The sequence below is a fragment of the Cupressus sempervirens genome, chromosome 7, assembly GCF_028749045.1.
Source record: "Cupressus sempervirens isolate cs-2001-9-10 chromosome 7, ASM2874904v1, whole genome shotgun sequence".
Classification (NCBI taxonomy): Eukaryota; Viridiplantae; Streptophyta; class Pinopsida; order Cupressales; family Cupressaceae; genus Cupressus; species Cupressus sempervirens.
Window position 1 is genome coordinate 196,750,267 of NC_143124.1, and position 72,089 is coordinate 196,822,355.

Sequence of the window (72,089 nt, forward strand, 5' to 3'; positions counted from 1 at the left end):
GATTTGAGAATTTGGATATGTTTCCTAGTGGTCTTGGCCGTAGGAGTTAGGTGATTCTTGGTAAGTTGGAACTATGGTAGGAACTCCTCCCTATTTTAGGATTTTTGATAAAGCTTAAGCCTATGTCTATTTACCAAGAACTTGAATCAAACAAGATTAATGGTTATTATTTATACTATTCCATTCTTATAAACTATAATGATTTCATATAACCTCACTCACCTGGTTTAAAATGTTCCTTATGTGTTATGGTAGCATGAGTCATAGAGTAGTGCCTAGTAACCCATGAAAAACTTCTTGTCTTTTATGAAATTCTCAAGCCACATTTTCTATTATTGTTGAATGATTTTAGTGTTATGTAATGTAGACTTCTTTTATTCATCCAAGGTATTTAGCTACAAGATTCATTCATGTTGAGAGCTTATGTTAATTTAATGTTCAACTCAAGAGTTGTGCGAAGCATTTTGTGCTCAAACACCATAGGCATGACTGTTATCTTTTTGGGATTGGTACAAATGTAATGGCATTTCTATTTTTGTGGTATGTATTTTTCAAATGCATATCCAAGTTATACAAATAGGAGTAGAAGAGACATGTCTCTAGATTAAAAAATAGTTGTTATTGTAATTTAATTGTCATTAGATATTATTAACAAGTGTGTGTGTGTGTGTGTGTGTGTGTGTGTGTGTGTGTGTGTGTTTGTAGACATAGGAGATCGAGTCTAGATCAAATCAATTTGGCTAAAGCTATAGCATCAACACTTCCTCTTAGCAAGGGAGGATAAGCACATGACTATATATTAACTCAATGTAATATAAGAATATCTTAGATCAAAAGATATTCAAAATTTTCATATCAAAAAATGTTCATAGTGTATGTGCATACGGATTCCCATAATGCTTACCATACAAACAACTATGGTCTATTTAAGGAACTTAATCCACCATGAAAGTGATCTTCTATTGTGATTTGCCTATGATGCCTATCACAATAGAACGTCATGGTCTATTTAGGGAACCTAATCCACAATGAAAGATATCATCTATCATCATCTACTTAGACATCAAAAGGTGTCCATCATAATAGATGCCCATGGTCTATTTAAGAAACTCAATACACCTCTATATATAACATTTATTAAGATTGGAAAAGGATATTTATAAAATGATTATAATTAAACATACTTTAATACTTACCTCTATTGGGTATGAAACTTGATGCCTAGTTGTGGCCCACCACCTTATATTGATTGTGATTCCCTTAGACCATTGGTTTCATGGACGCCATTAAAAAAATTTCATTTCATATATGTGCTGACTCATTGGTTCATAGTTGCATATGATTTTTATTTATTATTTATTTTTCATTGGCAATATACTTAGGAGGATTTAATTGCCTTCGTTCCATATATTCTGTAGTCTCACATATGTCCACTTTGTATATCTTCTTTTATGTACAAGTTTGATGCATATGTGTTCAATATTTAAGATTGTGGGACGATTTAATTTCCTTCGTTCCATATATTTTGCAGTCTCACATATGTCCACTTTGTATATTTTCTTTTATGTACGATTTTGATGCTTATGCGTTCATCATTTAGGATTGACTTCAAACTTTTCAAGGAGATGTTCTATTAACTAATATTTATAATGAATGGCTATCGTGATTCGTCTTAATATATTCCTCAATGACATAGATCTCTATTGTCGTGACCATCACATGCTCCACATTATGCCCGTCTATATTTCTTTCAAATCAGACATCCTTCTTAGATCTGATATAGTTATGCCTGGCTGGATTATGTCTCCAATGGAAATGGTGGCATGCAAACAATCCTTACCAAACTGACATGGCTGCTGAGATATAGATCATGGCCCTTCGAAATGAAAAATGGTATATATGACCCCATGTAAATCTAGAATAATTAAGTGTTGCCTAGCTATGGCACCTGTTCGATGCCATCGTCAATGCACAAATTGTTGGGTGTTGCTCCAATTCGGGAAACCCCAATCGCGCTACCAGCTGTAAGCACTCTTGCATATTAGTTTTAATGTTTTGAAAAACTCACAAGCCCTGAGAAAGTAAAAGTAACACTGCTTTGATACCGTGTTATCTTTTCTGAGATTACTACAAATGTAATTGCACTGCTCTGATACCATGTTATCTTTTCTGAAATTGCTGCAAGTATAATGGCACTACCATTTTTGTGGTATGTATTTTTCAAATACAGATTCAAGTTATATAAATAGGAGTAGAAGAGACATGTCTCATGAAGAGACGTGTTTCTACATTAACAAATAGTTGTTATTGTAAGTTGATTATCATTAGACATTATTAATGAGTATATATATATATATATATATATATATATATATATATATACACACATATACGAGACTGAGTCTAGATCAAATTAATCTGACTGAAGCTACAATATCAATAATGAAAAATCAAAAGGCTCGAACCTAATTATTATCTTCTAGATTATCCAGTAAGCACATATAGTTTTGGGAAGTCTGAATGCCCAATCTTTCTTATGAATGACCACAATCATTGTCAATATTGCCTCAATCTCCCCATTGGTGATTCATGCCTACCCATTTCCTTAAAGATGATATGGGGAGGATTTTCCATGTCTAATTGTGTATATTGATCAATATAGTGATCAAACTAGATATAAATTGAGCACCTTGATCAGTCAGTAATTAGTAGAAACAAGTACATAAGACTTTTCATTTAAAGGAGGTTCAATAGGTCCAACAAAATCAATTCCCTTTTTATCAAATGGAGTAACTATTAACTGAGGTTTCAGTGGCATCTCATCATATTTGGTTGACCTTCCCATCCTCTGATAGTGATCATACTTCTTTCTATATATTCTTGATGCATCCTTAAGTAAGGTAGGTCAATAGTACCCTATTATGAGGATTTTAAGTGTTGTTATCTTGGTAGAAAAATGTCCACTGCAAGGTTCATCATGATATGAATGGAGGATGTCATATGCTTCATATTCTCTCACACATCTACATATGACCTAATCATGTCTTGTGTAGAACAAATATCCTTCTATCCAAGAAAAGTTGAAACTTTTCTCAGCTAATAATCTTTTTTCTTTGGTTGAGAAATGTGTTGGTGTTTTTCGTGTAGAAAGGTAATTAGTAGTATCAACATACCAAGAATTATGAGTTGTAATATAAAAATGGTTCTCATTAGGGAAACTATCATTAATTCTTGTAGGATCATTTGGAACTTGCAAGAGAGATAGAAATCTACAACCATATTTTCTTTTCCTAGTCCATTCACCACTTTAATATCAAAATCTTGCATGAAAAGAAACCATCTAGCCAAATGTCCAAATATAGTTGGCTTGTTCATTATATATTTAACGGTTGCATAATCTATATGAGTAAATATTTCATAACTAGTGATGCAATGTCTATTTTTTTTTTTAGTATAGATGACAACTAGTAACCCCTTTTTAGTGACTATATAGTTGAATTGAATTCCTATAATTTTTTATTGATATAATAGATGGAATGAACCACTTCCCCTTATTTTTGTCCAAGAAATGCACCAATATCAAAGTCAGCGACATTTGTACGAATATGGAATGGGAGGGTCTAATTAGGTCCTCTTAATACATGTGCATTTGTCAATAACTCCTTCAATTATTGAAATGATTTATTATAGGTAGAGAACCATGTAATTTTTTCTTCTTTTTCTCAGAAGCTTATATAATAGTGTTGAAATTTGATTGAAGAATTTAATTAACCATTTGTAGTAACCTTCATGTCCTAGAAAACTTCTAACATCTTTTTTTTATCTGGTGTAGACAATGTGAAAATGACCTCTATCTTGCATTGATCAACTTGACTACCCATAGCTAAGATAAAGTGTCCTAACACAAATCCTTCCTCCATCATCATGACAGATTTTTCATTGTTCAAGGAGAGGTTATGTTCTTGGCACCTCTTGAGAAATCTCTCCAAATTACTCTAGCCTTCATCAAAAGTTGTGCCATGTGTAGTAAAATCATCCATGCAAATTTCTATGCAATCTATAGAGACATCTAAAAATATGCTTATAAAATCCCTTCGAAAAGTGGTTGGTGCATTGAACAAACCAAATGGAAAAATTGAGTGAGGAAATGTTCCCCGGGGGAAGATGAAACTTGTCTTGGTGCTCAGGTACTATCTTAATCTGATTATACCCACTGAACCCATCCAAGATAAAGAAATATTTTTTCCCAGCTAGATTATCAAGGACTTGGTCAATGAAAGGAAATGAGATGTGATCCCTTTAAGTAGTTTAGTTGAGTTCCCTATAGTCTACTCATACCCTCCATTTACCTCCCTTGTAAAGCACTATCACCAAAGGTGATACCTATTGACTATCAAAGACAGGGTAGATGAATCCAACATTGAGCATCTTTTGCAATTCAATTTAAAAAATATATCTTAATATTGGGTTTATCCTCCTTTGGCTACCTAACAAGTTTCCATTCTAGGCCTATGTATATTCTAGGGGTACAAAGTTTAGGATCCAACCTTTTTGTATCTATATAATCCCATGCAAATTCTTGTTGATTTCACTATAGTAACTTTAGAAAAATACTCACACTAGTAAAATTGTACTCTTTTTTCAGTGCCAATTCATCAAATTCTCTATGAAAATTGGTCAATTTTTTTATGATTTCCCTTGTTGCAAAATTTTGGTCGAATGCGTGATGACCATCTTGAACATCAAAATTTAAACCAATTGTGGCATAAAAAAATAGGTTAAAGGATGGAAAAATGTGGCATCAAAATTCCATTGGTTTTCGTTGATATCTTTGAATTTTGACACTCAAAAACATCATCTTTTGACGATGATACTATATCATTGACGAAGACCTCATCAAAAGTTTCATCTTTTCTTGGAGTTAACTAAAATATTTTGACGAAATCAATGTCAAAAAGGTTTAGTTTTCGGTTTAATTTTTTTTTTAAATAATATAAAATATGGTATACACAATTATAGATGTTAACACCAAGTTGTAGCACAAAAGAAACCCCCTAGATCAACTATGCAACACACCATTCCTATGCCATTCATATATTATTTTTGTATATCCATTGATCATGATTATGGTTTTATTTTATATTTTGTTTGTGGGGTTTGGATGGAGAGAGCTAGGTGGGATTTGATGAGATATAGCTAGGATTAGAATAGAATTAGAAATATGGATGTCCAAATAAGTGAACATAAAGAATGTTATTATTGATAGAATAATAATCTCAATATAGTTACATATACATATCATCACATTGATAGAAAATGTAATGTTACCTAGAACCAATAACATTGATTAATTATCCGTCTTAGTAAAGGCATGAAGGACATGTTTAGATGATAAATTATAGTTTGGATATTAGAAATTTACTCATGAGTGCTTGCAAGAATGGATAGTATATGGTTGATTCAAGAATTTGAATTCCAAAGCACAACACCTATAATATCTCAACAATTTTAGATGTCCTTATCATTAGTACAACCTCATCATATTGCACACACCTACACACCCACAAATGGAAGGATTTTTGGAGGAAGATCAAGAGAATAAGGTATGAGCATAAGGTAAAGAAGAAGAATAAGGAACAAAATAAAAACATCAAATATAAATAAGCATGCAATAATGGAAAGTATTGAGAAAAAAATTATGAAGATATTTGTTTAAGGAAACATAATAAAATAAATTTTTATTAACATGGCTAGTGAATAAATATATCTCAATAGTGATTCCCATTTAGATTATTACTTAATGTTATATGATATGAATTTTTCAGATCGAGCAATTATCTAATAGGAAAAAAGAGGTTATAGGAACATATTTTAACCATCAATGTAGAGACAATAAATAATGTAGTTGTAACACTTAAATTAATTTGGAGTAAAATATTCTCTTGCAACTAAGGTGATAAGGATATAAATTAAACCCTTATGTAGATTAGAGATCTACAGGCATAGTATCCACAACACAAATAATCTACAAATATAATATCCACAAGAAGTATTAGATACAATGTGGATCTATCATATAATACATTATGATCTAATCTAATACATATTATATGAGTGGGCCAAAGTTGTACAATAAAGTGGGACAATTAGTGTAGAGCATCAAGATACTTATTGAGAGGAATGTTATTCATAAGAAAAATACATTTACACATTGAAGTCTTGAGAAAATTGTTCCAATATTACAAAGGAATCTAACAAGGGACATTATAGTGGTACTTAAACATAAATAAATACTAATTAAACCTACATCATGGTGCTTAAACATAAATTAAAACATATAGTTAAACATAAATAAATAAATACTAAATAGGCCTACATCATGGTACTTATAAAGAGACATTGATAAAAGAGGCCAAATAAAAAGTAGTGAGACTGGCCTTAAAAGATGAAATGAAGCCATTTAGTCCTTATCAAACACTTTGAATGTTTCTCTTAGTTCCCCATCTGTATTGGTCTCCTGAAAAATCCATATCAAAAAATCATTAATCAACAATAAAATCACATTTCATTTTCCTAGCATAGAATACCAGAATCATAAAATCATATTTTTCCACTAACATACATTCATTTTTCTTTCCATGAGATTCAAAAAGTCACTAGAATCTATGGTTTCATTGCTATCATCATCGACTTCACTAATCATGTCTCTCAATTATGATTCAGTGGGATTCTACCCCAAAGACCTAGTAATTGTCGCAAGCTCCTTTGTGGTAATACAACCTACAAGAAAACCAATACACAATAAACCGAATGACATACAAAAATAAACAAACTCCTCCAAAAATAAATCCTTTTCATATATTATGCATAAAATGTATGATTACTATTTTTGTTTAAAAATTTGATTGTGTAAGTCTTTTGAACACTAACATTTCAGATCACATTCCTTTTTTTCATCATACGAATATTTTAAAATTAGAAGAAATTAAATAATCAATTGCATAACCTTGATACTGTCATGACCCTTCCTAAAGAGAATCTTATATTTATTGGGTAAAATATAATAATAATTCATATACTATTCCTTAAGAAATAATATTGGTAAACTATAAATATTTATGATCTATTTTACTTAATTATTTATATTATTTATATGAATATAATGAAATTATTATTCATAACAATAAAATCTATATATATAAGGAATAAATGCTATAATTAAAATGTAAATCAATAAGACGATAATATATCTGATTATTATCACATTTAAATTATAATACATAAGATAAATAATATTAAATATACGTGATATATATATAGTATATATCTAAATACGTATAATAATATATCATTATTTAATATAATGATCTTAGGGTATGTTTAATAATGATATAGTTATAATTCATCATAATATCTAAGATTACATAATATTGTAATAGTCTTTACATAATTTATATAGTATAGTTAATATAATAATATAGTATATAATCATTAAAAATAATATATAATTAATAAAATAATAAAATACCTTATTAATATAATTAATATTAATTTGAAAGCACGCGACTCTATGAATATACTCATATATATAATATATCAACGCATTGGAAAAATACATAAGATAGAAATTATCAAAATCATCCCAAGAAAATATGGAAAAAAAATTTATATTAAAGGAAAGTTGTAGATAAATGATGGACCCCCAATTTGAGTTCATTACAAATGGTATCAGAGCCTGCCATCCTGCCATCCTGTTGGGTATAGCCATAACCAGAGGTTTAATCACAACAAAGTTGCAAAAAGAGTTTATTTAGGAAGATGATGGTACTTCTAACCATTATATGAAATCTCTCATAATATGAAAGAGCAAATATTATATACCGTCCAAACGAGATAGATGGCTGAGTTTAGATATAGAGAAGACTTCTCAGATGAAGTTTGTTCGCTGGAGTTTATAGAAAGTGGATCACGATTACTATATTGGCCTGAGTCAGCGTGTAAAGGTATGACATTAGGATATAGTAAGGATGAGGTACGGTAGGCAGATAATTACTGCATGGACATTGGCCAAAGCACATTCAACAAAGGTTGCTGAGCACATATCATGCTACGCACAGAGTGATTAAGGTAGCAGCTCGGGAGGAACAACATAGTACATTCCAGTCGTGAGAAAAACTGGTATTGAGGTGGGACGAAGACATTCATTGAAATTCCACATGGGGTTGAATAGATTGTAGCAGTACTTGGTGACATGGATGCCAAGTATATAATACATCAAACATGGATGGCATGGAGTGAGTACTGTTGAGGATGGAAGAAATACATTGACCAATTCATCTGATTCAGGTAGATAGGATAGGACAGGGAGGAAGCCGTGGAGTATTGCACAGTGGCATCGAATCAATAAAAAATGTAGGAGGAAGCATTGCCACTAACAAAGGAAATCTTTGACACACGATGCGGAGCATGGACCTAGGGTTCTCTTTAGATCTCTGCCTAACAATCCGAAGGCTATGTGGAACCTTGCAATGCAAAAATTCATGGATGATTATATCAAATTGCGATCCAAGGTTGAAATGAATGAACTTCCCTGCCATGGTATTATTCTTGTTCTCTGTAAATGACTTTTGGATTGTGAAATCTTTGATTTAATAACCAGAAAATAACTACGATCTTAGTAAAATGTTAAACTGGATGTACATCTATGCTTTAGTGGCCATAATTGTCGATGCATCCATAGAACATCCCATGCTAACCATTTACTGGTTTTCTAAGGTCAGTCTATAACCATATTTGATTTGAGGGCCATTAGAATGTTGCATCTCACCTTTATTTGTTTTCTAAGCTGTGTAAAGTGAATATTATCGTGAATCCATCATCTTGATAGACCCTTGGTGTCGGTGCACGTACTATACACAATCCTCAGAATGCTGAAACCTTTATCCAATCATAGCTAAAATGATGAATTGACTTGATTGGAATAAACAATGTTGAAGCTAGAACCCATCACATGATGACAGAAAATGTCCTAACAACAATAATATATTGAGAATTTCTCCACTATTTGCTGCCCGTGATACCTTTAGCTTATCTTCTGCATCAATCTTCTGATGTAATTTGAATTCTAAATCATTTCACTTCCCAAAATGATCAAGAAGTCCTCCATAATGCGATATCACTATATGACTACCTTGCGAGGGATATGACAGCTGGAAAGTATGCGAAATGGCTTCTAAACAAATAAGCTTGGTCTTCAAAACCTGCGTTAGAGTTTTAGATCTAACTTTTCAATGCAGTGGCCTTCCAAAATGTTGTGTGACCTAAAGAATGTCGATCTAGTAATAAAACATTGTAGCAGCAATACCCAAAACCTATAACCTTTTAAAGGATAAAATCTTTAACAAATCAGTAGTGACATTTTTGCAAAATGGAAAGTGATTTCAACTCCTCAACAAGTAAGCACTATAGTTGCTTCATGTTGGATTGGACATTAAATTATCAAATAATCGCAAAAAATGGTCGAGCTTTAGATACTACAACATCCATGGCTAGCTTTGGACGGAAGGCAAATATGATCGTGAATAATAATTGAGACTCAAAAAGATATTATTAATTTCTGAAACTTAAATAATTATAATCTACGGGAGGTCCTGATTGATTCCAAATAGAGTTAAACCTGACAACATGTAATATTGAAGGACACAACCTAACTTTGAGCGAAGAAAAAAGATATAAATATCAAACATATATGATATTAGTGAACTTCATAGATAATAATCGCATATCGATGGTGGACAAGTTGATAAGTAAATTGTATAATTGGCAGAATATATACATCATGGAATATATCATTTTGTTAATATGCACTTCTGATGTACCATTTTGAATGGATGAGTAATAGTATTTAAACTTATGGAAACATAATTATTTCTCCCTTCATCACCATATTTGTCAAGATGGATCGATGTTGGTGATATAGAAACAACTGAAGGAAGGAAAATTATGAACCAATCCTATCTATAATTATGGAGTCTTTATGAGATTAGCAAATCCATATTAACAATAGGCAGCAAGGTTACAAGTAAGAAAAGAAACAATACGATGAAAGCATTCAATATTCAGGAAACAAATCTGTGATTAAAAGGGTGTGGTGAACATCCATTACAATAGATAGCAATTATTATCGTAAATTGAATGTGAAGCCAATTAACAATCTCTTGAATATTACCAACTTAGAAAGTAATGATTGGACAGCAATGTTAATAATATGGAGGAGCCGACAATGGTTTACAATGATGTTAACGTTTGAGAGACAACATATTAAATTTGAGAGAAGTATCATATTCAAAAAGATGGGAATCAATTAGACAATAATGTATTGAGCATCCCACCAAAATGAGTTAAGTCCAATATTATGACATAGTCAGCATCACTATCTAAATTAGAGATATCCAATACAATTCAAACTACAATTCGGTGTAATGCATGATTCGGAGTCATCAAAGGCAGCCAACATCTAATATTTTGAGAGAAGAAAGATAGCAATATTTTGATGTTAAATATGGTGAGACATCCAACCCATTTCAAGCAATAAAATCCTCAAAAGAAATAAGGTATGAAACTTAGGTGATGATTATTACATGCTTTTAAACTGCTACTCCATTTCGGAAAGGTAAGGAGGTAACTTATATATCTTCTTCATATTTTGTTATCATATGAAAAATTGTTAACATAAGATATAATTTTTAGTATCTTTTTTATTATTGACACATTTGTTATTGTGAAGAATATTGAATAATCTATCAATGATTCTAGTTACAAAATAAAAACAATATATGAAAATGAAATATAAATGGAAAATATATATATATGAAAAAGGAAAAAAATGAAATATAAATAAATGTTGATTTAAGGGAAACATAGTAATTAGAATACATTTCAATTATAGTACAAAGAGTCTATCTCTTGTCCAAAATTATGTAATCTTAGATAGGGAGTTGGTGGACGGAAAGGCCGAGTAATTTTGAGCACTTGTTAGAATCACTTGGAGCTTGTTTCACACACCCTCTGCACCATCATTCTACCATCAAGGTGATCATAACAAGGAGATAGAAAGTTGTTTGTGTACTATAAGAAGAAATCTTTCAAATGAACTAAGTAAATTAAATTTAATACTCATCTTCTCATCCACATTATGATATCCTAAGGTAGGGAGTTGGTGAAGGGAGAGGCAGAGTAATTTCAAGCACTTGTTGGATATGCTTGGAGCTTGTTTCATGCACCCTCTACACCATAAATCTACCATCTTATGATGATCGTAATAATGAAAGGGAGAAAGATTCCTTCCAAAGGATTATATAAATAAGAAAAGGGAACCCTACCACTTTCCTATGGAGTCTGCAATCAGGAGAAAATACCCTATTGTAGTGCTAGTTAAGGGAAAGATAGTAATGGCTCCTTTTCACAAGAACATTTCTAGCCAAACAAGCAATCCACTAAGTAGACCATCTCGTGTGGATGCCTAACACCTACCACCGGGGCCAAGGCGGCTAAAGTTCGCTCTTTGGCTTAGTATGGAATTGGCTTGGATTAACTTATTATTATTCCAATTTCTTTGAAGTTTATATATATTTATATGCATGTGCTGATGCTTATTTTGTGGTTGCAGGGTTCATAAGCCTAATGAAGAAGTATAGTTGTTGCACATTGTTAATTTTAGGATCTAATCAAGGTTATGTATGATGTGTTTGCATCGTGTTTTCTCTGTGTCTTCATCTGTCTACATCGTGTCTACTTTGTGCCTTGATGCATCATCTGTCTTCATCGTGTATGCTTTGTGTTTACATGTGTCTACTTCATGCATGCTTCGTGTGTCTTCATACTTTCATGTGTATACTTTGCATTCAAATGCATACTACATATGTGACTCTTTTATAGAATAAACGAAGTAATATTACAAGTAAAAATTTGAATAAGATCTAGTAGTCAAATTCATTATATAAGGTGAAACAAATATGAAAATTTTTATTGCTTGAGGGCAAGCAAATTCAAGAGGGGTGGACTGTCATGACCCCTCCTAAAGAGAATCCTATAATTATTGGATAAAATATAATTCATATACTATTCCCTAAGAAATAATATTGATAAACTATAAATATTTATGATATATTTTACTTAATTATTTATATTATTTATATGAATATAATGAAATTATTATTCATAACAATAATATCAATATATATATATATAAGGAATAAATGTTATAATTAAAATGTAAATCAATAAGATGATAATATATCTAATTATTATCACATTTAAATTATAATACATAAGATAAATAATATTAAATATATGTGATATATATAGTATATATCTAAATACGTATAATAATATATCATTATTTAATATAATGATCTTAGGGTATGTTTAATAATAATATAGTTATAATTCATCATAATATCTAAGATTACATAATATTGTAATAGTCTTTACATAATTTATATAATATAGTTAATATAATAATATAGTATATAATCATTAAAAATAATATATAATTAATAAAATAATAAAATACCTTATTAATATAATTAATATTAATTTGAAAGGACACGACTCTATGAATATACTCATATATATAATATATCAACGCATTGGAAAAATAAATCAGATAGAAATTATCAAAACCATCTGGAGAAAAATATGGCAAAAGAATTTATATTAAAGGAAAGTCATAGATAAATGATGCACCCCCAATTTGGGATACCCAAATAACATATACAAGAAAACTTATAAAAAAAAGTATATTAGTTTGCAATCTTGCACTCTCATTCTAAATATGTATCACACAATATGATTCAAAATATTGATGCTAAAAAATTATACACAATCTCATCCCATAAATTGAACTAAACATTTTATGATAGAAATATCCTTTCATCAAACATTAATCTCATGAAGTATGAAATGTTAATGACATCAATTCGGATGATATTTACCATCACCATCCCTATCAAAGAGAACATAAGATTCCTTGAACTCAACAATCTACTCCTTTGTCTTATTTTCTAGGGCTGTACCAGGAGAGGCAATGTGAAGATAAAGTACAAGATGATGATACTCATTTCACAAAAAAATATGAATCATTAACATCTACATATTGCATTCATTCATTCATTTTAATTCCTTTTTGTGCGGTTTTGATTTATAAAGGCTAGTAGGATTTGATGAGAAATAGTTGGGGATTTTCCAAGGTGGGTAAGAAAATATATAGTAATGAAAGACTCAGCACCGAGAAGTAAAGTTCATTGATGTGAATGAATTTTCTGAGGTGTTCTGACCTCACACTCTTGGATGTTGTTGCTAGCTTTTATTTTTTCCCCTTTGAGTTTGTAGTTGTTGGTATATGTTGAGTTTCTATTCAAGATTGCAAGTTAAGATAGTATGTAGGTGACTCACTTCTAATCAAATTCCCAAGGATCTCACTTTGCATCTTTTTTGGGTACCCTTTTCTTTGTCTTTCTCTATCCTTCCATGCAAGTTTCTTTCCATTTTAATGCATTCATAGTTTAGGTGATTTAAGTTTGGTTTGGATGTGTTTTGAGCATTTTCCCAATGGGAAGTGTGTTCTCCTTGTTTCCATAGCTTCAATCCTACACCAGCATTCTCATTACCTTTGTATTTTGAGTAATTTGGCTAGCTTTCCCCTTGGTGAAGCTCATCAAGCATACACCTAAGAAACAAAGTCACAATTGTCTTAACAAGTTGTACTCTTGATTGTCTTATGATGGATAGATATAGGAAATTGCAAATTAGAACTACAAAGGTTTCAAGTCAAAATTCTAAGGTAAAATTCACTTTTATGAAGAATGATGGGTATGCGGCTTTCTAGCTGCTCATTGATGGAAATGAAGGAATTTTGTTCTAATTCCGAAACCAACATGGCTTGTGCCCAATTCTAAGTCCTTATGTATAAAAAAGACCCAGGCATGATGCTAAAGGAATTAATGTTAACTCATAATGAAGATCCATGCTCAAAATACCATCTCAAGCCATCAAATCAAAGCAAAGGAAAAATTCTATAGAGTGTTTCTTCCTTCAAAACATGTATCTTTAAGAGGGGTTTTTTATCCTTAGGAAGCATAAAAGGCTACTTCTATGAAGACTTTAAAAAAGAAAAGGGTAAGTGACTGTAATATGTGAATATTCTATAGAGATGCCTAAAAGATGCTTCCAAAAAAATTAGTTGTAGAGGAGTAACCCCAATATAAAGTAAATAAAGTGTTGGATGCTCAATGCAGATAATAAGAAATTGAACTACCTAGGGTATTGAAGGATCATCCCATTTACTGTGATTCCAAATCAAAGAAAAATTGAGCTTATGGAAGGATAGATCTATGCTCTCCCTTCCGCATACAATGAGTTATCATTCCGGATCTTGAAATAAACAAAGGGGCTTTCCATTAAATTTAAAGGCCTTGGTTCGGTAAGTGGCATTTCACGATGCTAAAATCATTTTAAGTAAAATAGATTTTAGATTTATAAATCTTTATGTGCATGGAAACATAAAGTTTTAAATAGCTATTAATTATCAAATTTATTGTAAATCTTGATGTTATAATCATTGGTTGAACTCAATTTTGTTTGTGTGGTGCCAACATTCAAATTTATGTATCTATTTCATCGGAATTACCTCAAATTTATTTCCTCATCAATTTAAATGACTATTAATCGAGAATTGCACCCTTTTGAAATCATAGCAATTGATAATCATAGTTGTAGGTTATGATAAACTTATAGGCCTAGGAAGTGAGTTAAAGGATCTAACTGACACATCATTAAAGTTATACGATTTGGGTGATCTTTACAAAAGGCTTAATTCTCACCCAATCCACCTGATTACTTAGAATTTGAAAGAGAGTGGATTGGTGGAAGCTACCAGATTTTCCATGGCTGTGAAGGCTCTAGAGCTAGTAAGAGAATGCATCGAGAGATATAATTTAGAAACAAAGAAAATTTTTCTTCCTGATCAATCCATCCTTCTATCAATTAACAAGATTTTCATGAAATCCACATTTGACATACCTATGAAGGAGGAATATTGTGATATTGACTTTTGATCCTTTGCATCTATGTTTAATATGAAGAAAACCTTAAGGAGGGAGGATATGCAGAGGACTTAGTTCAAAACTCCCCCTTCTAAGAAGAGAAAAATGAAAAAAACACTCTTTTGGACCAATTTGATGAGAGAAATAGTTGATATCTTGGAACTACTATTAAGACTAAAAGGATAAGAAGAAATATTAGAATTCTTTAAGCATGACTTCTTCCTAGTGCAAGCCATATGTGCTGAAGGTCTATAGATTGATTGGGGCCAAATCATATGCAATGAACTTCCCTCATTTTTAAATTCAGCCAAGGCATTTAAGCAATTCAACATGTCATCATATTTAATATATGCCCTAGCTACACACCATCTATGGTTAGATCTTCCCAATATTGAAGACTTTGATGAAAATACGAGGCTATATGATTTTTACCCACACCTTCAACTATAGAGGAGACTTGAGGATTATGTGAAAGTGAACTATGCTTGCACTATGAGATTGTGTCAGGAATTGTAAAGCTACCATGAGAGAAGATTTTTACCAAAAGCAATTTCAGCTATTAGCAAGTTTGGATGATCTTTCTGTTGGAAATATAAGGTAGGCTAGGTTACTGAGAGGGGAGGGATGAATCAGGGACCAATAAAACTTTTAACTTAATTCACCAATTAATCCTTCGTCTATTATACTGATCTAATTGCATGCATGAAAAATTGAAAGCAGTAAAACATTCATTACACTTGACACAATATTTGGTGACCCAAAAACCTTTCAAAGAGAAAGTAAAACTAGGGTGGGGATGATACCCACAAGCTTTATGATTGCAGTATAAAGTTGTCCCATTATGGCTTACAATTGACCACTTCTAGTGATCCATCTTGTCAGGAGCAATAAGGACTGTTAAGTCCACCTTGTTAAAGAATTTATACAATACAATGAAGTATTCACTCTGTTGATCCAAAATTGGTTATTTTTCATCAACCTCTATACATAGTGCATCAAAAAATATGCTTTTGATATCATCAAACACTTGGTTTCTTTTCTTCTTTTTAGCTCTTAGCTTCTGTTGTCTTTCCCTTTTCTTCCATAGTTCTCCCAATGTGTCCATTTCATCATGAGTGAGGTTAGAGGTATCCCAATTTGGAATAACGATATCCTCATACAGGTCAATTTCATTAGTTGAGGCTTCTAGTTCTTTACCCTTTTATTTATGAACAATACAAGGACTAATCTCTTTTCCTTTGCTTAGATCCTCTATGCTTGGTTGAGGCTTAACCTCGACTATCATTGTACTTATTATAGAAACACTTGGTAAAGAAACAAGATTTCTTAATGAAGATGCAATATCCCCATTTTGACGTATATAATTTAATACTAATAAGTATAATATATAAAGTTTATAATATTAAAATGATTAATAAAGTATATACTTTAAGAATATAAATTATCATATATATTATCATACATATATAATATATATACACATATATATTAGATATTTAAATAATATACTATTGAATATTATATATATATATATATATATATATATATATATATATATATATATATATATATATATATATATATATATATATATATATATATATATATATATATATATATCCTATGATTAATGAATAAATAATATTTATAACACTAATATTATTAATAACGATATCCGTATAGATATTATATATGTTGTTAAACTTTTATATATATATATATATATATATATATGTATGTATTAATATAGTTATTACAATTATATTATTAATTTAAATTAATATAGTTATATAATTAATATAATTATTATAGTGTGAGAAGACGTGACTCTTACAATAAAAATATATATATTGAATAAATTTTGGTAAGGTAGGGATCAGATTGAATGATTATAAAATTCATATGAATGGAAAAGGGAAAATAAATAAATGTCCTGAAAGGAGACATTACAAGTGGTATCAGAGCATCCTTCCTATCACCCTGTGAAATGATAACAATGAAGAAAATCATCATTAAAGAAAGGATGATTTAAAATATATCAGACAAAGAAATGACAACACAAGAAGAAAGTAAAATAACATCCCATTTTAGATCTAATAAACAAATAAGCGATGCCAAATTCGTCAGAGGTTACTCGCATCGAAATTGAAACCAATAAAATGTTTCAAAATAGCAGCGATAAACATTTCTTTGCTACACAGGAAATAATAATAATACAGACAAAAAGTTATGCGAAACACTTTCCTAGTAATGGCACGTTAATAAGGTGCGTGGTTTGACCACTGATGACAAATTCATTGATATGAATTGAATTGGCGGGTACAAATAAAAAGTTTTCTTGAGCTTACCCACAATCCGTGTGAACAACACACTTCAAATTCGAAATATGATGTTGTGCCAATGTGAATAAGTTATATAATGCTGTAATTAGGAGAAATAATATGACATAAGAAGAAAAAGGAAGCAGTGAATGAAGAAGACGCACAAAAGATCAACGGGATAAATTTTGTACAGGGAAAGGGTCATAATCCTTGCATCGAAATGTTAGACAATAGTTATAACATGCAGGAATTAGAAAATATTCCAGATAGTTTTATTGATATAGAGAACAAACACTTTCCTCTGATCATTACATTTCAAAAGTTTTTGATAATGTTGAAAGGGAGTGTACAATACCAGTTTTTCCGAAATAGATGTTCTAAAGAACAAGGATACCAGTTCAAGTGAAGAGATTGGTGAGGAAGTGGATTCAACAAAATCAGATAGAAACAGTCAAGATATTCATGATGGTGGTCAAAATGCTGCAATACTCAATGATAGGGAAATCTTTGTTCCTTTGAAAGGGTTCACATATAAAAGATCTCTTGCATTCATGGAATTCATAAGAAAAATGAAGTCATCTACAAATGTTTTGACTCAGTTTAGTGGCCACATTTCAATGCAGAGCTAAGAAGAGGACTTGACTCTTCAGTAGTATTTACTAAAATTATTTCCCACATAAAAGGAAGTTCAAACTCAGTTAACTCTACTGACTTCAAGATGGGTCGGGATGACTACATTGCAATGGCAGAGAGTCGTGTGTCTACATTATGCGTAAAACAAAGAGAATAAATCTATGAGATTTTCTTGCACTATGAAAAAAAAGGAAAAAAGGAATAGCATTACCATGCAACAAGATCACCGGAGAAGAAATATAATTATCCATCAATGTCGTGTAGCAAACAATAAGGAGAGTTTGGTGGTTTTATGTCAACGGGTATAAGATAATCAGCATCAACATTGAGAGCCCCAATTAATAACTTTGGAACATGACTACAAAGAGAACTTGAATCCTTGAAAAAGTAAAATGACCACGATGGAACAAGTGGAGGAGAGTCAAATCGTATGGAAGAAGAGTATTGGAAAAGCAGATTCAGCATAACACAAATGTAACAATTTTAGGTGGAAAGAAACATAAACAACTAATGAAATTATTCATCTATATGTGAACACTAAATATTAATGTCAAACTTCTCATCTCTTACTATACAAAGGTGATGGCTATTACGATCCGGGTATTATTTTAACAGCCTCTCAGGTATAGGCATTGCAATCTCTTTAATTTCTCGGATCCTCTTTGATGGATTTGAGACGTTTGGTAGCGTTAATATATTTAATTACGGTTGTTGCAATTTTCTCTAGCAGATCTCCTTTATCCCTGATTAACACAACATAATCACTATTAAAATGCCCTCCCCATCATTAGAAGCAAGGCAGGCTACGTATCATTAAAGGACTCTTTAAAAAATTAAAAGAAGAGGATAGAAAATCTAAGGTTCATGTTTCACCCAAGGAAGAAAATATTTGTGCATCAATAATAGAATACTAATCAATAGTACTGAAGAGTGAGGTTTTAACAATTACCCCTTGAAAATATAGCCCTAAATATGTGAAACCTTACAGAGAGCCTTCTTCCATTTCTCAAGCTTTTGAGGCCTGATTTTCCCAGTGTCCTTGTGCACATGTATACGTTTAACATTTTATGTGTGCAAGACATATACTAAGGGAGACGATAACACACCTGAGAAAAAATAGAGATTAAATACAACCAAGTCCAACGTATTTCAATACACTTCATACGATGATGTCAAGAAAAGGGACTTTAATATGGAAAATGGATATGAAGGTTGCTTCATGCTTTTAAATCACCACTCAACACATAAAGGTATGAGGAAAGTTATATATTTTGTTTATATATTGTTATTGACATATTTTGTTATTGTAACAAATATTGAATCATCATTATAATGTTTCTAATTGAATATTTATAATGAAATGAGATTTATTTCAAAGTTTATAAAATAATTATCAAATAATGATTGAATAGAATTAAGTTTTCAAAATTCTAATATTGAATTCTAAGTGAGACTAGTTTTCAATCATTATCACAAATAATATTATTAAGTAAAATCAATAAGGTTATCATGTTCCAAGATAAGATTAGGCCTATGGTGGAATGGGCTGGGTGACACCACTTAGAGGTACTAGGAAAGGCCTGCAGTGAGATGGGCATTGGGATGCATCATCCAAGGATACTAGGTAAGGCCTATAGTGGAGCGAATATGTTGGGGTACATCATACAAAGGCACTATCTTGGAGATGATGATCAAAAAGAGATAACAATAATGAGGGAGATTGGTGAGGCCCATGATTGGGTAACAAGGTACCCTATTATAGCTTCTCCTCTTGTACTCAAAAAATGATGAGTTAATAAATGAACTATACTTTTGATTGACAAGTCAGGGGATTGATATAAGGAAATCCTAAAAAGAAAAGAATTATATATAAATATGTACTAATGATTTTTTGTGGTTGCAGGTTCACAATCAAGGAATTGCATAATGTGTGTCTTTATCTATCTACATCATGTTCGCTTCGTATTTTCATCTGTCTAGATTTTGTTTGCTTTGTGTTTTCATTTGTCTACATTGTGTATGCTTTGTGCTTTCATGCATTCATGTGACTACTTTTGTTCGCTTCATGTTTTGATTCATTAAGATGTATATCTCATAAATATTTTAGGCCTTTTGTATGCAAATATATTTTGTATCTATAGACGGACTTGTGTATGAATGATTTTTCTTGAGGAAAAGCAAATTCGAGAGGTGCAGACTGTGATATCCCAATTTTGACATATATAATTTAATACTGATAAGTATATTATATAAAGTTTATAATATTAAAATGATTAATAAAGTATATAAATTAAAAATATAAATGATTATATATCATATATATTATCATACATAATATATATATATATTAGATATTTAAATAATATACTATTGAATATAAATTATATATATATACTATGATTAATGAATAAATAATATTTATGACATTAATATTATTAATAATGATATCAGTATAGATATTATATATGTTATTAAACTTATATAAATAATATATATATATATATACTAATATAATTATTATAATTATATTATTAATATAAATTAATATAATTATTATATTGTGAGAAGACATGACTCTTACAATAAATATATTTATATATATTGAATAAACTTTGGTAAGTTAGGGATCATATGGAATGATTATAAAATTCATATGAATGGAAAAGGGGAAATAAATAAATGTCCCAAAAGGGGACATTATAGAAGAAATAGTAGAAATAGTAGGAAAGCTTATTGATGCCACCTAAGAATTAGTCTAGCCTGCTATTATGATAGGTGGAGCCTCTTGCTGAAGAGATGGCATAGCTAGCATAGGATTGAGCAGGATTGCTCCAACAATCAATTGGGTGCTTGGTGGAACAATATTTACCACAATTGACTTGATAGTAGCCTTCTCTTAGATAGATGACACTAAGGCTTGTCTTAGGGAGAATGGGAGGGAGGCCATTATCACTACTACTATCTTTTTAGGGTCCGAGTCTTGAATTATTTGAATGTCAAGGAGATCTCCACTTACAGTCTGATCCTCCTCATCATCTTCATCATTGACCTCTTCTTCATCATCCTCTTTTTCTTCATCTTCCTCTTTCTCCTCATTTTATTTTTCAACATCCTCATCATCATCCTTTTCCTCGTCATCCTTGTCATCTATTTGTATAACCTCCTCACTAGCTTTGTGCAATCCATAGATGTTTTTTCGTGCAGTTGTGTTTGATTACACAAAAAATTCAATATCTTTGGATAGCATCAGGAATGAATTGAACTTAGCGGTCAACTTTTGTTCACTCTTCTTCAATGATTCCTTCACTTCCTTGTTTGATAGATTTGGCATAAGCCATCTCAGGGTTTGTTCTTTGATGTCCTTGGCCACATTTATTGAATTCTCCCACTGAGGTGCAACTGCCTTCATAATGATATCAAGAACTTATTTGGTTAGTTCCTAAGGAGAGTACTTCCAATTTTCCATCTTAGCCACTAGGGATTCTTCAATTTGATTCTGCTCCTCCATCTTTTAGTCTTTTAAATCTTTGTTCAAAGATGGGGTGATCTGGGGGATAAAAATTAATTAAAATTGAAATGTCCCCAATGCTCAGGCTAGAATCAATATCATTACAAAGTGTTCACAATTCTAACTTGAATGGGCAAAATCAGAGTTTGGATGCCAAAGTTATGGCTAGTCAAAGTTTGGTCAAACCAACAACAAAGGCTATAAAAAGGTAAAAATTTAATAATCTCAAAAGTGGTTAACAGTGGATTAAAAATTGAAGAACTCTTCATGAGCTTTCCAATGATGTTAGTTTCATCAAAAACGAAGATCTTATGTGAAAGTTACAGTCGTTTAAAATTTGAGGGAAAAGGTAAATAATGGTGACATTAGCATGATGTCATCATCATAGTGAGCTTGGTGATGTGTCAAGTTTCCTTTAAATTATGTTGTCCCATGTGGCACATCCAAACGATGACACATGGTTCCTCAGATAGGCATATAAGAGTTTGATTTAACAAAAAAAAACTATGGGAATCAAACCCATGACTCCTCATTTTGCCATAATCAACCTTACCATTGTGTTGCACCATTCAAACTTAACTAAAAAGAGTCCAACTGTATTTTGGTAAATCAAAAAGTGCTAATTAAGATAAATGGTGAGTGATGGGGGTTGAACTCACAAACGCTTGGTGCACAAAAGTAGGTGCCACCACTATGACACAAAGGTTATCTAAACAGTAAGCATCGTGCCATTCTTATTTAGATAAGGATTATCATTAAAACAAACCTCTTAAAATTAAATATTGGAAACTAAATTAGAGTTGTAAAAGGGATATTGACAGAATTATTTGTTTTAAGTGGTGAATTTATAGTTTGGGGGATTTTATCCTAATTATGGCTAATTTTATGTATAAAAAGAGGGATTAGTTCTTTGAAAAACCATCTAGGTAATGAGAAATAAATTATGATCTTGAAGGCTTGATGATTATTCCTGCACATTGGAGAAGAAGGTTGCCATGGTGCTTGAAGGGAAGATCTTGAACACTTGTAATTGATTTTTTTGGAGTTAATTGGATCGGTCCCTCTATTGGACCAAGACTCGGAGATGTAGTTTGATCTGCAGATGAACTCTGTTATCAATTGTGCTTTGTCTTGTTTCTCTTTATTCTATTTCTTTCATATCATTACCTTATTGGGATTTGTTAATTTAAGCATTTTAATTATGTTAATTGTCTAATTATGTAATTATGTTAAGCATTCCTTTGTCATAGTTCTAGATCCTAATCATATCATGGGGGAACACCTTTTGAATGTTAATTCCTCTTCTTCATCTTCATCCTCAAATCTGACTTTCTAGAGTTTGTAGGTCTTCTTATGAATATTGTAGGAGAGGACTTTGTAGGCCTTGTTATTGTAACATTCCCTTTCTTCTTGGGAGACTCCTCCTCTTTAGATTTTTCCTTTGTAGGTTTCTTAGCTCCTTCCTCTTCCTCAATATCATCTACTTTTCCCTCTGTCAACAAAAGAGGAGAGCTGGACTTCTTGGTTTAGATCAAAATTTTCTCAACTTTGTTTCTTCCTCTCTTCATGGCTTGAGGAAGCTTGATTTTAAAAGAAAATCCTGGCCATGTCTTCTGTTGGTGTTTGAAAATGTTACCAGTTTCCAATTACCCCAATGAGAATATGACACATCTAGGGGCAGCTAACTCCCATCTTCAACACATCATTTCGGACACCAGGCCAAATATAATGCATGACCCTTCTTCTACTTCAAGCTTCGTAAAACCTAGGTGGGTGGACCTTAGATTCAATCAATATCATACTAGTGCAAAAAACATATCCCTAAATCTCACAAAGCATATAAAAACCCTTATATCTCCTAATAACTCATGCAATAACAAAGAACTGCAGTAGCAAATTACAACTCAATGAAATGCACAAGCTGAGTGAGGCATCACATTTAGGTTCTTCAACATGAAAGGGAAAGAACATTTGATTAATAATGTTGAATTCAACAAACCCTCAGATATGCAACAGTAAGACTTAATGATCCTATAGCTGATAAGTGCCTTATCTATTGGGCAATTTCATGAATCAAACTCATACATATGGATACCTGATACTTATTCATATATTTAGATATATGATCTATCCATTCACCTTGTAAATAGACATCCATGTTCAATCTAAAACTCATTCTTACATGATATCCCCATTAGTAAACTTGCAACCCTGTTAATTCCCTGAAGCATTTACATAACTTCTTGAGTAATAAGCAACAATAAAATAACATACAACCTTAGGGGACTACAACTACAACCTAAGCTCTTTGTTCAAAGATCATAAAACATTGAAGATCACTAATAAAGGGAGACAAGAATTAGAATGAAACTAACGAATTTTTTGCTCCTTTGTATCAATTTCTTTGAAATAATACATTCACATGCATGGAATGAAAACACAAAAACACGTAATAGATCTAAACTATCTGTATTATCCTTCCTAATGTTGTTCATACAAGAGAATTATGCCGAAAGAATGGTGTCATAGTTATGGGCACACATCAAAAATTGGAACAAAAACTCGGTATCATAGTAGTGAGTGGTTTTTTCTCCAAAGACTGGAACCAACCTTACAATCAAAAAAAGAGAAAATGGTATAGGAGAAGAGTTGATTCCTGGATCTGATATGTAACTAACAAGTGTCCACTTGAAAAACCTTCTCAATAGGTTAAAAACATCTCTCTAATCTCTCCCCTCAACTACAAAATCAAATCATCATCATTTGGACTACCAAATGCAAAACTATCTCAGATATTTGATGAGAATTATAACTAATTTTGATGCTTGATCTGGAACGACAAAATTTGGTTAAAAAAGAACTCAAGAAGGGTAAAACATTTCCAGAATTCTTTTTAAGCTTCAACAAACATCAATATATATTCCCCAACTAATTTTGATTCTCAATAATGAATTCTGCCCCTTTCACTGAGAATGCCCCAGAAAACACAAAACTGATTATAACTCAAACTGATGAACTGTTCTGCAAAATTTGACATCAAAATTGGAAAGTTTACTTGTTCCCAGTTCCAACAGTATACTGCACTGCCTATTTTGGACAAAAAATGCCCTTGTTATGGCCTTTTGAAATTTAGGGTCCTAAGCCATGAACAGTCATCAAAAATGAAATTTTTTTTAATATTCTTATATTTTGAACTATAAAAACTTGAAATTTTTTCAAATCTTTTCTACATGCATTTTAATTTTTCTTTGAATTCTAACTTTAAATTCATTTTAAAGTCTACCCCCTTTCAACTGCTACCACATGTCGAAACTTGATTGGCTCACAACAATTTAGAGTATTTATTAATTAATTAATATTAATTAATTCCCTTTAATTTGATTATTTTCATTTCTCGTAGAATCACGAGCATATAAAATTTTCTTTATGCTATCATGTTTGGACTTTCCTTTACGTCTTTACGACCTCAGCGTCAGACCTGGCCCTTTCAAATTTCCATTCACGCCCATACAACGCTTTCATATTTTGTAGCACCATAATACCCAAGGCTTTACCTTTACATTCTTATGTTAAAGACTTCACTTTATGTTCTTACGCTCACACGTATCACCAGAGATGTTCAAAACTTGCTTCCTAGGCCTATGGGGTCTTCAATTTGCATATCAGTAGAGAGCTTCAAAAATTGTTTTACGCCAACACAAGGGCCTCATTTTGCACGAGCGCAATACCATCCACATCCACCTCCCAATCATTCGGTGGTTGTAACCCTATAGAAACATTGCACTGATCTATCCGCTCTCCCGAGTCAAAATAGGTTTGACTCTAGCCCCCGTAGGCTCGTCCTAGCATGGGGCGGCTTTAAAAGCCATGTGTCTTTAAGACACAATGACCTCTACATGTTTGAGTACTTAAAGAATGCAAAAGTTTGCGGTGGCATCAATGTGGTATATTTGTCTTTATTTTTCTCCCCATACCCTGCATTGTGTGACTTCCTTCTGCTATTAACATTTCATTAGAAAATCAAGGCATCTTCTTCATGCCATGGCTTTTTTCTTTATGCATGGTCACATCATACATGCTACAACCTCTAGTAAAGATGGATCTTCCCTCTTTATACACTACACATTGACTCTATTTAAACATGCGGCTACATGTTTTAGCGTGGATCCTTATTTTTCGTAGGCATTTCCTTTTTTAACCAAATTTGTTGCCTCCTCATTTCAATGCACATGTCTTAGTTGTGAGCTTGCAGCTCCCATGGAACCTTTGGTGTTGGCTATTTTAATGTTTGTCTTTTCTATTTATGTGGGTTCTATAGTTTTAGCCGCCAGTACTTTTTGTCTACTAGTTTCCCTTCAACGTGGCCTTCCTGCAGGTTTTCTTCCAAGCATGAGACTTTCCCTCCTCAATCTTTCCTACTGCTTCAAGCATAAGCGCTCCCCTATTCCTCTCTTCCTATATTCCTCTCTTCCTCTGTGGGTTTCCTTGCTTTGATGTCTTCAAATCTTCCTTCTCCATTCCATGCCCTAGCTCCTCTAATGCCTCTTCTTATTTGTTGTTTGTAGTTTTTCTTTTCAAACGCTAATCTCCCTACTCTTTAGCCATGGCCTACCCTTTTAATATACCTTGATTGCTAGAATTTTCCACCAATGAATTCCTGTAACCACAGCTACCAGCTTGGTAGGGAAATCTTCAACATTTTTGGAGATAGCTTAGAGGAATTCATCTCCATGTCTCAAATGCAGATTTGTGTCTTAGGTAAGAAAAAATTTCCACTATCCCTTGTGTATGATCCATGATCACGAATGAAATCTATAAAATTTTGTTAGTCATTGTAATTTCATGCATTGTTAGGAGTTGAAAATGCCCCATCTAGTTGGCCTATTCTTAGTGCAGTAGCTTTCAAGTTTGATAGAAGATACTCATTATAGCACTAGAATTCTCCAATTCCAGGGAACTTCCAACCTTGACTTTTAGAATAAGATGGATATCGCAGTTCACCAAGTGAACCAAATCCCAACTCTATGTTAATTAAGAAAAGAAAATCGAGAAAATCAAACATATTTTCCTTGAAGTTCTTCATGTAATTAGAAAATATCTCCATAGTTAGCTTGTCATCCACACCATAGGTAAAGCATTCCTTGTTGCATTAGCCATCTTTTCTTGCGTTGACTTTATTTACACTTACAAAGGCTTCTTTGGGTAGAATAAATAAAAGGATCAAACATATGTTATTTAGTCAACCATACTTGTAAACCCTTTTGCATTCAAACTCCAGTTGTGAAAACTATAATAGGTACATTGTGTAGAAAGTCACATCCTAGATTTGAAATATTTGGAAGCATGAAATTCTTTAGAGTTACCTTATGCATAGTATCCATACATTGAAAGTTTATAAAAATTAGAGTCATTATGATCACTGCTTTCAAAATCTCTGGGATCCTTACCAGCTATCACAATTCTAATGAATTTAGCTGGGCCCCAAAGTGGGCCAGGCTAAAAAAAAAAATCATTTTCAAACACCTGATCATTTGAACTTATCCATTAATCACTTGGTAGTGGGTGAAATCAATTCACATCATTGATTCAACTTTTAAAACTTGCTTTCACCTCTTTATGAAAACTGTCGATTTCATGCCAAGAGGTCCTTTGACTGCCTTTTAAAACTGATCTAAAGACCTGGCCAGGCTCTGAAAAGTGGCACATAGATTCTCTATTTGACACACTTGTACCATGTCGAATCTCATCTCATGAAAAATTTGGGGTCGAAAGATATTGACCGTCAAAGTTGACCTCTAAGAACTGCCTGCAAGAAATATGTTAGAAAACCTATAAATTAGGTTCGGATTTGGCTTTGAAAACTAGGAAAACTGACACTTGGGAGAACGAAAATTGGGATGTTGGTTCACTATCACAAAGAAAGTATAAATCTATGATTTGGGCTCATAACGGATAGCATGGCACAAATTTTAAGTGGTCAAAATCAGCTACTCAAAATTTGCATATTGGAAACACTGTCAAAACGATGATTTTTGCAAATGAAATTGACTTGGGAATGTGTGTAGACAGATTCGTCATGACTTGAAAATTGACACACTTAAAGTATTTTTAGAGGAGAACATAGTGGTAGAATCCATTTGATCTCACCTATCACAGATCTCAAGTTATGACATCATGAACAGGGGTACCAAATGATCTACATTTACTGACACTAGTAAAACGATAGAAATTGCATTTGGAATTGCATTTGAAAACTGATCAAATGAATTCTTCATAAGCTCAAAATTGAAACATAATATGTCTTTGACTTCTAAAATGGAACACAAAAGGAATTTCAACATTTGGGTCAACTAAGTCAAAATTATAACTTGTCAAACAGGGCTTCATAGAATTATGCACAATTTGCAAATGCATGAAAACAGTAAACTACCAACTTTGAGGGATTCAACACCTAGTCAAACAGACTCGAAACGACTCAAAAATTTCAATATACACTCTCAATTATGGAAAATAGACACTCCCAAAGAAAAAAGTCATAAAACATTTCTTGGGTGCGAGATATTCAATTATAAACATGCCCTGCTGTCACTGTTTGACACTTTGGTGAAAATGCAAAATTGACATTTGCTCAAAACGGGACTTCACAAAATGGCTCTGAATGATAATTTATCATCAAGGAACATGTAGACACACTAAATGGAAGGTTCTAGAAACATTAAACACCTTATGGGGCTCAAAGGTACAGCCGGGTACATATGCAATTAAAAGCATTTATAGGGCTCAATTTTCTCAAAGGTACTCAAAATTGACCATGCAATTTTTAGTCCCAATAGTGGCCTTTTCTAGGGATGCATGTCCCTTGTGGGCATGGAAAGGATTTAGATCTCTAGGAGAAACAGACAAGACACCTGACTTCAAAAACTTCTTGAAGAACTTTATTGAAAGCGGGGAGACTACTACTACTATATACACATGATGGCCCTGGGCCACCGAAATTTTTCACAATCTTTTACCTCTGTCAAATACCTAATTTTCATCTGAACATGCATGAGGTAAGCTATTATTATCATTCATATTAGTTTCACCAATTAGATACACATCTTCAATTTCTTCAATTTGCAAAACAAAATCATCACCATTACTTTCATAGTGCATGTAGAAACTTATCATAACTTCAACCATTTTCTTACTATGAAAGATAAAAAAACATGCTCATGAATTCTGACATCAAACTAAAACTCATCCCTACTGACTGATTCATGCATGTTGTCTACTAGAAACAAAAAGTGCTCATATTCAACTTTATAGAAAGAGTTATATATATCATGAATTTTCAACTCACCTTGACTTTGCATCTCCTCAAGTGTTTTCGGTTGAATTTCAAATGAGAAATCAAATTTATATTCATGCATATCTTCAATGTTAGAATCTAAAAACAATCTGGAGTCCTTCAATGATTCTTCACAGTCAACAAATGGATTAGTTGTTACATTAAAATTTTCATCATAAAACTTGGTACAAGGCGCATGTCGATCTTCAATAATAAATTTGTCAAATACCTTGTCATTTATCTCATGAGATACAACATAATCATCATTTTCATTATCACATCTGAAAGAAGAATAAACTAATTTCTCACAACAGTATGACAATTCATCATCATTTATACCTAGGTCAACTAAATCTGAAAGGTCAAAGTTCTCTTCAAACAGTGGGTTAATAACTCCATGTAGTGATCCTTGTTGAACATTTTGACAAAACATAAGCTGATCATCATCATGATCTTCATCATAAAAAACATTATTATATATTTTAAAAACATTACCCATCTTGTCTTCATGAAGACTTTCAACATGTGAAGAAAAATTAGAACTACATGTAGACTCACTTTCTACTCGATCAACAAAGCATGTAGAATATAAATCAAAGTTTCTTTCATTGTCTTCATGTAGGTGATTGAAATTTCTTGCAAACCTATCATTATTTATCTTACCAATAGGGCCTGATGCATTAATCTCAGAATCACTTGCATATTGCTGATTACTACTACTTGCATCTTCAAGATATTCATCTACACAATTAAGTAATCCATTCTTATAAACAACCTCATTATCCTCGTATTGTGTAGACCATTCTTCACAACTTTCAACATCTAGCTAACTTGTATAACTCTAAACTGGAAATTTACTTTCATATTTAGAAATAGTACTGATACCTTTACTTGCATAAGAGCACTAACTTCCGTCATTGCTTTCTTCTTCCCAATTAGCATCAGACTCATATGAAGATGAACATATACCACCCCTATCCTCTTCTTGAATTGAGAAAAAAATCTCATTATTATCTTCACATGAGGCCTCTTCCTAATACATTGAATCAGAAACTTCACCTTTATCATTACTTGAAACATGACTTTCAACTTCTTCATCCTCATATTGAGATGATTGTCTTTCAACTTCAGATTTAATAATATTCTCAACATGATGTAATCTCTGAATAAGATAATGCATTTCTTGCATATCTAACTAATCAAGTGAATCCATATTATAATCCATTGCTAAAACATTGCAAACATGTGAACTCTATTCTTCTAATTGTTACTGAGATAAATGTGATTCACGCTCTTCATTTTGTGTTACCTCTCCATGGCAGGTTGGATTAACAACATCAAACTCACAATCAAAGAGATAACTCTCAGCCTCCTCACTTGCACAAGACTATGACCTAGGTGCAACAACCTCAAACTTTAAAGCATTAGTTACATCATCATACATATAATCATCTTGAGAAGAACTTACTATTATAACTAAACCTTGATTCGTAAAATCAACATAATGTTGAACCCTATCAAAGTTTGAGATACATCCTACTACTGTAGCATCAAAAACATGTGCATCTTCATTTGCAACAAACTCACTCTTCTCTAAACACATTTTGATCTGAATTTCCAATCTATTTATACATTAGAGCAGGGGTGTTGATATTCTGATTTGGAATGAAAGTATCAACACTATGTTCATCCTTTCTTTCATAACCATTATACTAGAAATCATTCATAGAAAAATGACCTCTAATCAATCCATACTTCAAATTATTCTCAATATATCTAGCGGTCACAAAATCCTATTATAATGTCTGTGGTTCTTTATCCCTTAGTAGATAATTCATTTTCTTGTCAAATGCATCGAAATAAACATATAAACACATTTGATCATCGGGTCTATAACTCTCAAGGGTTCCTTTCAAAAATTTTGCAAATCTGATGTTAAATTGAGGGACAAGCTCATCACTCTCTATGTGAATCTTCAAGAACTTTTCATAAGAATCATATATGCCTACTCATTCTCCAAATTGCTCCATGAAGGCAAAAATGCAACTCAGTCCAAGATAAAATAGAATGTGCTAGTAAAAAAGAAATTTTAGTCTCTAGCATCACCTTCTAAGGTTTGAACAAATAATTTCATGTGAACATCCTCATCAGTAATCTCACAATCACCCATCAAATCAATAAACAACTCAACATGATGACTAGCTGAAACAAGATGGTTCCCATTAAACTTAGGCAAACTTTTTCTAACATCACTAGGAACAACATTCGGGAAACCTTGAATACCATTAACACATAATGGCATATACCACTTGATAGAAATGGATATAGGAATTTCATTAACTGGCTGCATATTAGGTGAAATAAAACTTGATATTCTTTCAAAAGTTCAAAACTCATTCACCATTAATATTTAGATTCACAACTTGCAGCGAATCTATATAACCTTCTACCAATAACTCTCTTCTAATACACTTCAAAAACTTCATATAACAAGCTGAAACTTATTCTCATGAAGTGTATGAAACTTATCAACTATTCTCCTCCTCTTAGTGCTAAGAATCACATGATGGAGAACATGCTTCTTAACAATCAATTTTCATGAAAAGAAAAATACATGAAAATGGGAATACCTCAAGATCCAGATGGCTGAGAGTTCTCTGTCTACCTTTTACAATAGTAGACCCAAAGTTTTATCAAATCCTTACTAAACCTTTGAATCAACGCACCAAAAATCTTGCAACCATTTAAGATGTTTCAACCTCTTCGAATTGACTCTTCTCCTACAACAACTAATCACAATTCATGCATAGAACTGCACTGGTACAGAGATTAATTTCAGGTTGCCACTCACATTAAGTGAGACATGAATTGCATTAGATTTGAATAGAACTACAAACTAATTTGAAACAACAATAGGTAGAAGAAACCCTCTTCAGATTTATCTTGAAATTGAAACCTCTATATAGAGCTGAAACACAACTCTCTCAACATCATTAGATCAGGACTACACTTCTCTTTTGAAACAAGAATTTGAAAAGAAAATTTAGATTTGCCCCATAATGTATTGAAATCCCTCAAAAAAATACATGTACAATTAAATACCACTGGTTGCAAAGATAGAGTCACCACTCACCATTGTGAGAAAAGATTTTAAAACAAAAATTATTACTGATCTAATTCTGAACTAGACTTTCAGTATGAAATAAACTTGCAGATCCTCAAATATTTTGAAAAGAGAACAAGATATTGATCAATCCTTTGACTCTGAAACTTTATAACGACACTTGTAGAGACTAAACTGATTGAATACAAACTTACAACATTCATAAAACACAATTTAAATCCAAGTCTCACAACATACTATTGTAAAGGGATAAAACTTATTGGGGTGCATGAATTTCAGCAAGGAATTGGAAAACACCTCACAACCTTGCTGTTGTAGCAACACTTTTATGATGTATTAAATCTTCTTCAAATTTTCAAGGTTTGTCTATCACATAGATTCAATGCATTCTCCAGCAAAGTCACCATTTTGTTGGTGTTTGAAAACATTACCGATTTCCAATTACCCCGATGAGAATATGGCACATCTAGGGGTAGCTAACTCCCATCTTCAACACATCATTTTAGACACTGGGCCAACTATAAGACATGACCCTTCTTCTACTTCAGGCTCTGCAAAACCTAGGCGGGTGGACCTTAGATTCAATCAATATCGTGCTAGTGCAAAAACATATTCCTGAATCTCACAAAGTAGATAAAAACCCTTATATCTCCTAATAACTCATGCAATAACAAAGAAATACAATAGCAAATTACAACTCTATGAAATGCACAAGCTGAGTGAGGGGATCACATTTAGGTTCTTCAACATGAAAGGGAAAAAACGTTTGATTAATAATGTTGAATTCAACAAACCCTCAGTTATGCAGCATTAAGACTTAATGATCCTATAGCTGATCAGTGCCTTATCTATTAGGAAATTTCATGAATCAAACTCATACATATGGATACTTGATACTTATTCATATATTTAGTTATATGATCTATCCATTCACCTTGTAAATAGACATCCATATTCAATTTGAACCTCATTCTTACATGATATCCCATTTGGTAAACTTGCAACCCTGTTAATTCCTTGAAGCATTTACATAACTTCTTGAGTTATAAGAAACAATGAAATAACATATAGGCTTAAGGAACTGCAACTACAACCTAAGCTCTTTGTTCAAAGATCATAAAACATTGAAGATCACTGATAAAGGGAGACTAGAATCAGAATGAAACTAATGAATTTCTTACTCCTTTGTATTAATTTCTTTGAAATAATACATTCACATGCATGGAATAAAAACATGAAAACACCTAATAGATCTGAACTATATGTATTATCCTTCCTCATGCTGTTCATAAAAGAGAATATGCTAAAATAATGGTGTCACAGTTATGGGAACACATCAAAAACTTGAACCAAAACCTGGTATCACAATATTGAGTGGTTTTTTCTGCAAAGACTGGAACCAACCTTACAATTAGAAAAAGGGAAAATGATATAGGAGAAGAGTTAATTCCTAGATTTGATATGTAACTGACAAGTGTACACTTCAAAAACCTTCTCAACAGGTTAAAAACATATATCTCTAATCTCTCCCCTTAACTGAAAAATCAAATCATCATCATTTGGCCTCCCAAATGCAAAAATATCTCAGATATTTGATGAGAATTATAACTGATTTTGATGCTTGATCTGCAATGACAAAATTTTGTTAAAAAAGAACTCAAGAAGGGTAAAATATTTTCTAAATTCTTTTTAAGCTTCAACAAACATGAATATATATTCCCCAACTAATTTTGATTCTCCATAATGAATTCTGCCCCCTTTACTGAGAATGCCCTGGAAAACACAAAACTGATTATAACTCAAAGTGATGAACTGTTGTGCAAAATCTAACCTCAAAACTAGAAAATTTACTTCTTCCCGGTTGGTATGGTATACTGCACTACCTATTTTGGACAAAAAATGCTCCTATTATGGCCATTTGAAATTCAGGGTTCTGAGCCATGAACAATCATTAAAAATGAAAAAAAATTAAAAATTCCTATAGTTTGAACTATAAAAACTTAAAATTGATTCAAATCTTTTCTACATGCATTTGAAAACTTTTTTGAATTCTCACTTTAAATTCATTTTAAACTCTACCCCCTTTCCACTGCTGCCACATGTCAAAACTTGATTGGCTCACAACAATTTAGAATATTAATTTATTAATTAATTAATATTAATTAATTCCCTTTAATTCAATTATTTTCATTTCCTATAGAATCATGAGCATATAAATTTTTCTTGACACTCTCTCATTTGGACTTCGCTTTACATCTTTATGACATCGGAATAAGACCAGGCCCTTTCAAATTTCCATTCACGACCATACGGGGCCTTTATATTTCATAGCACCATAATACCCAAGGCTTTACCTTTACATTCTTACACTAAAGAATTTGCTTTATGTTCTTACGCTCATGCGTATCATTGGAGATGTTCAAAACTCTCTTCTCGAGCCTACGGGGTCTTCAATTTGTGTGTCAGGGAAGAGCTTCAAAAATTATTTTACGCCCACATGGGGGCCTCATTTCATATGAGCGTAATACTATCCACATCCATGTCCCAATCATTCATTGGTCGTAACCCCGTATAAACATTGCATTGATCTATCCACTCTCCTGAGCCAAAATAGGTTTGACTCTAGCCCCTGCGAGCCCCTCCTAGCATGGGGTGGCTTTAAAAGCCATGTGTCTTTAAGACACAATGACCTCTGCGTGTCTAAGTACTTAAAGAACTTAAAATTTTGTAGTGGCATCAATGTGGGATATTTGTCTTTTTTTCCTCCCCATAACCTGCACTGTGCAACTTCCTTCTGCTCTTAATATTTCATTACAAAATCGAGGAATCTTCTTCATGCCATGGCTTTTTTCTTTATGCATGGTCTCATCATACATGCTATAGCTTATAGTGAGGAAAAATCTTCCCTGTTTATACACTACACATTGACTCCATTTAAACATGCAACTACATGTTTTAGCGTGGATCCTTATTTTTCGTAGGCATTTCCTTTTTTAACCAAATCTGTCGCCTCCTCATTTCAATGGACCTATCTTAGTTGTGAGCTTTCAGCTCCCCTACAACCTTTGGCGTGAGCTATTTTAATGTTGCTCTTTTCTATTTACATGGGTTCTGTAGTTTTAGCTGCCCCTACTTGTTGTCTATTGGTTTCCCTTCAACGTGGGCTACTTGCAGGTTTGCTTCAAGGTGTGAGACTCTGCCTTCTCAATGTTTCCTACTGCTTTAGGCATAGGCGCTCCCTTGTTTCTGTCTTCCTCTCTTCTTCTCTTCCTCTGCCAATTTCCTTGCTTTGATGTCTTCAAATTTTCCTTCTCCATTCTGTGCCCTAGCTCCTCTGATGCCTCTTCTTATTTGCTATTTGTGGTTTTACTTTTCAAACACTAAACTCCCTGCTCTATAGCCATGGCCTACCCTTTTAATATTCCTCAATTGCTAGAATTTTCCACCAATGAATTCCTATAACTTCAGCTACCAGCTTGGTAAGGAAATCTTCAACATTTTTGGAGATAGCTTAGAAGAATTCATCTCCATGTCTCAAAAGCAGATTTGTGTCCCAGGTAAGAAAAACTTTCCACTATCCCTTGCGTATGATCTATGATCATGAAACAAATCTATAAAATTTGGTTAGTCATTGCAATTTCGTGCATTGTTAGGAGTTGAAAATGCCCCATCTAGTTGGCCTATGCTTAGTGCAGTAGCTTTCAAGTCTGATAGAAGATACTCATCATAGCACTAGAATTCTCCAATTCCAGGGAACTTCCAACCTTGACTTTTAGAATAAGATGGATATCACAGTTCACCAACTGGACCAAATCCCACCTCTATGTTAATTATGAAATGGAAATCTAGAAAATGAAACATATTCTCCATGAAGCTCTTCATGTAATCAGAAAATATCTCCATAGTTGTGCGGCCTGGGAGCACAGGCTATCATCCATACCATAGGTAAGGCATTCCTTGTTGCATTAGCCATCTATGCTTGTGTTGACTTTATTTACACTTACAAAGGCTCCTTTGAGTAGAATAAATAAAAGGCTCGAACATATGTTATATAGTCAACCATACTTGTAAACCCATTTGCATTCAAACTCCAGTTGTGAAAACTATAACAATCACATTGTGTACAAAGTCACATCCTAGATTTGAAATTTTTGGAAGCAAGATGTTCTTTAGAGTTACCTTATGCATAGTTTCCATACATTGAAAGTTTATAACAATCAGAGTCATTATGATCACTGCTTTCAAAACCTCTGGGATCCTTATCGACTATCACAATTCTGATGAATTTAGCCAAGCCCCAAAGTGGGTTCGGCTAAAAAATAAAATTTTTTCTTCAAACACCTGATCATTTAAACGTATACACTAATCACCCGGCAGTGTCTGAAATCAATTTACATCAATGATTCAACTTTTAAAACTTGTTGTCACCTCTCTATGCAAATTGTCAATTTCATGCCAGGAGGTCTTTTGATGGCCTTTGAAAGCTAACCTAAACACTTGGTTGGGCTCTGAAAATTGGCGCATAGATTCTCTGTTCTTCACACTTGTACCATGTTGAATCTCATTTCATGAAAAATTTGGGGTCAAAAGATATTGACCGTCAAATTTGACCTCTCATAACTGCCTGCAAGAAACATGTTAGAAAACCTATTAATTGGGTACGGATTTGGCTTTGAAAATTGGGAAAACTGACACTGGGGAGAACAAAAACTAGGATGTTGGTTCACTATCACAAGGAGAGTATAAATCTATGATTTGGTCTCATGACGAATAGTAGGGCGCAAATGGTAAGTGGTCAAAATCAGGTACTTAGAATTCGCATACTGGAAACACTGTCAAAAAGGTGATTTTTGCAAAAGAAATTGACCTGGGAAAGTATGCAGATGGATTTGTCATGACTTGAAAATTGACACACTTAAATTATTTTTAGAGGAGAACATAGTGCTACAATCCATTTGATCTCACCTATTAGAGATCTCAAGTTATGAAGTCATGAACAGGGGTACCAAACAATCTGCATTTGTTGACACCAGTAAAAAGATAGAAATTGCATCTGGAATCGCCTTTGAAAACTGATCAAACGGATTCATCATAAGATCAAAATTGAAACATAATATTTATTTGACATCTAAAATGCAATGCAAAAGGAATTTCAACATTTGGGTTAACTGGGTAAAAATTATAACTCGTGAAACAGGGCTTCCTAGAATTATGCACAATTTGCAAATGCATGAAAATAGTAAACTGCCAACTTTGAGGGATTCAACACCTAGTCAAACGGACTCGAAATGACTCAAAAAATGAAACATAGGCTCTCATGTATGGACACTAGACACTCCCAAAGTGGAAAGTCATAAACCATTTTTGGGTGCAAAATATTCGATTTCAAACATGCCCTCCTATCACTGTTTGACACTTAGGTGAAAATGTAGAATTGATATTTGCTCATAACAAAACTTCACGAAATGGCTCAAAATGAAAATTTATCATCATGGAACATGTAGACACACTAAATGGAAGGTGTTAGAAACATTAAACACCTCATGGAGCTCAAAGGTATAGCCGGGTACATATGCATTTAAAAGCATTTATAGGGCTCAATTTTCTCAAAGGTACTCAAAATTGACCATGCAATTTTTAGTCCCAATAGCTTCCTCAAAAGCACCAAAGTATGGTGCCTTAGGGTCTACTAGTTCATTCAAAAGATCCTCAATTATGTCTTTTGTATCATTAATGTTAACCTCATATCCTAGAGGTTTCACCCATGCTACCCTTGGCCTAACTACCTATATATGAACCATGTCACAATCTAAAAGGAAGCATATATTTTTCTCATAATCATCCTCTAGTTTCTTAGGAATCATAAATCTTCTCTACATTTTGTCCTTGAATGTCTTAAAGTAGGCATCCATAATTTTCTCAAAATTATCACCCATTTAAGCTATAAATTCATTATTCTGATACTGAACTAGCATATCCTTCTTCCATGCCACAATACCTTTGGAAAAAAAGAACTTTATTGCATAAAAGAATAAATAGTTCAAGAGTGATCTGAACTTAAATAGATTGGTCTTTGATACCCGAATGCTCTTCATTTTTTTCCCAGTTGATTCAATTGCAACTCGACAAGGTTAAAAGATAAATTATTCTTCACCACTTTGAAAGCTAGGTGAATAGATTCACAAGGAAGGTTGTTTAGTCTTATCAAACTATAGATATTGTAGGAAACCACATGGATCCTGAATTTGATCTCCAAGTATGTCACACCATTCAATTTCATCCCTCTACCATCCCACTCAGCAAGGATTTTCTTAGCCAATTCCACCTGACGTAGGGTTTTAGTGGTCTTATCTTTGATAAGCATATGTAAGCCTATTATCCTATGTATCATCTTCTTTGTGATTAAAATGGGTCTATCAAGCCACATATGCATGTCATGGACTCAATTAAGAAAAAACCCAATCAACTTTCCCTAAATATCTCTTGGCATGTGTAGGATATGGGTCAAACCCTTTTCTTCCAAATGCTTATGCTTAGGTTTTAAAATTCCATCCATACACATCACTTCATATACCTAGTTCAATGAAAAAACAACTAGATACCATGAATTAGTAGCATCTTTGGAGGGATTTGAGATTGTTATCCAACTAGGTCAAGTTTGTCTATGACCATTGGACACAAATTGAATGTTGGGGTTTCATGATCAACACCTCAGACTAATATCTCCAAACCCTTGTTTACTTTTCTACTGGAAGACACCATTTCACTCAATGATGCAAGTGAATGATGCATGGATAGGTAGATTCAAGAGGGATATAGCCAACATAAACAAAAAAAAATCCCCTTCTTAAAGTTACACACGGAAGCAACATACAATTTAAATAAACAATAGAGAAACAAGAGACAAAATTCCATGAAACCATATGAATGTTATCAATTAACTTTCATAACAGAGATCCAAACATGTCCAACTGTGAAGCCTTTCAGATTATGACCATATACAAAGAATTATGACATTAAGTCCAAACTCGCATCTAGCCTTCTTCTCTAGGAAATTCTCATGATCTACCCTCTATCTCATACTATAATGTCATATAATTATTTTCTAAATCAATCCAAGCTCCTTATATAGCCAGCTAAGCCACAAGTCGGCTAGTCTAGCATTTAATTACATTATAGGTCTACCTTGGAAGAGTAAACCAAAACCATCACAAAAATGAATGAAACTTAATATCAAGTCATATTTATGTCCATGCATGATCCAAGAAAATGACCCTATCTTAAAAAGATCCATTTCCTCATATGAAATTTTGCAAGATGAAAACTCCACAACTTTTTGCAAAAACTACCCAAAAATTGATCTCTGAGGAAAATGACAATATCTCCTAGCTCTGATTGAATTAGAACTTGTGCTTTGAAATAAAGGTAGCACTTTACATCCTTTACAATCTCTTAAGTGTGAAAGATTGATTCATTAAAGACAAGTGCACATTCATCATGAAAGTCACGTGGAGAAACTTGATGCAAAAATAGGCAGAAACTTGATGCGTTAGGAAAATGACCATATCTACCAAACCATGATGAATTAGGATCTTCAAATTTAACCATAGATATTAATATAGGTCCTCTTTAATCACTAAATTTTTCCACCTTTTAATCATTGCTAAAAATTATTGACATCGCCCACAACAGGTACACAGAATAAAACAAATACAACTCCAACAACAATGCTACTTTACAAACAGAGAAATATTTTTGGTTGATGCAAGATTTCTCCAAGACCCAAGATGCTACCGAATTAGGTAAAATCTTCAAAAAAAATTATTTGAATTGCTTGGGTGATCAAGAATACTCTGCTCAATTTTCTCTAGAAATTGTGGTTGAGAAAAACATTTGATTGCCCTCTTTCAACGAAATTTTGTCTTCAATCTCAGTGACAACCTGTTCAACTTGGTAGATACCTTCAACTCAATAAATTCTTCAAATCAAAAAATTATTTAACTTGGTAGAGTCTTCAGCTTGGTAGAGTCTTTAACTCAATAGTCTTCAACTCAGTAGAGTCTTCAACTGAGTAGAATCTTCAACTTGGCAAGAACTCTGATCTTTCCATGTACATCCAAGCTTAGTCAGGTCTTGCAACCTTACCTTTGTCAGGAAGGTCTTGTATCTTGACCTATCTTAGTAAGGTCTTGTAACCTAATCTAGTTTGGTAAGGTTTAAGACATCACTTGAACTACTATCCAATTTGATGATCCTAGTGCATCTAAAATGCTGATTTGGATCTTCTTGCTTACTAATTAGAATTGATGTGAGATATCTCCTTAGAATCATAGTTTTGGTAATCTCCATGGATAACTAGATTGAAATGGTTGAGTCACCCAACTCATTGGCTTGGGTATAAAAATTTTCATGACTTTGGCTTGCATTTTCTCGAGATTTCATTACCCATTGGTGCCTCATTTGAAGTTTTATACTACTAGCCTTTTCTTTCTTCTCATCTTCAACTTTACCTCGGTTCATTTAGTTTATATCTAGATGTCAAAGTTTTGTGCATACAAAATATCTCTTTGTAGGGTATCTATTCCTCATGTGAGTTCTTATGCAATTTTCTCCAATGTTCCCATACTCACCACAATAGTGACGTTTGCACCATGTGTTACAATCCCATCTAAATATAGCTTTGACAATTTGTTCTATTGGGTTCCATTTCTTGGTCTTGCATTCTGAAAATTTATGCCCTTTTTTGTTGTAATTGAAACACTTTCTTTCAAACTTAGTTTTCTCTGTGTACTCACTTGCTTTATGTCCATGCTTGTTACAATTGTAACACTTTCCATTGAATCTTGATTTTCTCTTGCTCCTACACTTGTTTGATGTATGCCCTATTTTTCCACAATGATTGCAAGTAGGCCTTTCTTCCTTTTGAGCTTCTTGATGAGATGATTCACCATCATATATGTATCCAAATCCAACTTTTCCCTTGTGTCTTGTTTGAATTTTCTTCTCCAATTCATTCTTTCTTTCTTGAGATTTCATTATCCTCTCATTAGTTTGTTTCTCCATGCTTAGATCATTCTAGAATCTTTCATTCTTTGTCCTCAATTTGATAAGCTCTTGATTTACATCATTGAGTTGATCAATCAAATGTGCTTGTTGAATTGATAGCTCATGAATTTCATTATTCTTCTCTTCTATCTTTTCAGTTACCAATCTCTTCTCTTCTTTGGCTTTGTCCTTTTGTTCCATCTTTTCACATATTCTAACTGACTGAATTTCTTTCTCTCTTTGCAGCTTTCTAATTTCTTCATGAAGAGTGAGATTCTTTTTGAGTAGGTCTTTGATTACCACATCAACTTCATCCTAACTTCTATTTTGGCACATGTCTTCAAATCTTTCTTCTATGTAGAGATTATCATTTAGTTGTGGAGCTAATTCCTTCGTTCTTTGAAAGGATTGAGAGAGATGTTCATTTTCTTTCTTGGGTTGTCCCATCGCCAATTGTAGATCCAACTTATCATTCTTAATAGATTTCTCTAGCATGTATACTTGCATTGCCTCTAATATTTTCTCATGATGCTGAGCTTTTGATGTGTGAACCAATTCTCTAATATCAATTATTTCAAATATAAGATAGGCTAGGTTACTAAAAAGGGAGGAGTGAATAGGGAACCATTAAAAATTTAAACTTAATTCACCAATTAATTCTTCATCTATTACTTTGATCTAAATGCATGCACGAAAAATTGAAAGTAGTAAAACATTCATTACACTTGACAACATATTTGGTGACCAAGAAACCTTCCAAAAAGAAAGTAGAACTAGGGTGAGGATGATACCCACAAGATTTATGACTATAGTATCAAGTTGGCCTATTAAGGCTTACAATTGATCACTTCTGGTGATCTACCCTATTAGGAGCAATAAGGTCTATTAGGTCCACCTTGTCAAAGGATTTATATAATATAATGAAATATTCACTTTGTTAAGAGATTCAAAAAAAGACTATTAAGTCCACCTTGTTAAAGGATTTGACTGATGGACAAGTTAGGATGAATCATCACTTGATCTCTGGTCCACAACTTGATTTACTATATGAGATTCCTTTGATCTAATATGATCATGTATATGTGATTGATGAGACTTTTCTTTACCTTATACTGCTTGTAGCATTGCCTTCTCAATTCATATTCATTTGCTTCTTCCTTGTTATTTACTTACACATTTGGATATGAAAAAATGAATGACATATATATTAATCTAATTAATTACCTTATGGAGTTAGCTACAACACCAAATTCAAACAATATTCACTAAGTTGGCTTGCTATTGATTCTCAAGCTCTGAATACTACTCAGGTGATATTTTGACACTAAAAAACACTATCAACTTAGAAAGCTCTGTCACTCAATTAACACCTATTGATCACTTAAGAATAGCTTACAAAATTGACTAGCACTTGGTGACTCTATGAATATTGTAGAACTTAGTAGAAATAGAAGGACTCAGTCAATACTACAGCTTAGTCAACTCTACTACCCTTTTTCTTTGTTAACATGACCAACTCAATAGACACTGTGAAGGTCAACTTACATTGCACTTTGTCTAATAAGTTCGGTAGACATTGTGAAGAATGACTTAAACTACACTTCTCATTAGAATCTCAATAGATACTATGAAACATTACTTACACTTCTCTTTACCTCAGAAGCTTGATAGTCACTTTGAAGCATGACTTACACTACACTTTGCCTAACAAGCTTAGTAGACTCTTCATTCCATATGTGGAGCTGTATAGCAATGTAATCAACCGATTTAGTATTAAGCCACTAATTGACAAATGGTTTTACCTTTATGTCAACAATCTCCCTCTTTGGCATTAGTGAAAAAAACACTTATCATACTCAACATTTTGATTACTCAAAATATAAATCAAAACTCCCTATATCAAGATGCTTGGGTCTAAAAATTTGTTTTGACTACATTTATTGTAGAAACACTCGATAAAGAAACAAAATTTCTCAATGAAGAAATAGTAGAAATAATAGGAAAACTTACTAATGTTGGCTAAGACTCAGTCTAGCCTACTACTATGATAGGTGGAGCCTATTTCTTAGTAGATGAAGTAGCCAACATAACACTCATTAGGATTGTGCCAACTATCAATTGGGTGCTTGGTGGAACAATATTTACCACATTTAACAGTATCCTTCCTTGAGCTAGATGACACTAAGACTTTTCTCAGAGAGAGTGGGAGGGAGGCAATTATCTCTATTGGTATCTTGTGAAGATCTAATTCTTGATTACTTTGAATGTTAGAGAGATCTCCACTTGTAGTTTGATCCTCCTCATCATCTTCATCATTGAACTCTTCTTCATCATCATCTTTTTCTTCATCTTCCACTTTCTCCTCATCATCTTTTTCAACTTCCACTTCATCATCCTTTTCCTCATCATCCTTGGCATCTATTTGTACAAACTTCTTACTAGTTTTGTGCAATCCACAGATAGTTTTACATTCATCTATGTTTGATTGTACAACAAATTTAATATCTTTTGGCAAGATTGGGAATGCATTGAACTTATGGGTCAACTTTTTCTTCATTCTTCTTCAATGATTCCTTCACTTCTTTGTCAGATAGATTTGGAAAAAATTGTCTCAAGGTTTGTTCTTTGATGTCCTTAGCATCATTTGCTGCAATCTTCCATAGATGTGCAACTTCCTTTAGAACTATATTAGGAATTTTTTTGGTTAGTTCCTTAGAAGAATACTTCCACTTTTCCATCTTAGCCACTAGGGCTTCTTCAATTTGATAATGCTCCTCCTGGATTCTTATTTCATACTCGAAAGACTTCAATTTAGACATGCATCCTCCATCTTGTAGTCTTTTCAATCTTTGTTCAAAGGTGGGGGCACACCTTTTGAATGCTACTTCCTTTTCTTCATTTTCATCCTATAATTTTAGCTTCTTTCTAGATTTTTCAGGTCTTATTGTGAATACTGTAGGAGAGGACTTTGTAGGCCTTGTTATTGCAACCTTCCCTTTATTCTTGAAAGGCTCCTCCTCTTCAAGATCTTCTTCCTCTATAGTTTCGTCAAATCTTCCTCTTCCTCAATGTCATCTCATTTTCCCTCTATCAATAGAAGATGAGAGCTGGACTTCTTGGTTTCCTTCAAAATTTTCTCAACTTTCTTTCTTCCTCTTGTAAGGAAACTCAGGTGCGGAAATAGCTTCCTACACTAATCTCATAAGGAAAGTATGATGCAAATCCTATTAAAATCTTCTACACTTACAGATTCAATATCATGTAAACAACAATATTTCAGCCAACCATGCATATAGAAAATAGACAGAGAAAGGAACACATAACACAAGGATTTTCTAGTGGGGAAAAACCTTTTGGTAAAACAACCCCACCCCTTCAGAACCTGCACAATGTATTATCTTAACACAAGGTTACAATACACTTGCAATGCAAGTTCAACATCAACAACAGAAGACTCCAGTAGCTACTCGCAGTACCAACAATACACCTTTTTCACATCGCATCTCTTCACAACCCTAAAAAATTCTTATAACATGTGCTTCACTTTAGGGGTACTCCCAAAAGGTAAACCGTATTAGGGTTTTACCATTCTCCAAGAAAATAGGAACTTCAAAATTTTTTTCTAGAGTGTACAGTACTCAAATATCGTAGTTGCCACATGTCTTCACCTATCATTGAATCTTCCTAACATAGCTCTTACGTGTCATAGGAATCCATCATAACCATTTTAGTCATGATCTCCTTACACATAATTCAAAATGTTGACACATCAACATTATTTGCAAGAAATACATTTTACAAAACAAATAATAAGAATATGAATTATACAAGATTGAGACACCTTATTCCTAACATTCTCCCACTTGTCAAACACCTTGTAAGAGCAACAGGAACATAACAAGAACTAACCACTATAGGTTGAAAGGCCCATAGACTCCGAACACCATCTGAACTTCTCAGTGCCCACTGGTTTTGTTAATGCATCTACAACATTCTTCATAGTATCTACCTTTTCCAAATTTATCTTTCCATCTTCCACCATATCTCTCACAAAGTGATACTACACATCAATGTGCTTCATTCTGGCATGGAAAGTTGGATTCTTTGCAAGGCAAATAGCACTTTGACTATCACACCAAATAGTAATCTGTTCTACATCAACACCAAAATTAGAACACAATCTCTTAAGCCAAATGGCTTCCTTACAAGCATGAGTAGCAGCCATGTACTCAGCTTTTGTAGTGGACAAAGCAACCATAGGTTGTCGCTTGCTCATCCAACTGATGGCACCACCAAACATAGTGAACACATAAGCACTGGTGGATCTCTTGCGGTCAATATCACCTGCCCAATCTGAATCTACAAACCCATGAATACAAACTGAATGCGGAGATCCAGAAGAGTTACCATGATAACATTAGGAGTAATCTAATGTACCCCTCAAATATCTAAAAACTCGCTTAACTACATCCCAATGTATCTGTCCAGGATTAGCCATAAATCGACTCAGGACTCCCACTGCTTGGGCAATGTTTGGTCTAGTACAAACCATAGCATACATAAGATTGCCAACTGCACTAGCATAGGGTACTTTACTCATGTCTTCCACCTCACTAGGAGATTTTGGACAATCATCTACAGATAACTTTGTTCCCATAGGAATAGGAACACATAGTGGTCTACAATCTGCCATGCTGAACTGTCCAACACAGACTTCACATACTTACTCTAACTCAACCAAATTTTTCTGTTAGACCTATCTCTACTGATTTCCATACCCAAGATGTACCTAGTTGCCCCAAGATCTTTCATCTCAAACTATGCTGACAACTGAGATTTAAAATCAGAAATCATACCCTTACCCTTCCCAAATAGTAACATATCATCAACATATAATGCAACAATAAGAAGGCGATCATTTTCAATTCTGAAATAAACACAATGATCTAATTTCGATCTTACAAATCCAATTGACAACACAAAGGCATAAAACTTAAGGTACCACATCCTAGGAGATTGCTTCAAACCATATAGAGATTTCTTTAATCTGCAAACTAAGGATTCTTTACCTTTAACAATGTAGTGCTCAGGCTATGACATATAAATCTCTTCCTCCAAATCACCATGAAGGAAAGTTGTCTTCACATCCATCTGTTCTATCTCTAAATCATATGATGTAGCAAGAGATAACAGAAATCTAATGGATGTCAACTTTGCAACAGGAGAGAATATTTCACCATAATCTATTCCCTCTACCTATGAATACCCCTTTGCAACCAATCTAGCTTTGTACCTATCAACACTGCCATCTGCACAGAATTTCTTCTTGAACACCCATTTACAGCCAATAGATTTTCTCCCTTTAGGAAAAGGTACAAGGTCCCATGTTTTTTTTTTCTCTAATGAAGCCATCTCATCATCCATAGCCTCAATCCAAGAACCTGCATCTTCCATGCCCAAATCCTCTTTCACAAATCTAGGCTCATCAATGTTAGTAATCAAAGTAAAAGCACAGCTGGAATCTAACATAGAATAACCAAACCTTTCTAGTTTCTTTCTTTCTCTTGTGGATCTCCTCAAGGGCTGAGGTTTATATTGTTCTTCCTCTTCTTCTAAACTATTAGAGCTGCAAGAGCTCTCCTCATCATTAGACCGAACATGGTCTCTCTGTTCAGTCTTCTCAGGGGTAGGAGGCTATTGAACAACATCTTTTTCCTCTTCTTTTTTATCTGGTTGTAGCACAATAGGAGAAGATGTTAGCTCTCTAAAAATAACATTTCTACTATACAACACCTTACTAGTCACAAGATCCCAAAGCTTGTATCCTTTCACACCAGCACTGTACCTGATGAAAATACATTTAACAGCTTTGTTTTCCAACTTAGATCTTTTCTCCATTGGAACATGTGCATAAACTTCACAACCAAAAACACGAAGATGTCTAATTGAAGGCTTCTTACCAGACCACACCTCCATGGGTGTCTTACCAACAAGGGCTGATGTAGGAGATCTTTTAACTAGATAACAAGTAGTGGCCATAGCTTTGGCCCAAATCCTTTGTTCTAAACCAGCTCCACTAAGCATACTCCTAGCATTCTCCATCAGTGTCCTGTTCATTCTCTCTACAACTCCATTTTTTTGTGGGGTATACGGAGTTGTCTTATGCCTCTCGATACCTTGTTCTTTACAAAACTATTCAAACTCTGCTAAGAAAAACTCACCACCATTGTCAGTTCTCACACACTTAATCTTCTTACTAGTTTGATTCTCTACAAGGGCTTTAAATTCCTTGAATTGACTAAAGATTTGTGTCTTACTTTTAAGGAAATAAATCCATGTCCTTCTACTGTAATCATCTATGAAAGATACAAAAAATATAGACTTGGAGATTAAAGGAACTTTTACAGGACCAGATACATTAGAATGAATAAGATACAAAACATCAGAAGATTTGTGAGAACTAGAGTAAAATTGAACACGATTTTGTTTACCATATACATAGTGTTCACAGAAGTCAAACTCAAGATTGCAATCATTTAACCCCTCAATGAGATTTTTATTTTTCAGGGTTCTGAGACCCTTCTCACCAATGTGACCAAATCTCAAATGCCACAACATTGTCTTTTCTACAAGAAGCTTTCCTTCCAAAGTGTTTGCAGCCTTAGGTACACTTGTTGCACTACCATCAGAACCACTAACCCCAGTCTTCTTTACTACTCATTTAGATGGTGGAGATGAATTGATGGCTACTCTCTTCTTTGAAACAGAAGAACTATTACACTGAGAAATGTGTGCATCAAGTTGAAACAAAGTACCTCTCCTAGTACCCTTAGCAAGCACCATAGCTCCTCTCATCATCTTACATCCATCTTTAGAAAAATCAACTTGCACACCTACATCATTCAGCATACTTATAGATAATAGGTTTCGTGCCAAACCTGGAATGTGCATAACACCATTGATTCCCTTTACTCGTCCATCAGGAAATATTATAGTGACCCTTCCGCGTCCAACTATCTTTAGGTGAGAATCATCACCAGGTACACCTATTCACCATCGAACTCTTCATATCTTGAGAACCTATTTCTATGAGAGGTCATGTGAAAAGATGCACCCAATTCAACCAACCACACATCATCAAATGCATGGGTTGCCAAAGCTACGATGAATGCATTTCCATCTTCTTGAGATTTTTTAGAACCAGAATCTGAGGCTTTCTTCTTCTTCTTAGGCTCTTTACAATCTTTATGGAAGTGCCAAGTCTTATCACAGTTCCAACATTTTTCCTTGGACTTATTGGAAATCTTTGACTTCCCACGGGATTTGGATCTACCCTTATTGTCAGACTTATTATCATTTTTCTTCCCTCTTTTCATGGATCTCCCACAAACAACAAGGGCTACTTTTTTTGAAATGGAAGCCTTTCTCTGCATCTCCTTTTATAGTAGTGAAGACACCACATCATCCATTTTGTAAGTGACTAATGTGCTTCTGAGAGCCATCACAAGATGGTCCCATGAATCTGGTAAAGAACACAAAAGTCTGTAGCAATGATCCTCCTCCTCTAACTTGACACCAACTGATGTCAACTATGTAACTAGAAGATTAAATGCATTTAAATGATCCATTAAGTATCCACCTTCCTCCATTCGCAGAGAATACAACTTCTTCCTCATGAACAACTTGTTCACCAAAGATTTGGCCTGATACATGGCCCCAAGTCTCTCCCACAAACTATATCTGATTTTCTCATCTAGAACATTCAGAAGGACTGCATCGGTTAAACAGTCTTGTGAGACCCTTAGCTTTATGGTCTTTGATATCCCAATCTACTTGAGCTATAGTTGCTTGTCTTTTAGCGCTTGTAGTCACTTCCCATAGGTCATGATCTTCCAACATGTCTTCCATTTTGAGTTTCCACAACTTGAAATTAGTACCATTAAATTTCTCCACCTCCATTCTTCCATATGATGAACTCACCATCTCAATCTGCAAATAAGATTCAGGACGCTCTGCACAAGACTCCCACTCAACTTGAGATTAGCTCAAAAAACCCTACCCAACAACTAGGATCAAAAGTTGATCAAGCTCTGATACCACTTGTAAGGAAACTTAGGTGCGGAAACAACTTCCTACACTAATCTCATAAGGAAAGTATGATGCAAATCCTATTAAAATCTTCTACACTTATAGATTCAATATCATGTAAACAACAATATTGCAGCCAACCATGCATACAGAAAATAGACAGAGAAAGGAACACATAACACAAGGATTTTTCAGTGGGAAAAAACCTTCCGGTAAAACAACCCCACCCCTTCAGAACCTACACAATGTATTATCTTCAAATGAGGTTACAATACACTTGCAATGCAACTTCAACATCAACAACAGAAGACTCCAATAGCTACTCGCAGTACCAACAATACAACTTTTTCGCATCGCATCTCTTTGAAACCCTAAAAAATGCTTATAACATGTGCTTCACTTTAGGGCTACTCCCAAAAGGTAAACTGTATTAGGGTTTTACCATTCTCTGAGAAAATAGGAACCCCAAAAAATTTCCTAGAGTGTACAGTACTCAAATATCTTAGTTGCCACATGTCTTCACCTGTCATTGAATCTTCCTAACATAGCTCTTACGTGTCATAGGAATCCGTCATAACCATTTTAGTCATGATCTCCTTACACACAATTCAAGATGTTGACACATCAACATTATTTGCAAGAAATATGTTTTACAAAACAAATAATAAGAATAGGAATTATACAGGGTTGAGACACCTTATTCCTAACACCTCTCTTTAGGACTTGAAGAAGCTTGATTTTTGAACAAATCCTAGCCTTGGATTCGTCATAGGTACCAAAGTATGGTGCCTTAGGGTATATCGATTCATTCACAAGAGCCTTAGTTATTTCTCTTGTGTCATCAATGTTAACATCATATCCTAGAGGTTTCACTGATGTTACCCTTGGCCTAACTGCTTGTATATGCACCTTGTCAAAATATACAAGGACATATATCTTGCTTATAACCATCCACTAACTATTTAGGAATCTTGAATCTTATCTATATTCTCTCCTTGAATGTCTCAAATTAGGCATCCATGATTCTCTCAAAATTATCACCCATTTCAGCTATAAATTCATTAATCTGATACACAATTGATGTATCATTCTTCCATGGCATAGTATCTTTGGAAGGAAATAAATTTTGTACATGAAAGAATAAATAGGTCAAGAGTTATTTGAACTTACATGGATTGGTCTTTGATGCCTAGATTCTCTCCATGTTTTTTCTTAGTTGATTTAACTACAACTCGACAAGGTCAAAAGACAAAGTGTTCTTCACCACTTTGAAAGCTAGGTCAACAGCTTCACAAGGAATGTTGTTTAGTCTACTTAATCTATATATCTTGTGGGAAACCACATGGATATCAAATTTTATTTCCATTTCTATCACACCATTAAGTTTCATCTGTCTGCCATCCCACTCAAATAGTGTTTTCTTAGCCAATACCACTCGACCTAGAGTTTTAGTGGTCTTAGCCTTACTAAGCATAGGTAGCCATTATATCCTATGTATCATCTTCATAATTATTAGAATGGGTTGATCAAGCCATAGATGCATGTCTTGGACTTGGCTAAGAATAAACCTAATTCACTTTCTGTGAAAGTCTCTCTAGCATGTGCTAGATATGGGTCAAACCCTTTGCTTCCAATTTCTTGTACATAGGTTTTAAACTTCCATCTAGGGTTCCTATTTTTTGGATTGAAAAATTATAAAATGAATGGATATAATGAATTAGGAGTATCTTTGGAGGGATTTGAGATTGTGCTCCAACTGGGCCAAGTTCTTCTGCAACTGCTCGACACAATTTGAATGTAGAGGTTTCACGATCGACACCTCAGACCAACACCTATAAACCCTTCTTTAATTTTTTACTAGAAGATGCTATTTCACTTGGTGATGCAAGGTAAAAACTCAAACAAAATTGCTTTCAATTTCTCGGAGGCTCGGGAATGCTTTGCTCAATTTGCTCAAGAAATCGTGCTAAAAACAAAAACCTTCGATTTCCCTCTTTTAACCAAATTTTGTCTTCAAGTCACCATTAATGTGTCATACAAAAATTAGGTTGGTGAAAACCTATTAGTCTCAGTAGATACCTTAAACTTGGTGAAGTATTCAGCTCTGTATAGTCTTTAACTCGATAGAGTCTTCAACTTGTAAGAGTCTACAACTCGGTAGAGTCTTCAACTTGGAAAGAACTCTGATCTCACCATCTGCATCCAAGCTTGGTTAGGTCTTTTAATAGGACCTGGCTTAGTAAGGTCTTGTAACCTGACCTAGCTCGATAAAGTCTAAGATATGACTTGAACTACTATCCAACTCGGTGATCCTAGTGTATCTGAAATGCCAATTTGGATCTTCATGCTTGTTAACTGGAATTGATGTGTGTTGTCTCCTTAAAATCATAGTTACAGTAATATCCATGGATAACTTGGTTGAAATGGTTGATTCAAACAACTCATTGACTTGGATTTCAACATTTTCATACCTTTGGCTTGCATTCTTTGGAGATTTCATTACCCATTGCTTCCTCATTTGACTTTTGATACTGCCAGCCTTTTCTTTCTTCTCATATTCAACTTTACCTCAGTTCATGTAGTTTCTATCTAGATGTCCAAGTTTTGTGCCTACAAAACATCTCTTTTTAGGGTCTCTCTTCCTCATATGAGTTATTATACATTTTGCTCCAATGTTCCCATACTTATGACAATAGTGACATCTGCACTATGTGTTATAATCCCATCCAAATATAGCTTTGACAATTTGTTCTTTTGGGTTCCATTTCTTTGTCTTACATTCTAAAGATTTATGCCCTTGCTTGTTGTAATTGAAGCACTTTCCTTCAAACTTACTTTTCTCTGTGCACATACTTGCTCTCTGTCCATGCTTGTTACAATTGTAACACTTTCCGTTGAATCTTGATTTTCCATTGCTCCAATACTTTTTTGATGTGTGCCCTATTTTTCCACAATAATTGGAAGTAGGCCTTTTTCTTTTGAGCTCCTTGATGAGATGATTCACCTTCATCTATGTAGCCTAATCAAACTTTTCCCTTGTGCCTTGTTTGAATTTTCTTGTCCAATTCATTCGTGCTTTCTTGAGATTTCATTATCCTCTCATTGGTTTTTTTCTCCCTACGTAGATCATTCTGTAATCTTTCATTCTCTATCCTCAAGTTGATATTATCTTGATGTTCATCATTGAGTTGATCAATCAAATCTTCTTGCTGAATTGATAGTTCATGAATTTCATTATTCTTCTCTTCTATCATTTTAGTTAGAAATATCTTCTATTCTTTGGCTTTGTACTTTTGTTCCATGTTTTCACACATTTTAACTAACTGAATTTCTTTCTCTCATTTTAGTTTTCTAATTTCTTCATGAAGAGTGAGATTCTTTTCAATTTGGTCTTTGATTGCTACATCAGCTTCATCTGAACTTCTATCTTGGCACATGTCTTCAACTCTTTCTTCTATGTAGAGTTTGTTATTTAGTTGTGTAGCTAGTTCCTTCCTTCTTTGAAATGATTGAGAGAGATGTTCCTTTTCTTTCTCAAGTTGTCCCATGGACAATTGCAAACCCCACTTATCATTCTCAATAACTTTGTCTATCTTGTATACCTCTGTTGCCTTTGATCTTTTCTCAAGCTACTAGACTTATGATATGAGAGCCAACACTCTAATACCAATTTTTGGAAATATACAGTAGGCTATGTTATTGAGATCAGAGGGTTGAATTATGAACCAATAAAATTTTTAATTTAATTCACCAGTTAATCCTTCACCTATTATTCTAACCTAATTGCATGTATGAAAATATGAAAGAAATAAAACGTTCATTACAGTTGACACAACATTTGGTGAACTGGAAACCTTCCAAATATAAAGTAAAACTTGGGTGGGGATGTTACCTACAAGCTTTATGATGCATTATTAAGCTAGCCTATCAAGGCTTTCAATTTATCACTTTTGGTGTTCTTCCCTATTAGAAGCAATAAGGACTTTAATCCACCTTGTTAAAGTATTTGTAAAATACAATAAAATAATCACTCTGTTAAGAGATTCAACAAAAAAGACTATAAAGTCCACTTTGTTAAAGGATTTGACTAATGCACCTATTAGGATTAATCAATAGTTTACATATTCTCTACAACTTGATTTGTTGTATGAGATCCCTTTGATGTAATATGATCACCTATATTTGATGGATGAGACTCTACTTTCCCTTATACTGCTTGTAGCCTTGTCTTCCTTGATACTTACTTACACATTTAGATATGAAAAAATGCATTACATACATATCAATCTAATTAATTACCTTCTATAGTTGGCTACAACACCAAATTCAAACAATCTTCACTAAGTCAGCTTGCTACTGATAGTCTAGCTCTAAAGACTACTAAGATGATATTCTTACACTTGGCAACATTGTCAACTCGGAAGGCTTTGGCACTTGGTTGGCACTGATGCTCAGTCCACATTGATTACTCAAAAGTAGATTACAAACTTAGTTAGCACTTGGTGACTTGGCGAATACTATAGAACTTGATAGATACAAATTGACTCGATTGACACTATAGCTTGGTCAACAATACCTTCCTTTTTCTTTGTTAACACTACCAACTTGATAGACACTAACAAGCCTGATTAACTCTACAAAGATCAATTAACAATTTTTTCTTCATCAATTACACTAATGATCTCAGTAGACACACAAATCTTAGCTTACACTACACTTTTCCTTTGAAGCTCAGCGGAGAATGTGAAGGATGAATTACACTACACTTTGCCTCAGAAGCTTGAAAGACATTGTGAAGCATGACTTACACTTATCTTTTCCTTAGAAGCTTGGCAAATAGTATGAAGCAAAAATTACATGTAATTTTCCTTAGAAGCTCAATAGAATCTTCATTCTATATCTGGATCTTAGTAGAAATGTAATCAATTGATTAAGTGTTAAGTCACTAATTGACAAATGGTTTGACCTTTATGTCAACACTTTCATCCAATTCCTTAGTTTCTCCTATCTACAAATTAGTTCTTTTGATGGCTTTATAAAAAAAATTTATATGTACCTAGAGGATAAGGTTTTTCTTGTCTAATTATGTCAAAAAATACTTGAAGTGAACAACTTGTGTTTGAATGTGAAGAAGATAGTCAAGGTTTCCTTCCCAATAGTGGTTGGACTATATTAATGTGCCTCTAGATCAGATGCTTGAAATCTAGTCAAGAGGTTTGAAAGAAAGATAAAGTTGGTTCATTATGAGGTTCTCAGGCCTTACTATGACCTTGTCAACTTTATGATAAATCATTTGAAGTTGGGATATGCCTACATACATGTTCTAGACATTGAAGACTTTTGGGCTAGCTTTCTCAATGAATATCAAACCTTGGAGAAGTTTCCATCTTGATTGAAAATGGATGAGATTAAATTATATAATGACTCCATTGATATTTTTAATCTTGTAGATGATGGCTCTTATATGCATCCATCACCCTACAAGAATATTAAAGTCATTATCATTATGTCTACCCTGCCTACATATCCTGCCTTCGATACCACGGAGGTGCTAATGCTTGGGATTATAAAGAGGATGGAAAAATTGGTGGAGTGGACCCAAGTGAGAAATAAAAGAATAGGAAGCACAGGCTCCACTGGTGGAGTGGCTTTTGGAGCTACTCAATCCACTACTGTGGTGTCAACCACTACTACCACTTTAGCATCTATGGGTCTAGCTCAATCCATCAGCCAAGGTGGAGACCAAACTCTAGACAAGGATGTTCCCATCACCCCTAATTATGGAGGTGGATCCATTTTGGATATGAGAAATATTGTGGAGAAGGATAAGGAGAAGGAGAAAGAGAAAGAACAAGAAAAGACAGTAGCTAAGAATGTCTCCCCTATCCAACTCATCAATCTGGATGGTGAAATTGACCCCAAAGATGCTCAAGAAAAAGACACATCACAATAGTGGGATACTTTGTTCCTCTTAGTAACCAACGTATCTACTTTCCCCACTATTTCTCAGAGTAAGAAGACTCCCCCAGTGGCAAGGAAGCTCTTTGATCCTACTTCCTTGCAATTAATGATTAATGTCCTCTCAACCAAGTCATGGTTGGAGCTACCATCAATTGAAAGAAGTGAAGATAAAAAGAATCTGTCCCATCCAAGGACCTTATCACACAAGAAAATTCTTCTTAGCTTCCATTGAAGAAGGAAAAGAAGCACAAATCCATATAACCATTAGCTACTGATCCCTCTACTGACCATATTTTGATGGAGATAGTAGAGCCTCAAAAAGAGGGAAAGTTTCATGAGCTTACTGCCAATAAATTTCAAATCAAAATGGTGGACATTGGTATTCCTATTCATGACTCCATGGTAAACATATGGAATTCTACCAATGAAAATATTGAGGATAGGCTAGAGGAGTTGAGAGCGGAGAAAGAGGTGCTCGATGCCTCAAACAAGGGACTAATGGAATACATCAGGTCTACACTCAGAGTTACTTCAACTAGAACATTTGACCCAAATTTAGAAGAAAATAAGAACCTAATTTTGAAGCTACAATAGGAAAGAAAATTAGAGAAATTTGGCCAATCATGGATTGACCAGATGAAGGCACAAGGTCCCCCACTAATTGCTAACTTAGGAAATCTATTATTAGATTTGGACAAGTTGAGGGAGGCAACTTTTAGTCATTATACTACCATGTAGAATGCAACGTTGGCATTATTGTAAGAGGTGATCGATATGAAGACCATTGTTTCCATTTCCCACAAGATCCTTAAGATAGGCCAAGATCTATTATTTCATTGGCAACAATCCTTGGAGTGTATAGTGGAAATCTTGGTGAAATCTACAAATGAGCTTAAAGATGTACACGACCTAGTGTAGAAAGTCATACATAAGCTCTTTGAATACTTGAAAGTGTTGTACACAATATCATATGTATTTGGAAATGGATGATTGGTAGACATTGATTAGATGAAGAATAAGTTCCTATCGTTTGTCGATGAGGCCACCGATCCACTCAACTTCCAGATGTCAAACATCTAGGAGGTTTCATTAGCAAACTCTATCTTAAGCCCAACATCTGAAAAGTTCCAATCAAAGGTCACCAAAGTGGACAAGTTGATAGTGATGTAGTGCAAGGTAGGAGAATCCCCAAAGGAGATTTCCTAGCCCCCAGTAAATAACCAAATAGAAGAAACACAACACAAGATAAAAATAATGTAAGATCTGATACAAAATCATAACTCTTTATTTATAAAATAACTATTTAGATGCAATATGCCCACTTATAAGGCTTTCCAGGTTTGGGCCAAATACAACAACAAATATAATAATAGTTCTGCAAGATCTCATAAGATACAACTCACAACACTGATCCCACCTAGTCGAGATCTGCACTTTAGTAGAAACCTCCAAGGAAGATCACAACTTGTGCTCGCAAGTCCACCAAGCAATCTCGTTGCTTTCCAAGCCAGAACTACTAGCTCTTCAAAGTTCACTCCTCCACTTCATCTCCTCCTCCAAGTTGGATGATCATATCTAAACACTCCACAAGACTCCTTACTTATACCCAACTAAGCCACAAGTCCACCTAGAAATAACAAATTAAATAAAAACCCTTGTATTAAATACATATTTAAGCCACAAGTTGGCTCACAAAAAACATTAAATACAAAATATTAACCCTCGTGTTAACCCATAGTTAACACATGATAACTACACAAAAATACTTAGGAAAAGCCCCAAGTTTACAACACATATTAAATGCACATAGAAGAGATAACCAAGACCACCCATAGGTCCACACAAACTCTTAGATTGATCCACATCATGTTCACATGCCAAATGCACTAAGAACTCTAGTTGACACCAATACACTGCCGAGTGCTAGCACTTCCAAGCATTGTCAAGTAACAAACACATGCCAAGAAGCCAACACCTTCTAAAAAACCAACATATGCTGAGAAACTAATACATGCTGGGCACAACAATGAGTACTAAGCAATAGTATCTGCCAAGCTCTTTAGAAACCGAGCCCCTTCAATGATTGAGTACCTTGGCTAACACTACTTTTAAGAGTGACCAAGCACCACTCCTTTGGTGACCAAGTCCACAAATCCAAAGACACATACACCCAACATGGAGGATCACAAGAAAGCCTAGGATTCTCCTACATTAGATAGAGATGTATGACTACTAGATGATTTTTGCTGACAATATCATAATCCCAGGTGTTCATGAGATGGATAAGGTAACTTTTGAGCTATCATTTTGTATGATGCTTAATGTAAGGAATACTTTCAAACTCCTCTCTTGAAAAGATAATTTGGGATCAACTCCAAGGTTCTAGGTGATCTTTCAACCTACTAGAATCCACTTAGTAGAAGATAAATGTGATTGTTCATGAGGAGGACTTTTCTAGTTCTGACCAATTTTGGATAAGATGTTCGATATGCTCACTATCTGGTAATCACAAAAAGAAATATATTTTTGTATTTTTCTGTTTATGATGAATGCAATTTAACAATGCAACTATATGAATTCCTAATTTAACTAATTGTTTGCAAAACCAAATAATAAAGATAAGGTAACAAGAAATTTAAAGAAAGTGATTTGAAAAGTATATCCTTAATGGACATGAGCCATGGAAACAATGTGTGTGAATTAAGCCTTTAAAAATATCGATAGGTAACCAATGAAAATAGGAGAAATGCTTCCTCAATTCCACTACTGCAATTGTTGATGGGAATTTAGTAACTTTAAAATATTTTACTTCTCATCAAATCACAAGGCCATGGAAAGTGTAGTCATGCGAGACAAAAAAAATGTAGGAATAATAGGTGACCTCTTCTCCAACTCAATACATTAGTGGAATTTTTCAACATGTAGAAAACACTAGAACTAAAATATCACTAAATCAAAATAACACAATAAAACCATTGGCTTCATTACAATCCATGAACATACATTCACAAAATGTATCATACTCTGGAAAGAATAACTACACTCAGAATGAGAGCACCAATAGAATATATTATTGCATCAAAATAATGGCCTGCAATACATGTTACACTCCTGAATTTATAAGAAATCATCTCCTCAATTTGTGTTGATAGTGAGAGATATCTTAATGCAAACATATGCTTCTAAATTAATAAAAAAAATCTAATTATATACATACTGACTCTCTAAATGGTGCTAAGTAGGACTCCACCCTTGTTTATATTAATTAATGGGTGCATGAGCCTTTACATGACTTAAAAAAAATGAAAGAAGAATTAGATAAGAATAAAGAAGCTATAAGATCTAAGAGTCACTGGAAACTCTAAAAATGGAAGCTTGGACTTTTGTAGGATTTTCCAAGAGTTGAATTGTTGTTAGAATGTGTTTTTGGTGCATAGAAAGCTCTAAATTTGGAATTGGCAGTTAACTATTGGTGCGGCTTTGAATTCTTCAAAAATTTTGGCACACCTTTGGAGCAGAATACCTTGCATAGCTTTGGAGTAGTGTATCATAGTGACAAGTTTAAAAATCCAAAATTTTCCCAAGTGTCAAAATTGAAATTCTAGCATCTACGTTTTCTTCCCCTTTATACCAGAGGTATTTCTAGATGTTTTCTCTTGAATTTATCTATAATCTCCATCACTTGGGCCACATCCATAAAATCCAAATATGCATACTTCTCTTTTTAGTTCCTACCAATAATTGCTAACTTTATTACATGTGGTCACAGAATCCTCAAGCTTCATGTCTAACTCTAACAACACCTCTTCAATTTTGAAAACTTATTTGATGTCTTCTTTTGAAAAAGCTTTTCAAAAGTTTTCTAGAACTGTTCAGCAATTGATTGCATAAACATGAGTTTATCCTTTAACTTATCTTCAAAAATATCCAAGTAGGTATCACTATAATATTACTCAGCTTCCAAAATATTCTCTTGGGTTTGATCCTTGAGCTTTTCTTCATACAATGTTTTCATTGCTTTATTGCTAGCTACAATCTTCTCTATCCAATCTTCTAACTTATCCAATTCCTTTGCCAAGTACACCTCCATGAGGGTATGCTATCTTTGACCCTTTATTGACTAAAGGGCTTAGAGGTGATTTCCCTAGGTATGTACCTCATCCATGAGATGAAAATCTTGATTCAAAATAGAAACTAGTTTATTTGTATTTGACTAAACATGGTGTAACAAGTTCAAATTAGCATGTATAATTTGTACACTTTTATCCTCAAAATTTTCATACTATTTTTGGCACGCACCTAAAAATGAACTCATCTATACATTCCCCTTGCCTTTCTTATCTAAAGCTACTCCAAGAGTGATCTCTAGATTATCTAGATTAATAGTACCTACTACCTCATGCATAAACCCCTTGTTGGTGTAAATATGTATTTACTATTTACACTTTACTTAAGTTTACTTAGCTTTATGCATTATTTTATTATATTGCATAATTTTATTATTTATTTAGGTGAGATACTTAGGAGTTTGTGTACTCTCATGAGTTGTCATGTTGACACCACAGAAGTACGCAACTCTAATTTAGCAAATGGTGTCTACAACACTAGAGTTTGTATCATTCACTGAGTTGTCATGTAGACAACACAATTATTCACACTCCCATTTTAGCACATGTTGTCTACAACATTTATTTGCATGCTACACCATTTTAGGCTTATCCTCACATCATCACACTTACTCCCGTGCTTAATGGAGGATAACTCATATCTGGTGGACATGTGCCTAGTTGTATGACTTATCATATTGCTGATTTCTATGCATTCTAGTAGCTCTCTAGAGGCCTTTATATATAAGCACTCCTAGTGTACTTTAATATGGAATATTGTGTGAATATATGGGTATGTGCAGAATCATGGTGTGCGAAAAAGTGGCGATTTGAAAAATATTTAGTTCTGAAATATCTCAAATGATTTCAAAATATATTCAAACTTTTTTCCCACCCACCTTGATACTAAATGAAAACAATTAATATCTTTATAAGGTCTACTATATCTTTTGATACCAAATCTATATGGTCCACATTAAAAACATCCTTAAAATGTGCTTTTGGCCTATTTTAATGTGATTTTTACTTCAAACATGTAGTTGACGACTTTTTTTTTACCAAAATTTGATGAAATGAAAATGGTTTCTTAAGAATGTTCTTATATTTCCATAAATGTAAGGTTTGTCAAATTATGAGTTTAGTAAGTAATTATTACTTATTTTCTAATAGAGTTACGTATAAAGTGTCGACTGAAACACTACTTGAAAAATAACTATAACTTTCAAATGGTACAACATTTTTTAAATCCAAAAGATGCATCACATTCTTTGTTTCTTCTACTATAAGGAAAAAAAATGAAAAATTAAATGTTGCAGAGTTTTGAATTAGGTAAGGTGGTCAACAATGGGAGTTTTTTAATTGCAAAAATGCTAAAGTCAAAAATTAATTATTTATTATTTATTTAGAATAAAAATACCCAAAATTATGTGTCACATGCAGGCATGAGTCTACTACTTATATCTAAAATATTATTGAAAAATATTGTCATTTGATTTTGATTAAGGTGGTTAGACATACGTCTACTTCTTATTTTTATTCTAAAAATTTTGTAATATTGCATTAAAATTCAAAATTTTGACCAATCAATTTTTATTTTTTTGAGCTATGTCCTAGTAGTTTAGAAACTAGATTCAATTTTCTAGAGATGATTTTTTCTCAACTTTTTGATATAAAGTTAATAACAATTATAAAATTGCAGGTCAAGTTGACATAACCTTGATTTTCTAATTTTTTATTGCCACTTAAGAGCATAGTTTGGTTGACCATGATCCTACACATACCCATATCATCATTCTGATGATACTCTCTCTTTGGTCTACTGTTGTGCTTGTGTTTGAGTTCCTTGGTCTTGGGTGAATTCTTCCCTAAGGAAAATTCTTACATGGTATCATAGCTCAATGAGATTCTCTACACACAGCCATTTGAGACCATAGTTGCTTCAACACCTTGACTCAAATATGGAGAATCTACAAAAATTGGGAGTCTCTAGAGCTAAATTGGACCTTGCCATTGTGTTTGAAATGTCAATTTGGTGAAGATCAATTATAAATTCACCTATGCTAGGCTAAAGTTGATCGTGAGGCAAATTTTTTTTATAAACTCACACCCAAAGGCACTAATTTGCAATTTGAGGTATGATCTATTGGATCTGTTAAATGTATGTTTAGATATAAATTTAATTAATTCTCTGCATTATTGTTCAAATTTTGTATTTTTGGAAAAAAAATTTCCCAGTCGGCTAGCAGAGATTTTTTTTTTGTAGAATTAGGCAATCACACCCCAACCTTGCAAGAAGGAATATTTTGTTAGTAATCGCAAGCAAGCATATTCCAATTTTGTGGTCACAATATTCCATTGGTTCTAGCAAATATTCTTGAGAATCTAGCAATATCCACCAACAAACTGCACTACCCTCAATATTTCTGGCCAACGCCTTACAATCTGATGATGACACCTCCAACCAAAGGCATTTGGCTTTGTTTATGCTATGGGGGTTTCACCATATAAATAGTTCACTATTTCAAGAACCCATGAATGCGAGACTAAACAATGAAAACTTGGCCTAGAAAAAATAGTTGCTAACTCCTGCAAAAAATTCTGGTGGCTCCCTTCAATCCCTAGAAGCACAAAAAGAGTACACGTCCTCTACTCTCAATCCATGCCATAACCTGCAAGACACATGACACAATCTACCATCTGCCATGTGGAGGTCTCATCCCCACCTAATTAGCAACAACAATGACTCATCCACAGGACAACTTAGTGCCACATCTATGATATCCATGTACAGTCAACAATCCACTTCATTTGTCCACGTCAGCTAAAGACAACTTAGCCAACCCTACCACGCAGTCTCAACCATGTTAGTAGATCATACAATCTAACTTAGTAGTCCATATGATTCCATACAAGATGATTTCATCATGAAATCATGCTGATGTCATCATATGGTGGAGTTTTCACTAACGTCATCAATTCTGCTAGCCTAAGTTTGATGGTTGTCTGACCATCATTTAGGGCCAAATTTGAACTACTATGATGGCTTATATGAATGTCAAATTTAACCCCATCTTTTTTTGATGCAACCCCTCTTTAGATTGATTTTTGATTTTGCAATCCAAATTTGGGAGGCCATATCTCAATCATCTAGACTCCAAATTAGGTATAAACTTTTTTGAAATTGGGTAGAATCTCCTAAAACTTTTATTAATGTAGCTCTTTTCTAGTTTTGGTGCATATATTTGTCAAAAATTATGTCTTTCAGCAACTTTTTCTGTCCAATCCTACATTTTCCAACTTCAAATGCTCCATACGGGCTCATCTGGACACAAAAATAGGTTCCATTTTTTTGAAAGTGTATTATTTTTTGTGTAATTTTCGGATCTACAATCAAATTATAGGGTTCTATGGAACAAAGTGTCACTTTTAGAATTAAGTCCTTTTCTACATTGTAATACTTTGATATATGTTTAGAATTGTTGTATATCTGAGATACATTGTCATGTTCCATTTTTGAACTCCATAAGGAGGTTGTAAAAAGAAAAATCAGAAGTCCACAAAGGCTAAATTTTGCAAGTGGCCATTGTAATTACACTACATATAAAGTGCACAAAGCATCTTTTTTGGGAGGGGTTTCTGGATTTCGTGAACTAGTGGGGGGGGGGTGTTCTTGGTTTTGTGTTCCTCTTTTTGTTTAGTTTTCTTTCATTTTCTGCATCATGGGACATTTTAAGTTTCCAAAATTAACTCGACATAACTATGCTACATGGTCCATTAAAATGTGGTGCCATTTAATGCATAAAGGAGTTTCTCAATATGTAGATAATACCCTTCCTGAACGAACAGGTGATCAAGTATCTGCTAGTGAAAACAATGGCTAGCAAATAATGAATAAGAAAGCCCTAGGTGATATTTGTTTGGGGGTTGATGAAAATATCATGTATTAGATTCAAAAGTCTCATACATACAAGGAAGCTTGGGATACCCTCCAACACCTATATGGTAAAGTGTTTGAAGAAGATGCTTTCAAAATTGAAGATGAGCTTGTCTCCTTAGATCGTAAGGCATTTGATTCCATATAGGATTTCATCATTAAGGTGAATAAACTAAGGACATAGCTTAATGATTATGGGAGTCTATTAAAGATGATAGATTGATCTATCTCATTCATAACAAGTTTCCATCTAAGTATTCCGCATTTTTTTCTACTTATAACACCTCAAAGATTACATTAGGGTTTGCCTATTAGAAAGTCTCTTTTGATGATTATGTTGATCTATTGGCTAAAGAAGAAAAGAAGTTAAAATCCATGGGGATTCTCAATTTGCCAAAGTAAATGCATTGGTGACTAATAATGAGGGTTCTCAACATTCAATTGGATAATCTTCAAATAAAGGAAAGGGCAAGAGTAAGAAGTAGAAGAATAAATCAAAGGATGCATAAAAGGCAACACCACAATCAAATCAAAAAGGCAAGTCTTCCTCAAATTCAAATAATAAGGGTGACGATAATAAGGACAAGAAAAATTATTCTTATTAAAAGAAATTGGGTCATGAAGAACATGACTCTATTCATAAAAAGATTCATGAGTTGACCAATATCATGAAGAAACACAATGTCCCACTGCCTAAAGCTTATAAGGAGAAATGATCTTCTTTAGATTCAAATGAAGAAGGGATAACACTCATGGAAAATTCAAATTCTTCAAAGGAAAGGATTCTTGACTTAGGTGCCTCATATCATATGAGTTCTTCAAAGGAGGATTTTTCTTCAATGAAGCAGTCAAAGGTACCACACATCTTTGTGGGACGTGATACAAAAATAGAAGTTGAAGGGAAAGGAAATGTGGAGATGGAAAATGGAGAGTTCAAATATGTTCTCTATGTTCCAAACCTAAGTTTTGATCTCCTCTCAATTTCCAAATCACTCACCTTGGAGATGGTCATAAAGTTGAGTTCCTTCTCGACTCAATAAAGGTGCACAGTCTAAAAGATGATTTATTGGTTGTAGTGGGCAAAGTTAATCATGACAAATGGTTGTATTCTTTCTCCCACTTTGTGCCCAAGCCTCCTTCACAAGCCTTATTGACACAATCAAATTCACAAATGCAATTATGGCGTGAGCAGTTTGATCATCTTGCCTTCTACTACCTTCAACAACTTTTCTCAAATAGAATGGTCAAAGGTTTACCTAAAATAACCTTTTCCACAAGTGATTGTTCAATAGGTTCAGTGAATATGCATCTAGAGGAGAAGTTACATCAAGTGACATCTTTGAGAGCACTCGTTGTTCTTCAAATGGTTCACATGGTATTAGTAGGTCCTTTTGTAGTGACATCAGTTAGCCAGGGTCACTACATACTTACTTTCATTAATGACTTTTCAAGGTACACTTGGGTCTACTTTCTTCATAACAAGAATGAAGTGTTGGACAAGTTTATAGCCTTCAAGACTCATGTCAAATAGAAATGAAGGAAAGCCATAAAATTTCTAAAGATGAACAATGAAAGTAGATATGTGAACAAAAGACTTAGAGACTTTTACAAACTTGAGGGAATTGATCTTCAGAATCCCCCAGCATTGACTCCACACAAGATAGATGTTGTAGCACTAAGGATTCAAACTCTTAAGTCCATGGCAAGTTACATGATACAAGCCAAGTCTCTAGATCCATCACTTGAAGTCGAAGCAATCAGCAGTACCAATCACATACTCAATAGGTCTCCTCATCTTTCCTTAGATAGAAAAACACCTTTTGAGGTATGGTGTGGAAGAAAACCAATTGTGACACACTTCAAAGTCTTCGTTTTTCCAACATGGGTAAACAGATCTTCCAGTGGATGCAAGGCACCACCACCTTGGCCTTAACTTTCATCAGGTATGAAGATGGTGTGAAGGAATGTATAATTATAGATCCTAAGACACATCAAATTTTTATTGAGAAGGATGTACACTTTGGTGAAAGTTCACCCAGCTTGTCCTCTAATCCTCTCTGCACATCATACATTGTGGAAATTGATAGTGACACCAGCAATAGTGCTTCAATAGATTTAGACATGTGGGGTTCTATCGATAGTTGCAAAGAGAGTTCATGAAATCAGTATATTCCATATGCATATATTTCCACATTGATAGGTCTAGCACAACAAGGTACACCTAGTCTTCCAGCTCCAGTAACAAAGCATGACTACATGGCACACATTGTAGGTTTGTTCATGGAGTTAAACTTAGTGGATTTGGATGAAATCATTGATGATGTACATCTTCTCTTTGATGGAGAAGATCCTTCAACATTTTTTGTGAGGGCTCACTCTGACCCTCATGCTCATTCTCTACATGATTTATCTTCATAGGTTGATGTGATTGTGGATACTTATGTACAATAGTTACATGATGTCTCTTTATCACTTAAGGAGACAATACATTCTTTGGGATAGGTTTGGCATTCATCCTCGACAAAGAAAATTGAATAGGTTTTAGAGGCATCAATGATCATCAGGATTCTTTCCAGACATAGTGGAAGCATCTCACTTGTACCTAGGGTATTGTTTCTTCCAAAGGGGAGAAACACTATTCTACAGTCTTGGATTATCTTCTACATTTGAGTGGCTATCACTGCTAGGAACTATTCATTTGGGGGGGGGAAGACTACCTTGTCTCTCTTCTTCTTCTCTCTTGTTGGGGGGGGGGGGGGGACCTTTTCCTCTTTTGGGATTGTGTTCTTCTCATATTTCTCTATTGTATATACTTGATGTATGTCGTAATGGGGGGGTCTTGATTACTCCATCCATCCATGCATCTAGTTTTTTCATTTCTCTTTTTGGGGGAGGGTTTTTCCAATGAGGTTTTCCCTCTTTCTCTACTTTATGAGAGATTGTATTTCATTATGTACATGGGTACCTAACATGGCCTAGTAGCCAGAACCAGTCATGCATTTCATCCTAGATTATGTGAACTTAATTGCATTCCCCTAAGTTGCACTTAAGGGTGGGTTTTGGTATCAATACTTATTTACTATTTACACTTTACTTTAGTTTAGTTAGGTTACTGCATTATTTTATTATATTGCATTATTTTATTATTTATTTAGGTGAGACACTTAGGAGTTTGTCTACTCTCATGAGTTGTCATGTTGACAACATAGAAGTATGCAACTCTAATTTAGCACATGGTGTCTACAACATTGAAGTTTGCATCATCCACTGAGTTGTCATGTAGACAACATAGTTATTCGCACTCCCATTTCAGCACATGTTGTCTACAACATTAAATTTCATGCTACACCATTTTAGGTTTACCCTTACATTATTACACTTACTCTCATGCTTAATAGATGATAATCCATATCTAGTGGACATGTGCCTAGTTGTATGACTTATCATGTTGCTAAATTCTATGCATTCTAGAAGCTCTCTAGAGGCCTTTATATATAGGCACTCCTAGCGTACTTTCATATAGAATATTGAATGAATATATCATCATTTTGATAATACTCTCTTGTTGGTCTACTATTGTTCTTGTGTTTGAGTTCCTTGGTCTTGGGTGAATTCTAGACTAAGGAAAATTCTTACACCCATTAATAATCTCATTCTGCTTCTTTAGCTTAATCAATTTAGACTCATCTTTATCTAATTTTCTAAAGACCTCTTTAATTCCCATAATGATTAACACTTTGGCAATGCCAATAGTGGGTTTTCCTAATAGGACATTCTTCATTTGATAATATTTAGGAGAACTCAAATCCTTAGGGTCCATATGTGGAGGAGCTATGGAAATATGAGAAAAAAGGTACTAATCTTAGTTCTTCATTACGAAGGCCAATGTTTGCTCATCACTCATAGGTGACTTAGGTCTCTTGATGGCTTCTATTAACTCATTTATACTCTCCACTTCATTCAAGTTCAACTGCCTCTTTTTTCAGACTATAATCTCTTTCTTCAACCAAGCTAGAGACGTACCCATGGGAGACATGTATTTTGATGGGGTTTTCATAGCTAGCCCTTGTACCTTATCACTCCTTTCTGAAGTCTTTTCCTTTTGAAAGAGACCTACATTGGGCATCCCCGTATCTATTGAATCCATAGTCCTCACCTCTGTATCTTGATAAGTTTGTTGAGGTTCTTTATATATTTTCACCTCCTTTGATACTTCATTGGTGGGTCTTTGTTGTGACTCCTCTTCTTGCACAACTTGTTCTTGCTCTTCAATGATAGGAGGGAGAGGAGTAGTTGAGCCTTTGTCCAAGAAAGATAAGTCTTGACTTGGTGATGGTGGGACACCTAGAGGTTCTTGTGGAAGAGGTGGCATTTGGTTCCAATCCTCTCCCAAAGGTTGGTTCATAGGTGTATCTAATATTTTATCACCTATCAGTTTATTACCCATAGGAATGAAGTCAAAATATGATATATCAAAGACATGAGTCCCTTTGCCTTCTTGTTCATCCACTCATTACTGCTACTCATCCTCTGAAGCCGTGACCTAAATAAGTTGCGTAGGAATGAATGGAAAAATTATAGTGGAAATCCTTCTTCACTATACCTTGGTGGCTCTGGCTAAATGAGTCCGCTGACTTAAGGGAATGTTACCTTGTTCATCTTCTTCATCTTCTTCAGGGATGGTTTCTAGGACTACAGGAATAGGTATAAGCATTCTTTGTAACTTCTACCTTCTAGTCCTATTGACCGTAGTTCTACCCTTAGCTTTCTTAGTAGCTAAGGGAAAGGTTCCTTTTTCTTTTACAAGTGGTGATACCTCTTGCACTTTCTCCTATCTAGGCAGCAACACTAGTGCCACATCTTGAGTCACTAGAGCTGATTCTTCATTTTTGAGGATCTTGGTTCTCAGGTGCTTGAGCCACCTCTTGAGGTTGAGGTTTATTCAACTTTAGGCTTAGCTTGCTTAGGAGAATTTGTTTTCCTCTTATTCTTTCCTTTATTTACTCTAAAGCATCCAACTTACCTATCATTTTTATATACCATTTTTGGCCTAATTGAAGATTGGGCAAGGAATGTTGGCACTATAACTTGTGCCCCTTTACCCTTTATTGGGAGAGCTGTGGCTTGAAAGACTACTGCATAAGGAATTGGGTCCAACTTAAAGGGCTTCTTGATCCATTGCTTGGTCAATTGGATGAAATGTCTAGCCCTATATTTTTTGTCTACATTCTCTTCCCTATCAAACTCCACATTCATGATTGGCCTATCAAATACCTTGTCATAATTGTATAAGGGATCCAAGACATTTGGTGTGTCTTGTTGAACAAACTTCAATGGGACCTTTATTTTCAAGGCACTTCCTACTAGATAAAGAGTCATCCTACAATAATCCCTTGTCTAAGTATCATAGTCATCTACTACATTCATCCAATGATCCTCTATAGCATCTTCATGTTCAAATTATTTTCCTACCAAATATTGCACTTTGCTAATATTGTCAAAACATGGATGAGGGGAGTTGTAGTCCTCCAAGGGATATTAATTCCATTTTACATCAAAATTCATGATATTATTTTTCTCCTCATCTCCAAATGGACCTATGGTGATGGGCCATACCAAGGTCCTCTTATGCTACTTCCTCACTCTATCATATGAAAATGTGAGTTGTCTTGCAATCTCCAATAAGACGAGCCTATCTGATGGATATCTCAAAAGTTTCTTTAGATTCATAGTTGTACCTACTACCCTTAGGTAGGTAAATGTCTTGAGTTGGATGTAGTCGGTGCCCATCTCTATGATCCTTGATGTTGCCTCTACTGACAACCTCTTAACATAATCAACCTAAATGAAATAGATGATTGCAAAAATGAAAGAATCATTCACTATTCTATATTCTTTTCTCTGATCTAAGAGATTCTTCTTTACTAGTTGGGGATACACCACATAGGGCAAAAATTGACATCTTGCATGCTTCCCTTCTTTTATAGTCCTAGATAGTCATTTTTCCTTGCTACCAATGAATACGCCAAATAGGAAGTCATGTAAAACCTAAGATCGGCTTTGACTCTGACCAACTGTTCACCTAAATTCTCATTGAGTATGGTGGCCCAATCAATTGGTATTTTAGCTATTTTAATGACAGCAATGAAATGTACCATCCAAATGTTCAGGTCCCTAGTTGTCAATAGACCCATGATCCTTCTTAGAAGCACAGTGGAGTACCTAATGTCATCATTCATGTATCCTCTAGTCATGTCAACTTTTCCAACTTTGTACCCCCCAGGTCTTCTATAAATCAAATATGATGATTGAATGGTCTTGGTAGCCTTCTACTCATTATCCCTATACCACCTTTCTAATTTATGATAATTTAACCTCACATATTGATATGCCATTGGGAAATGAAAAAATTTCCCGATGTTCCTTGGTCTTAGGTCCAAGATGATCTCCCCTCTAATACTCTTAACCACTCTTTATTCTGAGACATAGTTTTTTGCTAACACCATTACAAGCTGTGAAAATTGTACTAATTTTGGATGTGATGCAACATTGACCAACCCTAATCTGATAAGTGTTGATACCATTAGGGAACTCTTATTAGGTTTATTATAGAGTACTAGGAATGCATTCTAGTCAATATGACCTAGTTTGGTATCTCTGATTTTTGTATGTCCATCTTGGAAGAATGAGTTCTTTGGTACACCTTAAAAATTGAAGACAATTGGTTTTTGAGAAATCTTCTATATGAGTGAGGATGAGGAGGAAGACATTTTATATGCACAAAACATAAACACATTATTCCAAAGGGGTGAAAATTAAACCCTAACAAAACCCTAATTGCTAGAAAGCTACACCTAGAACCCTAAAAAAATGGAAATTTAGCTCAATTCCCCTTAAAGATCTCTGAAATGCATTTTAACACAGCTCACACACCTTCATAGTTACACTAGCCACACTTAATAACTCAAAAAAATCATTTGTACATAGTTACACACCTGCACAAGCGCACACTTGTGCAAGTGTGCAACTAAACAAGATGTGCACATGTACACTACTATGCACATTGCATGTGTGATGCAGACTTGGTTAAGATTCATTTGATTGTGCAAAAAGTGCACACATGTGCACCTTCATGGGGTGTGCATGTGCACACCCTTACACTTTGTTTATATGTATTGGGCAAAAAAATGGTGTCCATCTGTGCACCAATACCTCTAAGGTTCTTAGGTGAGTTAATTTTTTAGTCTAAAGGTTTTTGAATAAAGGTGCATGCATGTACACCTTGGATAGGTGTGCATGTGCACACCTTTGAATGGTGTGGAGGTGTGCTTGTGGAGGCTTGAAGGAGATAATAAGTGAAAGGAGATGGTGATGGCCTTAGGTATTTATAGACCTAGGGTAATGCGCACTCTTTGGATGTGTGTAGGTGTGCACATCCAAAGGGAAGCACATGTGCACTAGTGCATTTAGTGCACGATTTCACCTTGATAGGTATGCATGTGCACTAGGTATGCTCCTTTACTTATAACTCACCTTTATTTTCAATTTCATCAAAATGTGACACATGCATTTTTTAGGTAGAGAACTAGGTAGGACCCAAAATCTAGGTAGAGTCCCAAAAATGACTTAGAGCTTGGACTAGTGGTTTGGGAAAGAAAAAAAAATACTAGGGGGTCCCTATTTCTGGCAAAAATGGGTGTGCATTGTGAAACCACAATAGTAATAGATGTAATGAAGACTTATAGAGCTAAGGCAATGACTCTGAAAAAATCATAATGCTCTAATAGTCCTCTTAGATTTCTATCATTCTATCTCTCCTCTCTCATCTCTCTTTTTGTAGCCATTTTGGGTATTGCTTGGTAAGCTTAGGCTCTGTAATGAACAATGACTTAGTCAAGTCCTATTTTGAGCTTGTTCCATTCAGAGATGCTTTTCATTATAATCATCAATTGTAACTGACCATTTTGAAGGAGACCCACATATGTAACATTTTTAGAAATTAATAATATTGAAAAAATTATTTGTGGCAAAACCCCTATAATTGGGACTACTGTATGTGACATTGAGTCTACTTTCAATTTTTTTGCTCATTTAGTTACTGTATGGTGTTTGGAATGAATGTGTTGTAACTGAAAATTGAATGATTATAAGTAAACTTAGTTTTATTTCCTTCATCTTAGTGGATTATAAGCTTTACTTTCTTCACCATAAGCATCATTCCTTTCCTTGTGTTGTGCACTATAGTTCATGTGTAGTTAGTTCATTACATGTGAAGTCCAAAATTTGATTAATGGAGAAGCTAGAAAGTGGATAGTCTAGGTAATGTCTAAAATTAGTTAATTTAGCAATTTGAGAATTTCCTATTTAGTCATTCCTCATCCTCTCTTTATTTCATATCTAGCATTGCATGTTCCCATCCTTGCATTCAAGTTAGAGTAGATTGCATATTAGATGTTAGTCTCCATTTTGAAAATTTCCTAGGTTATTTAAACTGTTGAACAATCTTGTTGTTGGCCTATTCTTCTGTTTGGTTAAGAGCATACCCCCCAAGAACTTAAAAAAACACATTTTTTGTAAATATTGAATTTAAAAGGGAGTTGTACCTTTCAATTCAAGGGTCTTTGAAAGATTACTACACTAACCCATTCTATTGTTAACTTCTTTGTTTTCCACTAGCCAATGGGCATTTAAAGAGTCAAGGTATAAACCAAATATTTAATTGAAACAAACTATTAACCAACAATTTTTGATGACTCTATTAGGGAATTACTTGTATGTCCTAAGTTTTCTTAGTAATTATGTCAATAATTTTACTAGATAACTTAAAACTCATCTTTGTGGCACTCAATTTGTTGAATAGTGCATTTTAGTTCTTAAGGAGAAATGGTGTTGCCTTATGAAGGTCAAATCCTAGTAGTGAAACCAAACCTTGGCT